This window comes from Bicyclus anynana, chromosome 1 (genome assembly GCF_947172395.1).
Source record: "Bicyclus anynana chromosome 1, ilBicAnyn1.1, whole genome shotgun sequence".
In the NCBI taxonomy this organism is placed as follows: Eukaryota; Metazoa; Arthropoda; class Insecta; order Lepidoptera; family Nymphalidae; genus Bicyclus; species Bicyclus anynana.
Genome location: NC_069083.1, coordinates 11,470,196 through 11,542,284, shown reverse-complemented (window position 1 = coordinate 11,542,284; position 72,089 = coordinate 11,470,196). Strand labels below are relative to the sequence as shown.

Here is a 72,089-nt window from a genome sequence, read left to right as displayed (position 1 = left end):
GCATAGAAACTATACGCGTAAAGTGTATTGAATGTCAAATACCTTGAAAGTGTGATGAGACCAAACTACAACTTATTGCAAAGGTATGTAATCGGGTAGACAATATGTAGGTATAAATATTTCCGAAGGCTTAGAATTATAAAATTGGTGTTTAAGTGTGTGTGTGTGTGTAAGTGTGTGTGTGTAATATCTAATGGCACAATTAAAGAAATAAAGAAAATAAAATCGTATTTTTATAGTTACTTTTTTAAAACTTAAGAGAGACTTAGTTTTAGACTTAGTTCGTCAAAAAAATTAATTTTTAAAATCTCAATGTGTAACTAAAATTTAAAAGAAGTTCTTCTGGAATATTTTATTGTTTAATTTATTTTAAATATCCTTTTCCAATTTTAAATCTTTGTTTATGCGGAGGTAGGTATTTTGATACCATTAGCGGACACTTTATAGATGCATAAACGAAATGCACACCCTGAGGATTCATATAGTACCTGTATTGGAGGAGGAATATTCCATTTCATACATTTTTTACCTTTAGTGCATAACCTAGTTAAAAGCCCTGTGCACGCCACTGTTTGATACATATATTATTACACACATCAGATAATATTTACGTTTATCATTAGTCAGTAAAACCAACAATCAAAACAATGGAATATTTATTTTTCCAAGCTATTTCGTTACCGTTCAACAAGTGGTTTACAATAAACAAACGCCCTCCGAGATATGGCCGCCGCAGACAAAAGACAAACGCAGTCATTCATTAGTTTACTGAACATATTACGACCCTTTCTATTCCATGTGTTAAATTATGTGTATGTTGCTTTGCATATAAGAATTTTAAAATAATACTGTATACTTTTTATATTAGTAGATTATAAAGCGGTTGCATAATAGGCTTAAAGCAACTAAGTGATTTTATTAAGATATATATCTAATTTTATGCATTATATAGGTAAATATTTTACAGTATACCTTGTTATCAAAACTAAGTGATAATTCCTACAGAATACAAGGAGGAGTTAGGAGGACTAACAGGTGTAATTTTAGCTAACTCTTCCATTGATATCGCTTTTCATGATACTTATTATGTAGTAGCTCATTTTCATTACCTTTTATGAATGTAAAGCTAGTGGTTTCCACCGCGGCAGAATTATAAATTAAAAAATTGTAGACGCCCGATCTGGCGTCATAGGAGTTCTCTGTGTGACTGACTTTTTATATACAAAATAGACTCACGCATAATTTTAATCATGTCTAATATTTAAAAAACCTTCTCAGAGAACCAAAAGCTCTAACTGTACCTACTATAATAGTAAAAGTGTATTATAAAACACTTTAATCTTTGTTTTGAATACATAATTATTGAAAGTTTAATTATTAATAACCCGAAGTAAATAAAACATATTACAAGACAGTCTTGTCGTTAGTCTGCGGTTCCAGCAACGTTACCAAATATGTACGGTTGTACTAATTAGGAGGAATGGGAGATATTGTAAACAAATTAATATTAGAACACACATTGCGCGCCCGCTACAGTGGTGATGACAGGTTATGAGAATGCTTTGTGACTGCGTATTCCACGGGCAACAGTAACTTTGTTTTGAAAGTTTTACCCTTTAATTTTTAGTTTCCTTTACGTGTTTGTGCTTTGACTAACAGCTTTTGAAAGTAATGGTGTTGTGCTTAGGATTCATAAATTATTTTATTATCTCGGTTATTTTACAGAATATAACGAGAGGTGAAAAAAATACTTTAAAAGTAAATTAGTAAATTAATCTAAGATATTTCTTTATTCCCGTTCTATGTAATTAACAGTTACTGGATGCAGCTTTCAGACTACTGTGAGCTTTATAATCTACGTGGTTTTACCCACGTGGTTCCCGTTCCCGCAGGAAATCGGGGATAATAAAAAAGACTATAGCCTTCCTCGATAAATGGGCTATCTAACATTGAAAGATTTTTTCAAATCGGACTAGTCTCCTGAGATTAGTGCGTTCAATCAAACAAACAAACTCTTCAGCTTTATATATTAGTATAGAGTATAGATGTAAAAAAGGCTTGGAGCTTATACATACACAATGGTAGGTATGTAGGTAGGTTTTTCGGAAATGGGACGGCGTGATTTGACTTCAAAATTTCAATGCTATTATTAAAAACTAACAACTTTAATTATTTGACCTGAATCGAACTTAAAGCAGTAAACTACAGCTGAATAACAAGATTACGTTAGAGGCTAACAAATGAAAAAAAAGGTAAATAAATAACAATACCATCACTCTTTATTATAGATTGATTTATAGGTATAATCCATGCAGCTATTTCCCGTTGCTTCGCCCATAGGTAGTTTTGAACGTTTATTTATATGCCTTAAAAGGTATCCAATGTTAATAAAATTTATGACGTTTAGTTACTAAGGTAGACGGTAGTTACGACCAAATAGCAATTACTTTCGCAAATATAATTTTACTATTTTTAATAACTTAATATGAATTTGTATTTTATATTTATGAAACCTTTAGAAAATGTAGTAAAAAGTATTCGCTGGACACGCAAACGAAGAGACAATTTCTTAGAAAGCCCTTAATATCTTTTTAAGAGCGCTTATCGCGGAAGGGTTAATGGTAAACAAGGCCCGCAGTGAACATTATTTAGAAAAAAAGGGGAAACCACGGGGAGTTAACTTGTTTCATAAAGGCGGGTCTTTGTGGCATCAGATAACGGTAGATTTGCGGCCGGCCCATTAACAAATTACCTCTTTGCAACTCCTTTGCACAAAACTAACGAGACTTTTTTGTTAAATTATAGTAAAGTTTTTCAAATTCTAATTTAAATTGAAAATTCGTTTATTTCAAGTAGGTTTAGTTTACAAGCACTTTTGGAAAGTCAGGGACTATTTGTAAAGACCCTACCACTTTTTTGTTTGTGGGTTACGTATTATAATTACCAGAACATAAAAGCTAAAGCTGACTCTTTGTGCTAGGTGATTTGTGATATACCCACCTGTGCGACAATAACAATAATTAGTTTATTTTTAACCGACTTCAAAAAAAGGAGAAGGTTATGAATTCATCGAAATCTTTTTTTTATGTATTTTCATCGATTACTCGAAGACGCCTGAACCGATTTGAAAAATTCTTTTTTCGTTTATGAGGGTATGCTTTCCAATTGGTCCCATAGTAGGTAATTATGTCAGGATCTCAAGATGGGATGGATGGATCTCCTGGAAATATCGAGGAGAATTTTCTAAAATCGTAAGGGCTAAACTATAGCGTTTTATATTTTTTCCTTTAGCCACTTTAAAGCACTACAGATGGAGTCGCAACACACACGAGGGAACTCTTTAACGGCTTACAACAGTTACCTTGTGTATTCATCACTAACTTGGTACCGCCTTCAAACTGATCGCACTGAGCAAACTGAGAAGGTAGCACATATGATGATATTTTTCGCTTCTTAGTTTAATAAAAACATTTATACAATTTTGAATTGGGTTGTATTTTTTTATTAAAAAAATTCATTTGTTTTAAATTTATTAAATAACATTTTTATTATTTAATTCCATTATTTTTGGTGTCTATCGGGGTTTTCCCAGGTAACACTAATTTTAATCGTTTTATCTACTAGCGCACGCCCGCGACTTTGCGGAGTCAACAAAGAAAAAACAAACGTCACAGGAGTTAGCTATCACTCCCTCTTTAAACCCATTACATTTTACATTAGCTGTAAAGCTTTTATTGACAAAGCTAATATCCGTTTAATTGTATTGAATATTTTTCAAATATCGGATCGTTTTATTTAACCAATGTTTATTAATATACCTAAATAACGTATTTTTATCGAAAGTTATTTAGAAAACAGAAAAGCTCTCTCTTTCATATCCCGCCCCAGAACTCGAACCGAGGACCTCGTAATCCAAAGCTACAGACGCTAACCTCTGGACCAACGAGGATACCGACCATATAATAATAATAATAATATTTACATCACTGTTAGTATTAGTATCGCAAATTGTTTTTTTTTTTGGATAATAAATGAAAACTTGTAATAAAACGCGTTTCTGTATTTATTAAGAAATTATAAATAATAAAAATTACCATTATATCAAAAAAAAAAAATAAGTAAAGCAAAGTAATATTCATTACTACCACAATATCATTAAAAATAATTTAAAAAAAAAACCACTTTACTATTCATATAATTTTAGCGCCATCTATGGAGACGAGCATGCATTAGGTCAAGTTTGGGTTCGAAGATACGAAAAGGTTTCACAAAATAAAGCAGCTTTCTCTTGAAAAATATGAAAGAAGAATAGAAAAGCTCGCAACTGTATCTGATTCAGTTAAAATTTACAGTTTTCAAATTATTAGGTACTTGTTTATGCTTTTGCAGTAATTCAACGTATAAACAAAACATTGCAATTTCCCTATTTCAATGCGGTCTGCCGAATATCGAGCTCATTCCTGAACTAGTAATAAGGAAGTTAATCAGAGCAAAATGGAACTGCACTGGATTACTACAAAATTTCGATGTGTTTCAAAATGAGTCGCAACTAGATTGCCTACATCACGTTAGCTTTAGCGAGTACTTAATTACTTATGTATTTGTATTAATTTTAAGCAAGTAGTAGGTACTGTTTCTTTTGCCATTATTAAATTTTGCCTAATATCATAATGAGTATTTTTCCCAACTTTTTTTACTTTAGTTATTTAAAAAATAGGCTGAGAATATATAAAATATGGAGACTATTTTTAAATATATTTGTTTATGTTATTAATTAGGCATAAATCGCATATGTATAGCTTTCTTTGACTAACTTTTTAAAATTAATTTTACACTAAATAATAACACAATAAAATGCAAGGCTGCGTTGTAAATTTACGTCCATTATTTTGTTTTAGATTGATATACTTGAAATAGATATATCATAATACCACAGCATTTCTACAATCTGTACAAGAAACGCCTGCGCGCAACTAAAAACACATGATCAGGTTACCTATTACCAAATTTCAACCCTCGCTACTGCTAAGTACCCACTGCATTTTAATACCAAGCTTTTTAATTTATTGAGGTATGGCCACACATACTCCGACAATTACTATACAATAGTACAGCTGTCGTAGTTAGAACAACCTTGCGATGCGACTAATGCGACTCTTGCATGGCTCGCCGCAGTCGAATGCACGAAAGCTACATTCACGTCTCGGTTTATTTATCACAACCCGTTCAGCTCTATGGTATTACTTTGAAACTACTATAACGATTTTAATTAAACAAACTAAAACTTTAGGTAGTATAAGTTGGTATACTATACAATAGGGGTGATGACTAGGTTTGAAAGTATTGATTTTATGACACATTCGGGTAAATAAGGTAAAACAAACCGCGTTGGATCAGCGTGGTAGATCTAACCTCCAAATCCGAATCTCTTACATAGTGACATTCATACGTTGTAGGGGACCCCCAGGGGATCATTCAGCCGCTGTGTGTCGAATTTAACCTCTATTTGTTTGAGAGTTTGACACTCAGTGTGTGAATAATCTCCTGGGGGTGCCCCTACAACGTCTATGAATTCCACTGTTATAAGAGAGGAGGCCTACAGTGGACCATAAATAGGCGGATGATGAATAAAGAATTAAGGAGGTTCAGGAAGGAAAATTATATAAATAGATGAATAGAAATCAGTTGCAAATGAATGTAGCGTCAGGCGTAAATGACGTCAGATCCGGCAGCGGGCGCAAGCGCACCGGTTCCGGAAGCCGGAAGTTGCGGTGAAGCGCAATCTGGAGTCGGCCAGCGGGAAACAGTGAATCAAGTTCAGCCTGCCTCACTGTTTTATGTACGGCATTGTAAAAGATAAATGGGTGCGTTTCGTTCACTAGCCAGCTCTGCGGTTGCCAGAGCTTATCCTTAATGTATGTGTTAGTGGAATGTGGCGTTTTTAGATGACTAAGGAACGCGTTTAAAAAATAATATGTTAGACCGTTTGTTGAGTTTCGTTGTTTCCACGCTTCGTCAAATATTTACTGTGTAGTTTGCATGATACCCAACTGACCACAGAGCTAGCCACTTGCACTGTACTATTCTATGGTTGGAATTAACATTTTGTAAGCTTATTTTTGAGAGGTTAAATTACAAAGCTAATTTATCTACTTGCTAGCGGACGCCTGCAACTTTGTCCGCGTTTTTTACAAATCTCTCGAGAACCATGGATTTTTTCGGGATGAAAAGTAGCCTGTGTGTTAATCCAGAGTAAAATCTATTTCCATTCCAAATTTCAGCTAAATCGTTTTAGTAGTTGCGCCGTTGAAGAGTTACAAACATCCATAAAAACTTTCCCGTTTATTATATTAGTAGGTAGTAGGATAGGTACAAGGTCGCCCAGGCAGTTTTTGTACTTTAATTAATTTATAAAGGTCATACTGCGCAATAACCCAGATATAAAATTTTCGTCTATTTGTTTACACAAGAGAATTAAGATCAGTCTTTATTAGATTATAATGCTGTTTTTAAATTTCTATCGAATATTGTCAAGATATGGGGTAATTTGATATTGGACTAATACCTACCTATATGAACATTTTTTAGATATATAAGACGCTGATGCAGGTCATGTTATCGGTGAAACAACAAATTTTCTGCTACATCATAATCGTGTGTATTTAAACAGCCTTTATTTAATCATAGTAATAAATAGTGGTCCAAAACATTTCGGTTCCAAAATTTGGTTAAACTAAAATTTAGACGGCTACATGTCTACGTGGATCACTAGTCTTGTGGGGCACATGTTGAAACTTTCTCTACCAAACTACTCTAACGTACAGCGTCCTTGTTGCTTGCAACCTGCTCTTGTGTTTTCATATATTCCGTTATAGAAGTTAGAGAATACGTTTGCCTTTAAATGCTTTATTATTAAGTATTCTTATTGCCACATTATATAATGGCACGTACGTACGCCAAAGGCCTTTTATATAGCTCAGTTCTGTCCTTTCCCGTTGATCTATCTTTTTACTTCCTGCCTCGTTAGTCGTATTCCTCATGTATAAGGGTCGTGACTCCATCTCTGATCTTCTTCCTTACGATGTTATGTCATCGTGTTCTATCTCCAGATATTCGGAGAGACAGTGGACTCGAGAGTGGTGCACACCCGTGGCCTTTTCCTTCTGCCTTACCAGTAACAACAATTTTTTCTAGATTATCCCCTTTTTTATTCACAATGTATCCGAAGTACTTACTTACTCTAGAAATTCTAGAATACATTTTAAGAAGATGGTAAAGAGCATTGTTTTGTAACCTTGAGCTTGACAAGTATAGTTGTTTTACATTCTCATAACACAAATAATTTTAGAGGACAAGAAAATATTTATTGGTCATGTTGTAAAATGTTTCTGCGTATCATATAGCCAGTGACAAAAATGAATGACTGGTCATTAATTTTTGTATAGAATAATCATTCAAGTTATTGGCTTGAAGGTTTGAAGTGTTGAATAGTAAACATTCCAATTTTACAAGTGACTGGTTTAATTCTTTGACATAAAGTTTCGAAAAACTAAACATTATTTACCACCATTTAAACTATGTTCACCTCTCTGTGAACATAAGTGAATTTAGCTAGTAACTTTGTTCCTTTTAAATCTTTTATTACACAAAGGGCAAATATGCAACCCCAGCTGCAAACAAAGTGCGCTGTTTGTAAATCTAATGCAATATTAGTTAGGATAGCTCAGAGCATGTTCAAGCATTTTAATTCTGTAACATACCTATTTGAATATGTCTGCCTGCAACTTCAAATGCATACATTTTCTGGTTCTAATTATGTGAAAAAAATTTAAAACTGAGTTTCGACTAAATAAAATATTCAAAATTCAAGCCCCTATAGCTTTTCGATAATAGGGTCGGACTCATTACCGAATCGTGATTCATTTCCCGTCAGCTGGACTATTGTTGTACTCCTTACACAGTAAATACCAACCAATGAGATGGGAATGGTGATATTGGTCATATTTTTTGGCTGGTGAGAGGGTTCGGCCGTGGCTTGTTACCTACCGGCAAAGGCGTACCAAAAAAAAAATAACAACAACTACCGAAAAACATAAAAAAAATAACAACATCAACGTAGAACTATGACTTTGATGAATCTGGAATTACTTAATGATAGAAAATAAAGTATAACACTGACACTGTGTGTCGGTACACAGTGAAAGAAGGCAGGGGAAAGATTTCTTTTTATTGGTGTAGTGGAAAGCGTGAAAGAGGATATGTATGTGTGAATACGTTTACGAATGATAGAAGCTAAATGGAGGAGATTGACACCGACCTACCTGTAAAGAGGTACCACCAAGCGATTTAGCGTTAAACCTTCCGAGGCACAGGCAGAATAAACTTGTGTCTTTTTCAAGTAAGCTTGCGTCCATCTCAAACTGTATCATCATTTAACATCAGGTGTGATCGCAGTAGCCCTTTAACACTTGTCAATTAATTAAAAAAAGGGTTCTAATATTCAGCTGTTATTGGAACGAAGTTCCTTATCGCGTGTTGCAAATGGGGGCTTGACGGAACAAATTAAGACCAAAAAATTGTAATGACACTTTTTACCCGGCTGCGTAAGAAGGGTTTTTTGCTATAGTTGTAAGCCGTGGCCTAAAGACAGCTGGCGAGCACCAGGGTTGTCAAAAGGCCCCCCGACCCCAAAAGGCCCCCGACACAAAAAGGCCCCGACCTTGTAGCAAAAAGGCCCTCCAAATGTGTTGGGATGGGATGGGATGGGATGGGATGCGATATCGATAGCGATAGCGATAGCGATAACGATAGCGATAGCGATAGCGATAGCGATAGCGATAGCGATAGCGATAGCGATAGCGATAGCGATAGCGATAGCGATAGCGATAGCTGTAGCGATGATAGCTATAGCAAACTCAGTTCCATCCGGGTGTCCCTTGACATCACTCAAGTTCTTTTTTGACTGAATTTATACGAAATTTGATTGATAAATTTAAAATCCTTAATGACCATAATTAAATGAGTAGAAAATAAGTATAATGTAGGATTCAAGAGTTAAAAAAAGATAAGCTTCAAGGTAACATTTGAGGCTGACATTTTGAAAATCACATTTACAGTATTTTTGTTAAACTTCTGTTAATATCGAAAATAGTTCAAAACGACAACATATAAAATCTTTCTAAACCAAAATATTCGCAGTACCAGTTCTATGTGAAACACTAGTCTTGTTGCGCATGTCGAAACTTTCTCTAGCGAACTCCTCTCGAACGAAGCGTAAAGGCTTGTTCCTTGCAACCTGTTCTAAGGTTTGTTTTCAACTATAACTACATTTGGCGAGCATAAAATGTATGTAACTAGCACATCACTCGGCTTCGCACATGACTCAAATTATTTAAACATTTCGTTTAGAAATTCCAAGAGGAGTAAATATAAATGCGAATTATCTTTAATAGACGTAATGTCTGCGCTACCATGTATGATTATTTTTACCTTTTAAAGTATTCTGCCATCATTGTTTTCGTGTAACTTTAACTTATGCCTTTCAAATACTTTCTCGTTATTAATTTATATTTCTGAAATTCTTCAAATACTCTTTGGTTTCTAACTCGCCTATTCACTATTTTGGTCTTTATTATCAACCTATATAAACATCAAATCAATTGAGCAATGTCATCTTCCAAAGTACTATATGATATCCACCATATGAACCGGATGACATTTGTGACATAGAATCTAAATTTTGTTTAACTAGTACACGTCAAAGATAGTGAATTGGCCTGCAGGGCAAGCAGGAATAGTTGGCAACGAAAAAGCAGATGAACTTGAAAAACTAGGCGCTAGGATATCATAGATAGGACCTAAGCCTTTGTGTGGTATACCTTAAAGCATAGCTAAATTCATCCTGTTAACCTGATATTACTACGGCACTCTCATTCTCTGGAGAAAACTTCCAGGAATTAATCACTCCAAGGCACTGCTTAGAATAATATAATCCTGATATAATCCTAATTCCTTCAATAATAAAGCTGCTTCAGCTAGTACTAGCGTTCAGTACGAAAACTTATGTATCTTAATGCGGGCACTTACTGGACACTGTGGACTTATATGTTCAACGTTAAGCTCCTGGACACAGATCTGTGCAGACTCTGTCTAGAAGTAGAGGAAACATCTGCAGATTTTATGTAATTGCCCAGCTCTAATACATCTAGGGCATTTCATCGTAAGTCCGGAGAAGGTGAAACACATTTCAGCCAAGAAACTGCTGTATCTGGCGGCAACCAGTATTGGAGTGGAAATCTAGTCAGTGGCGATCACAATAGATCGGAAGCGGTTAAAGAACCGTAAAGCCGCTACATCAAGAATAAGAAGAAGAAGTCCTCAAACACAGTAACAAGTCAAACACGTCGCGGTGTAGAACTTTAATTTATCAATGTATGCAGCAATGTTGTATTGCCGGTGCCTTTCTATTTTAATCGGTTCCTCGTAGTTTTCAATATTTGATAAATATAATTATCATCAAGTTTTACCCGCGTAGTTACCCGTTCCCGTGAGAATACGGAGAAAAACATAAAATATAGTCTACTCGGTGACAATGTAGCTTTTATCATTATTCATCAATATCTGATAGCAATTGGTACAGAATTTTAATGCTGAAATAAAAACAAATAGTCAACGTTAGATAAGTTAAAGTAAAGGTTATGTAGGTATTTGTTAAGACAGAAAAAGTGTAAAATGAAAACTGTGTTAACACGGAAGACACTGAAAGAAAAGTTTCTTTGCCACCTAATTCGAAAGTACTTTCCAATCCAAACGAAAGACTGAAGGTTTGAGTATTTTCTAATTTCTATTACCATAATAATAGCTTGTGAAGCAAATTTTGTAAACATATTTAGTTTATCACGTTATACGAAAATTTTGAAAACGGGTTTAATCTCATTCATTAGCTTTCGTACAAACAGCCGATTCCGTAGAACATTTTACATAAGCGTGCCGAAACAACGTTGTGTTATGTTTTTGTTTCGATTTAACGTAAACTTCTTGTTTATAACGCTCTCAAATCTCATGCGTATTCGTACGTGATGCCTACAAATATTCTGTTTTTTTTTGTTGATTAACTTTTTACAATGTGTTCGTTGTTTTTTTTAAAATAACATGTCATAGGTAATTATTTTTTGTGGTTGTATTTTATAATAATTTAATGATTGCTTAGCTAAACAAAATAATGAGCAAAATAAATTAGTTGTTGTTCACTCAGTAATGTGAAATGATAATTATAATTATAAAATTATATAAATATGTGAAATTAAATATATCATAGAGATTTGCTTTTTGAAATTTGAATTCATTGTGTGTATGGTATCTTTTTTTTATAAAATTCTTATTATTCAAACATATTCTACGCGTATAATTTTTATGTTAAGACCATAACTTTTTATCGAGTGGTTCGATTTGGATAAATATTTTTTAATTTTCGAAGTCGGTCCTATATAAATTTGAAAAACGAAATTGTTAATTAATTCAGTCTTACGCTGAGCAGTGTATTACACATCATTAACAAGAAAAATTTTAATTAGTTTAGCAAGTACTTGTACGTAAAGTTAATAACAGCAATAAAGGCTTATTTTATTTATTTACTAGCGGACGCCCGCGACTTCATCCGCGTTAAACTCGATGTAAACTTTTAACTACCCCTACCGTACCCTTTCCGTACCCTATCCCTACCCTACCCCGTTTTATAATTATTATTAATATGAACTTTATACAATAACAATAAAGCTCAAATTAACTACGTTTAAGTTAGAAAACATTTGTATGGGGAAAAGACAAAAAGGGCTATTTTTATGGTTTTTCCGGCAATTATTCGAATTTTTCTCGCCGTAATCCTAGAACTTCAACGAACATTTAAAGAAAAGAATTGGCCAAATTGGTCCAGGCGTTGTTGAGTTATGCGCTTACCAACGCATTTTGCGATTCATTTTTATATTATAGATTAACAAGAAAAATGTTGGTCATATTTGACTTTAAAGGCGGATTTACATTTATCTGACGTGTCGTGTAGTGACGTATCAGAACAAAATCGGTATCATACATTTTGTATGGTACCGTTTACACTTATGTGTTGTGACATGTCGTGATACAAAATGCAGGAAACCGATTCTGTTCTGCAGGAAACCGATGCGTCACAACACGACACGTCAGACAAGTATAAATCCGGCTTAAGACCCCCTTCCCTGTTATGGTGAGGGGAGATGCTAGGGTGAAGGGTTTATTTTCCAAGCAACTCCGACTAAATAACAATAACAATTAATATTTTATTTTACTAAATAGTTACTATTTTATGTAATTATTAGATCTAAAGCATTATAATAATATATCAGTTCTGTATTCTATATAATATTTAGATGGAATTTTAATTAATTCCCTATACGTCTCCAGAGCAAAATTGTAGAGTAAAATCTCCGCAGGCAAAATTGAAAGGCTCCGTATTACACATACAATTAGATAACCTCCATTTTCAACATGGCCGACCAGATGACGCTCCTTTCAAACGTCTCTCAATTAATAACTTTGGAAATTAGCGGGAAGTGCTAATTATTCTATCTTCATAAATGAATGCTTTTAAAGTAAATCGATCTGAAGTCAAGGGTGAATGGTACAACAAGTGTTTTAAAATTAACAGATAAGATAAGATTTAGGCTATATAAATGATTTCAGTAAAGGTTATTAAATAAAACATAATAAACCTAAAGTTAAAGCCAAAAATAAAGATTTTTTTTTATTTAAGAAAATTTTACTTTTAAATATCTGTCGTGTTATATGGAATGCTACACAGATGCAAACTTAAATCAGCCATTTACGGTCAATTATTCTCACGTTTCTGCAGCGCAAACGGCAGCGAAGACGTTTCATAAGTCGAGCCGTCTTGCACGCAGTGATCAATACGCAATCAGTTATAGTCGTGGGTGCTGCAGAAACGTGGGAATAATTGATCCTCTATGGCGTGCATTAGAGTGAAACCCATATTGGTAACGTCGACTGCTCCTGCTGTACATATGTACCTATACCTAAAACTTGCCCCCTTTTCACATTTTTTCACTGGAATTTCATGTCAATGTTAACAATAATTTTGAACGTGCCAAGTATGTTCTGAAAATTTCGTCTTCCAAATTTATAATTTATACATATTGTTGTCATGCAAAAACAATTAAAAAAATAATAAACACACCATCAATAATGCAAAAAACCAATAAATAAATAAAAAATTCAATTTGAATGCTTTATTAAAATTTCACAAAATAAAAATCAGCGAGAACGCGCAATAAAGCAATACATTTTTACAAGCTGTTGAATATGAGAAATGAGGGCGACGTTTTCATCCGCTGAAAGTGGCGAAGTCGCCAATATCTTAAAGGCAAGTCGAAATCTATCGGTTCATATCTTCAATCACACGGACATCTGCGTAAGAATAACGGGCGGGTTGGGGTTTGAATAGGGAAACCGCCAGTGTGTGGTGCGCCCGGCAGCGTTCGCACGCTTACACCGACGCGCCTCGACACGCGAAAAACTTTTTAAACTTTACACGTGGAGTGATTGCATACTCTCTGTCTCTCTGTCAAAACAATAAACCGCATCGGAACGAATTAAAGGTAAGTTCTCCGTTTCCGTTCCCGTGTGTTTTGAATGTGTACGTTTATTTTTCATGCCGTGTCAAACTTTTTAAAGTTATGAATTTATTTCCTGTTGTTACAGTTGGAAACTCTTGTTTTGTTTATGCCAATAAGGATTATTGGTTTTGTATGATAGATGTGTGCTTTGATTTTAAATTATGCGCTTTCTGATTGAGTTTAATTCTGATTATTACTATTGTTTGTTGTAGTTCCAATGTCATGGAGTTTCAGATAATTTATTTAAGGATAATCTTAATTTGTATTTTGAATTATTTGGCACTAGATATTACTAGATTTTACGTTATTTATTAATACAAATTTAAATTAAATTTGATAAACGATAAACAGTTTCAGCAAGTTTTTTTTAACATGACGTACTTCATGTTGACATATTACTATTATAGTAGTTATGTACTAAATCGAAATATGCAATAATCTGTGAATTTCATAAACACATATTTGATTTGTAAGTCAATATGATAAATAAGTTAGTCCTGGATCCGGGGATTGTTTTTACAATTTATTACTAATAAGTTCATTTTTCGTGAGTAACTTCATCTTGAGGATATGTTAAATTAACGAAAATTCTCGATTCTCGTAGCTAACAGGTTGGTACTTGCTTCTCCTGCCATTTATTTATGTTTAAATTGATATCTATTGTTACAATGAATCATATTGATATTATGTAATTGCAATATCATTACACGTGTGGACGAGCAATATTCTGCCACTGCGTCAGGTCAAACCGCGTAAACTTACGAGGGAAATGTAAATCAATGTGAACACGCTATGAATGCAAGTACATGAACAAATAGTATATCTACTTGACTTTTTATCATCACGTTATTATAATGTTTTATCCAAATAAAGTAGCTACAATTATTCCCTAGGGAAAAACTTATACACGCCAGCGATGCGCCGGTCTAAAAATATAAAAAACAATCGAATAAAATATTTTGATATCATTTTAATATTTTGATAACATCATCGGTTAATTTAAAACAGCATGCACTCAAGCGTATACTTGTTCTTAAAAAAAAATACAAATAAATGGTATAATAATTTTTGTTCAGTATACCATTCCAGCGTGCAGAGCGGACAATAGCCGCTAAAGTTCATTGTACGTGTATTAGCCAATTAACACCGGACGTGTTAAGTTCCCATTAAATTTCTTCAAAGCCAATATTTGCCTAATATTAGTAGATACGCTTCTGAAATTAGTAGTATGCATGTGGATACACTCTATTAATTGTAACATCTATTACAGTCTGAATAAAATAATGTTGTCTTTGATGAAAACCAAAAAAAAAACGATTTTACTAACTTAATAGAAAATACCAGACAAATGCTAGTCGTAATTGCCCACCGAGGGTACTGTACAAGCCATTCTTCATCATAAATCGAATGCCTTAGTTTTTTTTTATATTATTGATAATGTTTTATGTTGTAATTATTATTTATCATAAAATGTTAGTGTGGGCATGAAGAACATGTCGGGCAGGGAAGGTTAGTCTTGATGCATTACAAAGAGATCCCTTAAACCTACTCTCAAGGTCACAAGTCCTTGGACCTGCTCGAGATGTTTCCTCTACCACAAAATAATAGTACAATCACTGACGCTGCTACCCCTCACGTCACAAAATATCATAAAAATAATTGAAAAAATCTGTATGTTTGTCAAAGGACCTCAGTGGACCTGAGTAGAGGTGTACCTATATGACATAAGGCCCCTATACCTAGTATCGAGTAGAGGTGTACCTATATGACATAAGGCCCCTTTACCTAGTATTCGTATAGACATAGTATACCTACCATATTATATTATAGTGCTGATAGGGTTTTAATTTTAACGCCATAAAATCAAACGAACGAGCTAAGCTCTCTGTGCGCGATCAAATCAGAAATGAGCCGCAAAGCTAAAGTGGCATTGGGCGGGCACATAGTTCGTAGAGCCGATGGACGTTGGGGTCCCAAGGTGCTGGAATGGCGACTCCGCACTAGAAAGCGACCCCTACCAGGTGGACTGACGACCTCAAGCGAGCCGAGACTAGATTTGATGGCCTCTGTGGCGCAGTGGTATGCGCGGTGGATTTACAAAACGGAGTTCCTGGGTTTGATCCCCGGCTGGGCCAATTGAGATTTTCTTAATTGGTCAGATCTGGTTGGTGGGAGGCTTCGGCCGTGGCTAGTTACCACCCTACCGACAGAGACGTACCGCCAAGCGATTAAGTGTACACGATGTCGTGTAGAAACCGAAAAGGTGTGGATTTTCATCCTCCTTCTAACAAGTTAGCCCGCTTCCATCTTAGACTGCATCATCACTTACCATCAGGTGAGATTGTAGTCAAGGTGTTAACTTGAAAATAATAAATAAGCCGCAGGGATTCGCTGGATGCAAGCGGCGCAGGTTCATGATGTTTGGAAGTCGGTACGGAGCTCTAAAGACTCTTATCCTAAAATAACAAAAATAACAGAATAACACAATAAAATACAGAAACCACACAAGTGATGAAGTAGAGAGCTAAAGTTTTCATAAGCAACCGCTCGGCAACTTTGTGGAGCTAATAAATCTACCTTTGGTCTAAAGAAAATAGCAACACTTGGATAAAGTTATTAAACCTTCTTTTAAATTGAAAACCTAGAACCTTACCAAAATAATTAATTATTTTTTTGTAATCCTGAAAATATATCTACTTAAACAAAATATTGTTAAAATGGTAATTAGCTTTCTTCTAAGTTTATTGATTTTAGGACATTTTCCATATTGTAAATCATTAATATGTATTCTGTGGCGTTATATAAATTTTACTGTTATTTATTTTATTATGTACATATAATTACACATTTACAAGAAACAATAAATAAAATCTGTAGACACAAGCAGACATATGTATGGTTGAAAGAATATTGTAGGTAATATTAGATCATTTTTAACCGATTTCAAAAAGGAGAAGGTTCTCAAGTTGACCGGTATGACTTTTTGCAGGCAAACTGTTATTTGTTATTATCAAATTCAAAATTATACATTTTGTTTTTATCTCATGTTTTCAATTTTGTAAACTGCCTGTTAGCTTCAAATTATTATTTTAATTGTAATCATCATATTATTGTAATAATGACGATAATATTTAAATAATTTACCAGCTACATTGTTTTTCAAATTATGTGGTACCTCAACTAAATTAAATTTTTTACCTGCTGATCAGTATGAAGACGGTGCTACGACGGTTTTATTAAAATTTTATTCACCTAATCTGTTGCTTCAATAAACTAGTTTTAACGTTTCTCTTAAATTTAATTTTATATTTTTATTATCCCACAAACGGTCAATTATTCTCACGTTTCTCTCACGCACCCACGACTATAATTGATCGTGTGTTGGTCACTGCGTACATGACTTCTATAGCATTCCGCGTGGGTACTGCCGTTTGCTTTTCAGAAACGTGAGAATAATTAACCGTCAATGGCGACCATTGTATATTTTTAACCGACTTCAAAAAAGAGGAGGTTCTCAATTCGGTCGGTATTTTTTTTATTTTTTTATTGTACATTATAATTACTATAAGCAATCAGTTACAAATGTTGTGATGCTAGAGCTGTATTGCATCAGACATCACGTCCCTCGATTCACCTGTTGCCGATATACCTAGCAACTCGTATAATTGTGGTGTACGTGTTATGTGACTAAAGCATCTCAGGCGCAATTCCTGAAGCTTCTCCGCTATGTTACGAATACCAAGGCAGCCACGAATGTGGTAGTGGCTTAGGATCAGCAAGAAGTAAAATACATTACATGAATCATCATGCCTAAGGGTTAAGCATCTTTGCATCCCTTGCTTCTTCTATTTTCATCAACACTTTGTTACAAGTTCATCAAATTAGTGTCCTCTTGATCTGGCCTATAGTAAGAATGTCTTGGATTTGGTCCACAAAGTATATTAATTAATTATTATTACAAAAAATAAGGAAATGTTACTAGCAGTGCCTGCGGTTTCATCCGCGTAGACCCCGTTTTTGGTAGAACTTTGGGAAAGAGTGTTAATGTGCTACTTCACAATATAATCTATCTCTGTATCAAACTTATAATTTCAAACAAAAAACAAACAAACAAACAGATAATTTCAGCCATTTTAGAGCTATCAACAGTGTAAATAACTAGACTTTGTTTTATATTTTATAGATTTTATATTGAATGAACTACTTTATCCGCAGGTCATTTCAGCAGGGTTATTATGTAACTCGGTGTATCATTCAAGTAATCTGTCACTACATCGTTTTTCATCGTATATTCGTTTTTACAATCATCTAACATTGTGTTTTCAACGAAATGACACAATAATCATCATTTTACGTAAAGTAAAATTAGTCTGGGAATAGCAGTAGCAGGTAGTAACGTTATTTTAACGAAAAACTGATATTTACGTTATTTTGTTGAAATATTCATGTTAGACGATTGTTAAAACAAAACATCAATGCCACGTGATATAAAATGTCGTAGACAAGGTAATTTAGGAATAACTATATTAGATGAACACAAAAACGAAAATACGACGAAAATCGATGAAGTGACCCATTGTTTGAATGTTACGACGAAATACATAAAAAGGCCGCAGGTCATTTAAGAACACAATTATAATATTATGAATGTATTTAATAGAAGCAGAGCTGATAAAAGTTTCTCTGTCATATCATACAAAAATACTAAAACCACGATTAATAAGAAAAGAGTATTCCAAATATACAAATATACAAAATAAATAAAATCAATAAAATCGGTAAAGCTGTTTTGGAGGAGAGCGATCACAAACAACGCTAACACGAGATTTTAATATACATGTTAGATTACGTTCGCTGTATTATCAGAGATATATTAGAATTCATGACCATGACATTACAGAGAGAAGCTTTCATACACAAAACGTTAAACTGGAAACTCGTTATTTATAAGTGGACATATCCGAATAGAACCATAACCAAACTTATCTCCATGAGATTACACATTCTATAAACCTTTTTGTGTACAGCAGTACGACCCGATCCAGTAGTTCCAATATCTCGTCGACGCTGTATTGATAACTGAAGTGTGTCTCGAATTTTTCTTCAGCATTATCGCGCTTTTGCGGAAAAGTAGTTACCGGTCTGTGATCGCCTCCTCTCACATTTTGAATCGACACTCATGTTCGTTTACACCCGATCTGTTCATGCATGGATACGCTCATAACAGTGAATCATTATTGACTGATCGAATCCCAAGTCGTCTGTTAAAAGGCGCAAATATCTTTGTCAACTACGAAGAAAAAATAAATTGCTTTTGGTACATATAATAAATACGAGTTTATGTTTGATGTATGTGCATCATCATAATTATCATTATCAGGACTGCTGGACATTGCTGGACATAAACCTCTTGTATAGACTTCCAAACATCACGGTCTCGGGACGCCCAGCATTCAACGGCTCCCTGCAACGAGCTTGATGTCCTCGGACCATCTAGTGGGAGGTTGATCAAAACTGCGCTTTGCGGTGCTGGGTCGCCTTTCCAGCACCTTGGGACCCCAACGTCCTAGGCTCTTCGAACTATGTGCCCTGCCCAATTGCCCATTGACGCTTCTACTTCGCAACTCGCTGAGTTATGTCGGTGACTTTGGTTCTATCTGCGGATATCATCATTTCTGATTCTATCACGCAGAGAAACTCCAAGCATAGCTCGCTCCAGTGCCCGCTGACTGCCTCTGAGCCTTCATATAAGGCCCACAACAATTACCATATGTTAATTATTTATTAACCAGTACAATATTGAACACGATATAGAATTACAAACGTTCTCGTATTTCTATTTGTTCCAGTATTGGATATTCTTAAGTGGAACAAATTACAACTAATAATAATAATAATTGTCAATTGGCAATAAAATGCAAATAATAATAATTCTAGTAGTGTGTATATCTAGTATCAAATAAATTCAAAATTCAAAATTCATTTATTTCAAGTAGGCTCAGTTTACAAGCACTTTTGACACGTCAGTTGACTATTTGTAAAGATTCTACCACCGGTTCGGAAGGCAGGTTCTGCTGAGAAGATACCGGCAAGAAACTCAACAGTTGCTCTTTTGAAAAAGTCATACAGTATTACAATTTACATTTGATAACAATTAAATTACAATTTCTTATAGTTTTATTTCCTGTGTGAAGGTGGAAGCTGATCCAATGGCCTCCAAGCACCTTTGTCGTTAAGGAACTCATCAATAGTGTAGTAACCTTGACTAAGTAAATGTTTTTTAACACATTGCTTAAAGTTGTGCATTGGCAAGTCCATCACAGTCTTGGGGATCTTGTTATAGAAGAGTACACCCAAACCCACAAAAGATTTTTTAACTCTTTGGAGACGATATGCAGAAATAACTAACTTATGCCCGTGTCTAGTAAGACGTGGGTTTAGATCTCCTTTTCGTTTGTACAAATTAATATTTTGTCTCACATAAACTATACTGTTATATATATACTGACAGGCTACTGTTAAAATGCCTATTTCTTTAAACTTTTGACGAAGGGACTCGCGTGATTTTAGTTGATATATTGCTCGAATTGCTCTTTTTTGAAGTACAAATATAGAATGTATATCAGCAGCCTTGCCCCACAACAAAATACCGTAAGACATTACGCTGTGAAAGTACGCAAAATAAACAAGTCTAGCTGTATCAACATCAGTAAACTGTCTTATTTTTCTCACTGCAAAAGCAGCTGAGCTGAGTTTACCTGACAGTTTTTCTATATGAGCACCCCACTGAAGTTTAGAATCCAAGGTCACTCCCAGGAAAACTGAATTCTCTATTTCTAGTGTTTCACCATTGATCATTATAGACTTATCTAATTTTATAACATTTGGTAATGAAAACTCAATACATTTAGTTTTCTTTGCATTTAAAAGTAAGTTGTTAACAGTGAACCAATGCGACACATGCGATATGGCACGGTTTACATCGTCGGAATTATCTTTACTTCTGTCACTCTTAAAAATTAGGGATGTGTCGTCAGCAAACAGTACTATCTCACAGATGCCGCTAACATGGTGTGGTAAATCGTTTATGTACACTAGGAATAGAAAAGGACCCAGAATTGAACCCTGTGGGACGCCCATTGTGTTAGAAAAACCGCGAGACTTTGAATCATTTATGCATACCTTTTGTGTTCTATCACTAAGATAAGAGGCGATGAGATCGAGTGCAACACTTTTTATGCCATAGTGGCTTAACTTAAGTAAAAGAATGTTATGGTCAACACAATCGAATGCTTTGGACAAATCACAAAATACACCAATAGCATTCTTAGCATTTTCCCATGCATCATATATATGTTTTAAAAGTTTAGCACCTGCATCAGTTGTACTGCGACCTTTAGTAAAACCATACTGTTCAGGGTGAAATAAATTATTTAAATTAAAATGACTTAAAAGTTGATTTAAAATGATTTTTTCAAAAACCTTACTAAGTGTTGGCAGTATTGTAATTGGTCTATAATTATTAACATCAGTTTTGTCACCTGATTTAAAAAGTGGTAACAGTTTGCCATGTTTCATTAGGTTCGTAAAGATACCCAAATCCACGCATTCATTAAAAATAATAGCTAAGTGGGGAGCAATGACATCAATGATGTTAGATATTACTTTCACTGACATGCCCCACATGTCTCCAGTTCTTTTTAATTTTAACAGTTTAAAAGTTTTTTTAATGTCTGATACAGTTATATGATGAAATTCAAAAAGAACGTTGCACTCTTTAACATGGCCTCTTAATATCCTCTGGGCTTCCGTAGCAGAAGAGTCCAGTGAATCTGTTAACAAGATAGGAACATTCTGGAAAAAGTCTTCAAAGGCATTAACAACCTCGTTATCGGTGTTTATCTTTTTATCATTGACAATTAATTCAAAACTCATATCACGTGGTCTAATTTTGCCTGATTCTTTATTAATTATGTTCCAGGTTGTTTGTACCTTGTTTTCAGATTTTATTATTCTATCTTTGATGTGTAATGATTTTGCAAGAATACAAACACGTTTGAAAATTTTTGAATAGTTTTTTACATGTTCTAAATATGTTCGCGTTTGATTATACTGTTTCTCCTCGTACAACTCGTACAATCTGTCTCTACTTTTGTAAATGCCTACAGTAGCCCATTCGCTAAACTTTAATTTTTGAGTAACATTAATACGTTTAAAGTTAAAAATTTTACAAAACTCTTTGTCTATTGTCTTGAACAGCGTACCAAATAGCCTGTCTGGGTGACTATTTTCAAATGAAAGACTTGGAATTTTTGAAGAAATTATGCTTTTAAATCGCTCTAATTTACCTTCAGTTATCGGCCTATACTTGAACCATTGGTTGCTATTGGATTTATTGTTTAAAATAGTTATTATTTGACCACTGTGATCAGAGCCTAATTTATTTATTATCATCTTTTTTTCAATCACACAATTGTAAAATATATTATCCAGACATGTCCCTGAAGTAGCCGTTATCCTAGTAGGTTCATTAAAAGCATGAGTCAAATCAATACATTTGAATAAGTTAAGAAATCTAACAGACTTTGAGTTTTCTGTTAGAATATCAACATTAAAATCGCCACAAATCAGTATTTGTTTGGAAGATGTGCACAAACGTCTCATTACATCCTCCATTACCTCTTCAAATTGATCAAAGTCAGCAGGAGGGGGTCGGTACACGCATACTATAACAATTCGCTCCAACTCCACACAAGATAGTTCAACAATGCATTCCACAGAAAGACTAACTATGTCTTTTCTATCCTTGTATTTTAGGTTATTAAGTAAGAGTATTAAAGAGCCACCATGTCCAGCCCTTCTGGAGAATACACTTGACAATGAAAAATTTTTAATATCAAGTACTGATAGTTGTGACTTTGTGAGCCAGTGTTCCGTAATACATAAGATGTGTATATTGAATTTCTCTACAAATAGTTCAACTTCTAATTCCTTGCCGTTGATGCTCTGTATATTTTGGTGTACAATGTTAAAGTTACAGTGCACCTCCGTTGTCATATTTTCTAGTTTAAAGAATTTTTAATTGTAACAGTACTAGGATTGGTACTGCAGTCATATATAGAAATATTTGTACTATTACTACAGTTTGTAGAGATGTCAATAGACTGAGTTACACTACTAGTAACTGGATCGTTTATATAAAAATTAACATTTGAGACAGTACTATCACTCGTACTCTGGTCAATAGAAACAGAAGAACTATTTTTACAAGTCGAATTAGTGTCAATAGACTGCGTTACAACATTTGTAACTGACTTATTTAAGTTGTAAGCCAACAGGGACGCAACATGCTGCTTACATTTTTTTGGCAGATATAAATTATCTTTAGTCAACGAATAAGATGAGGTAAACTTATTCATGTCAAAATAAAAAATTGCATCGCTGTGATGGTATGTCAAGTTGTATAACAATAGATTCAAATTATGGATATGCTTATTTTCTTTAGCACTTGACTTAAAGTATGGAAATCCACATAATGTAAATTCACATTTGGTTCTACTATGTAATACCAAAAGCTTTTCAACACATTTTATGATTTGATGCCTTTTAATTTTCAAACTGTTCCCTAACATCAAAATTACATTTGAGTAACCAACTACATTTTCTGTACTTATGCTATTTATTAAATAATTAAAACTAGCCCCTGGAAAACATTTGTTAGTCACTGAATGGTTTAGGTATTGGCTCATAATGGAACCAAAATCCTTACCTAACTTATCAGAAATTATTAGAGTCTTTTTTTGAGCCTTTTTTGGCAAATTAAAACTTTGTGAACTTAAATTATTATCTGAGATTGAAGGAATTGGAACAACATTATTATTACATTGCTCATTATGGTTCAAGTCAATATATCCAGAATTAGATAAAACACTACAGTCCTGAGTAACCGAAGGTACCTGATTTGAACATTGGCATTTGTTACTTAATGACTCAAAACGGGCCATATTGTATGTACCTAAGGCTAACAACTCTTCAGCCGCTATGATTTGATCATGGATCTGACTTTGAGACAACTCATATTTAGCAGTTATTTCCTGCAAGGTATTTTCCATCTGATTTAATTCATGCTGTAAACTTTGTGTTTCATTTTCATATTTTTCCCTGGAATTTTCAAGTAAAGAACAGTAAGTGTTTACTTTTTTAATTAATAGTGACCGTTCTTTTCTTAAAGCCAGGTTTTTTTTTATTTGTACTATGAAATTTAATTAGTTTTTGAGTCTTTTTGATAATTTTTTTAATTTTAATGTGGCTATTAAACAAATTATACCTAGATTGTGGTATAGCGGAAGTTTTGGTTGCACATGGGCTGTCACAAGTCAGATCAATGCAAAGCATTGGCGCCGGGACTGATGTGGAAGAGGCAAGCAGTTCATTATAAAGATTGTTCGTATTTTGTGTTTCAAAATGTTGTAATTGTGACTGTAGGTCATCAATTGTCTTGTGTGCACTATTCAGTTCATCTTCCAACATTGATATTCTAGCCAGGGCTTCATCATAAGTCTGTATACACTGGTTGAATGTATCAACTGCTTCCTGAAGCTGGCTGCGCTCCTCTAAAACCATAGAGTGAGTGCTGTGTAGTTCGGCGAGCTCAGATTTTAATTGTGAGTTTTTAGTAATAATATTCCTCAGTTCCTCTTCATTATCATCATGTTCCTTCAACAAATCAGAATTTAGTTGTTTCAGTGACTTGATTTCCAGTAGGGCATTTTTTAGTTGGAGTTGTTGTTCCAATGCGGCTGCCCGTCGAGTTAACATTGGACGTGCCATCATACAAGTGTTCCTGAAACACACCAATCAGAATAAATGTTAAAGAAGGAAAATAGATGACATACAAAGGAAGGAAAATGAAAATGAAAAATGGAGATGTAAAATAAAATGAGTAATAATAATTGTTTAAAAGTCTATACTGAAGTTTAGGTCAAATAAATTCTAATTTAGTATTTCAAGTACATATTTGTATTTCTCAGTTACCATGGAATGAAAGTGTAATTCAACACACATAACATAAATATAATATAACTTATGTAGGTAGCTACTTTTGTTAAAGATTGCTTTTGGAAAAAACAACTTATTCTCTTCAAGCAAGCAATTTAATAGGTGGAAACTATAAATTAACTTTATGTACTGTATTATAGCTCGAGGTATTATGTTGTAGTGTATGTTTTTGTTGTCTGAGACTGAAATAATAATTATCATCATCATTTATCGACCCACTACAGGTCCAGGCCTCCCTCCTTACAGGAGACGAGATATGTAGTTTAGACCCACCACGCTATTCCAATGCGGCTTGGCGGGCTTAGGATAATAATGTTACATTCATTAACAACCACTATCAGAATTGTTGATGATAGTAGATAGTGACTGGGACCGACGGCTTAACTTACTTTCCAAGGCTCCACAAAATTCCCAACTTCAGGCTGAGAATTTTAACTGAAAACTTCTTAGAATAAAGAAAATCTCATAAATCCTGACCCAGGACCTCGTGATTCGAAACCACATAAACTGACTACTGAACCAACGGACGTTTCAAATCTTCGCACGTTATTGATTGTAACAAACCTTTTTTTTTAATTCACATACATTCCTTTATCTGAAGCCTGCTTAATAAAGACTACCGAATAGCATCACGGATTAAGAAACGGACCCTAATCCAACAGGACTAGGGTTCAATGCCTGCTAATTGGACTATCGTCGAAGTTATTCTTACAACTAACTTTTGGCTAATTTGAAGGGGACACTGCGCACTAAAATATAATTTAAATCTTTATTTTAAGACGAAGAAGTACGCATTTTAAAAAGACGATAATTTTCAGGGTCACATGGCTTCACCAGGATTTAGCATCTGACAGCAGGACCGGTGGGAAATATGCAGGAGCCTTGGTGGTCCTTATATTTACTTGGTGTTTTCATGCTGGGACTGGACTCTAAGCTTGTCGGTAAGCATTATTATCTATCCATACTTAATATTATAAATGTGAAAGTGTGTGTGTCTGTTTGTTTTTTGTCCGTCTTTCACGGCAAAACTGAGCGACAAATTGACGCGATTTTTTAAATGGAGATAGTTGAAAGGATGGAGAGCCCACTTCCTAAAATGGGGGGTGGAAGTTTGTATAGAGCATTCCGCAATTTTAAAGGTAGAAAGCAAAAAATTGGTATGCAGACTATTTGTGACTATTTTGGGTAGGGGTAGGGTACGGGAACTGGTAGGGATAGGGTAGGGTACAGGTAGTAGTAGGGTAGGGTTGGGTAGGTATAGGGAAGAAGTGGACATAAGTCAAAGCGAAGCTTGACAGGGTCCGCTTGTCTTATAAACGATACAATGTCGTAAGCTGGCTGTACAATAACTTTTAATTTTTTTTTAGTTACTTGTATAATGTAATGCTATTTACAATTACTTTTACAAAGAGTAAAAAGAATAATAAAATCTAAATTACTTTTAAATTCAATTGACTGGTGGTCTCTAACAATGTTCTTCAAAAAAAGTTAAGCGTTTTTGGATTGACAATAATTAAAAAAAGCTAGGCTTAAATGTTTTACAACTTACTCGTATTCTAATGGCAGGCGTCTACTGATACGCATCGCACGTATCGGACGCATCGCATCAAACGAATTTTTAATGTTACTGTAAATAAAACCGATGCGATCCGTACGATGCAGATCAGTGGACGCTCTTGTGTGGCTTTCTATACAAAAACCAAAACCTGTTTAATGCGATGCATCCGATGTGTACGAATACAATGCGGATCTGTGGACTCCTGCCGTAACCAATTAATCACCAAACCGGCAGTTTAAGATATCATAAATATATTTTTTCTGTCTTTATATTTGTGCATGATATTTTATACATATACTGTAGGTATATTGGTCAATACAATAGCGATGTAAGTTTAGACGTTGTGTCGCTGTGTGCAAAAATTGATGATGAAACTTTTTCAGACAATACTAATTGTTACTTTTGATGTTAATAAAACGCAATCCTACAATGTGTGAACCTACTACATAATATATTATAACATCAATAATGGATCAAAATTGATCTAATAAACTAACTGCAGTACAGTAGCTTGTCACTCTACCTATCACAGATAATTGTGACATTTCTTATATTATCGTAGGTCAAGCGTTTCAACCAGAATTTGCGGAGGCAATTACAAATCTGACCATACCGATTGGTCGAGATGCCACATTCAGATGCCTTGTACACAACTTGGGTGGATATAGGGTGAGTGTTATTTTTATCATTGTGTAAGTGAAGTGAATCTAGTGGATACTTAGCATGATTCGTCAAACTAATGGTTTTGCACTTCTTCTTCTTCCTTTCGGGCCGTTTCCGCACTTGTACATATTGTGATTGGATTGTTTAGTTTTGCACTTTGAAAAAAAAGTAAAATTTGAAAACATAGTAATATCTGTTCAAATTTGAATCTAATTCCTTTGATATGGATGATAGAGTACAAGTCTTACTTTCAAATCAACACAGACTACAGCCTTTCTTGATGAGAACTGTTTACCAACAAGCAAATTAAAAATAAGGGTATAAATCACTAGTCATTTCACACCTAATAATAATTATAATTAACTTGTTCTTAAATTAATGAAAATAAAATTGTTTAATAAGCCTAGAACAATTAGATATGGTTAATATATTTTATATAACATTTTCTAAACAAACCATACATAAGTTGCGTATTGCGTAAATGACATGCGTTTTCTACCTTCATTTCTAATTTATTTGTTGGTAAACAGTGCTCATCAAGAAAGGTTGTAGTATAGGCTTTACTTTAAAAAAACATTACTTGGAGTTAAGAATTCAGCGATGTTGATGACGATGGATGGCATTCAAAAGCCGAAATTAGTAGTTAAGGCTATTCTCAGGATGAGATTGTCTACTGAGAACATTTAGACAGAATTACTTTACTTAAAAGTTGATACGTGCAAAACTATACGCTAAAACTTGTCAATTTGAAATTGTCTCTATTTACACAACGATGACCTTTCCGAAACTCATAATATAGTTTAATTTAGGGTGAACATTAACAAGTTTGTGTTGAAGCTAAACTAATTTTCAGGTCGGTTGGGTAAAGGCCGACACTAAGGCAATACAAGCGATACACGTCCATGTGATAACTAATAACCACCGAGTGGGCGTGTCCCATAACGGACAGACTGTTTGGAATTTACACATTAGGAACGTGCAAGAGGAGGACCGGGGACAGTACATGTGTCAAATCAATACCGACCCAATGAAGAGCCAGGTATATTAATATGATATTTTAAATCCTATATGTTATATTAGAGTGGAGTAAGTTTTGAAACAGTCTATTACTGGTACGTAATTAACGCCACACGTTTTTTACGATCTATTAATGAACTAGCGGACGGCCGCGACTTTTTCCACGTGGATATCAATGTAAACTTACAAGCCATAATGATTCTAGATGGCGCTGTCGTCCGTTATGCTACGCTAACTTTTGTAGTTACAAATAACATAAGAAAAATCTCAAATTGCGAATAAATGTATAGAATTCGACCAGTTTTAGTATAAGTATAGATTCTTGTATTTGTTAATTATATTTAATTGAAAAATTATCCTTCCAAACGCCACCTTAAGTCCTTGTCCTTTATAGAAGACCAGCGCTGTGTAGTAACGGACACAGCATGAATTGGAACGTTTTTACCACATTACACTATTTATCTATACTAATATTATAAAGTTTGTTTATTTATTTGATTGAACGCGCTATTCTCAGGAACTACTGGTCCGATTTCAAAAAATATTTCAGTGTTAGGTAGGTAGCCTATTTATTGAGGAAGGCTATAAGCTATATAATATCCCTGTATTCCTACGAACCACGCGGGTAAAACCGCGCGGCGTTAGCTAGTTACTTTATATACACGTTGCATGATGTTGTTGTATTTATTTAGATTTTATTGTGACGTGCATTCTTCAAATGAATTTTCTTCTATCTTTCTATTTTTATTTTGTTTTATTAAGATCTCATCTATTTAGTCACATATAAACATCATTATAAAGAAATCATTAGAAATAAATACGGTTCAAAAAATACAATTCTTACGCCGCAGAGCATTAAGGTGCTACAAATATTTAGTTAGTACTTTTCGTTCCAAGATCAGTGAATAAAATGGAATAATCATGGATGGTTACAAAGATCTAGGTATTTTAATTCGTTAGTGTTATCACAATAAGTACCATTAGATATAAGTATCTAGATAAGTTTTCAGATTAGGCAGCACTTAATCACAAAAAAAGTCTATGTGCTAGAGTAGAATCTTTTCTACGTTTCAAAACACTCAATTACTCTGGAGAATTAGAATGTTGGAGTTAAATAAAAATATTATTGCTTACTTTCAACATTATATTAAAAAAAAACTAACAGCAACAAAGTTAATATTCCTGTAAATATTTATGAGTAGGTACGCATATTAGTTTGATGTCAAAGCACTCCATTCGGTATTTTCAGGTGACATATTATCTTGTATTACATTAGAATAATTTATTTTATGTTCGGTGGTTCCATTTTTCTTACTGTAACCATGAATTCTGACTTGTCTATACAAAAACTCCCTCGTCATAATCTCTGGAACAAACATGTTTCTGCTTCGAAATAAAATTTTATCTCGAGGCCCCCAGTTACTTACGGGGAGAAATAAGTTTTTCAAACTATCGTTTGAGTAAAATCTTTTGACTTCTATCAATGCTCCGAACAAAACAATGAGGACATAAATACTTAAAAATACGTAGACCATTAACTCATTAACAGTTATAGACAAAGATTCAATGAAGTAAGAGTTATGGTGTTTTTTAATTAAGAGTTGTGTGCATCTCATATAAATTACCGCTAACATCCATATAGGGTTTGTAAGCCAAGCAATTTTCCAGTAATAACTAGCTTTAACACCAACCATAAATATAATATCAACGTTATGCTTTCGGAAACCGTATATCCAATATGTTGCGACAGAAAAGAAGAATGCGCTCGTGAGTTGAATAATTTCAGTAACATCCGACAGAACTACAGTTAGATCGGAACAATAGAATGGAAAAGTAGTGATATAAATTGAGAAAATTAGGCAAAAACAACAAAAATGTCTATATTTTTCAACAACTTTCCAAGTGTTTGTTAGATTTTCCAGAAGAAATAAACATAGTATCGACATATTTACGACTAGAGCAATATATATTGTTGAAAACCAAGCAAAGCTCCATATTGGCATGCCGTCAAAATAACCGAGTATCTCAGAAACAGATGAAAATGCATTAAAATATATGCTATCACCAATTTCCAGTATTTTCTCCTCTTCACCGTGATAGTAAGATACAGTTTTGATGCCACTGAATAAAATGAGTGCGAACATGAGTGTTAAAAATATAGAGAATAGTGGTACAGTTACAGCAGTCATTGTTGCAGGACTACGGAATGGGGTATCTCTAGACAAATAGCCAATCATACCGCAACCTACCCCGCAGGCCAAAACACTCTGGGTTAAAATACAAAAACAACTAGTATGTTCTACGTCGGCCCAATTAATCCCAATTTTCGTCGCATACCACGTCCCACTTGTAGATAATGCCACACAGAATAACAAGAGCAAAACTACACACATATACGATGCTAAAACTCTTACAATAATCTTAAAGAACTTGTCCTTTTTTATTAAGACAATAAACAACATAGCACTCGATACAGCACTGGCTAAAATAGCTCTCCACAAATGAGTACAGTTTCTATTTCTCGTATTATTGTTACCAATTTCTTTCTCGAAAAAGTAACTGCTCGAAGTTTGCATACCACAATCTGTGTTAAACAAGGTCTGCGCCTCCAAACAATGTTGAAAGATTGATACGTTGATTCGTTTGACCATACATTTTGTCGTATTGAAGTCATCGCAAGTAAACCAAGGTGGCGGATCCAGTGCAGAATATAACGTGTATTTTAGATACCACGTGCTTAACACCATCAAATAAATCAACTTCAATATAACCAAGTAAATAGCACCGTATCCAACACCGCGTAAAATTGGGCAGAAATTCCATGCGGATATCACGTTGTTGTTTGTATATTGTGAAACGCAGATCTCCGAATAAACCAGTGGAATTCCAATGAATATTGCAGACAAAATATACAAAACCGAGTGCAGGTAAAATGCAGTATGCGACATGTCTACGGGAGCGGTTGCAACAGATATTTCGTTCATCATCCAAGCCCACACAACAAATTTATAGGTGCTGTAACTATTCCAACGGCACTTCATTTCCGGACAATATTTAGCATTAACCGCCATTATTGGAAAATACTGTAATTATGTGGAAATACTAAAATTTTCTGTTGTTTGACGTGGAACAACTTTGTTACAATTATGTTTGATTTTAAATGCATGACCATCCTGTTTTAAATTGAACTAGTAGATCCTCGCTGCTTATTCCACAAATATGTATCAACAAATGAAATTTCATTCACATTCACCATTTATTATTATCTAAGAGCTTTTCTAATCTACGCAAAATTAAACTTTTTTTGCAAATTTTCATAGCGGAGCTCCTAATGATGTGGTTTACGTGAAATTGTCAATTATTGGGTTATCCATTTATAATTTATTAGTATTTATAAAGTAATTCTTCTCACACGTATAATATTCAAAATACTATTTATATAAATGTTAACATGAGGTTGTATTTGATCCGGTAGCAGTATTAAGTGTGATAAAACCATCCATAGCTCCATCTGATACGGAGAGTTGAATTATTTGTAGATATGTTTCAACAAGCATCGTAATTTAACCGTTACATTTTCGGGTGGCAGTTTAAAATGCGAACGAACTAAAATTAAATTGCGATTACAATAAACGTCGGAGAGATAAAGTGAATTAAACTACGCTAGCGGGAAGCGGGCGAGCACGAGCAACGCAGCGGGTAATGATTCGTGTATGGCCCCCCTAAATTATTGCTGTGCGCTGTAATTTATACCCGGGCCTGATAACGGCATAAATCCCCGGGCGACAGTGCAGCTGCAGGCTTCGACGACGTCGACGCGGCATGACGCCCCTTGACGTAATGTGTTTCAAAAATTATTTCACAGTAGGTTTGCCGCTAGTTTAGCAATTAACAGTTTTGTAATCACTACGAAGATAGAGAATTTATTAGATACTCGTAGCGCGTCTCTGTCTACGGCGTAGCTTTACCGTTTCTGTAAAGTTAAGGAAAAACATACAGACATTTCATAGGATAAATAATATATTTTCGTTATATCTATACAGATTGAATTTCAGGTCCAATTGATAAGTTTTTTTTTTTAAACGATAATGACTTCTAATTTAAAATATGCATATTATTAAAAAAAATCTGATCTGTATTAAGTAGTTTTGGAGAAAATCGCGCGTATTTATAATTAAAGAAAAAGGTATTTACTTACCAACTTTTTCTTGCAGTCCACATGTTATATTTTTCATTTGCCTAGATAATTTTATGTTCTAAGTTTTTTACTTATTTTTAGATGGGCTTTTTAGACGTGGTGATTCCGCCAGACTTCGTAGCTGATGAGACGTCTGGTGACGTGATGGTACCTGAGGGAGGAACCGCGAAGGTATCCTGCCGAGCTCATGGGCAACCCACTCCGAGAGTTGCATGGAGGAGGGAAGACGGAGGTGATATTGTTATCAGAGATCCAAATGGGACTAAAAACAAAGGTATACACACATATACAGTGTAAAATAATAATACAGTGTAAAATTCATTTATCTTTTAATAAAAGCTATAATTGCAATAATGGGTTGACTCATATAAAATTTAATACAAATAATACATGGAATAAGGTTAATCCTTATTCCATGCATTACAAAATTAATTAATTATAATTATTTGTTAATTAAGGATTTCTTATGAAACTTAAAAATAATGGGATTTGTTAAAGTGACGTCATGAAATAATTGAAGTAGAGATCATCATGACCGACAGGCGTTTTCGCGACCGAATCACGTCTCAAAAAAATATGATAATTTTTGGTCAATCTAGTAGAACGATAATGAGCCATTTAGGACAGTTTAAAAAAAGTGTGAAGTAGCCCATTGTTATTTTAATATACTTATATTTGAATAGTGGCAGTGTACGAAGACGAAGTGCTGACATTGAGCAAGATATCTCGGTCAGACATGGGCGCCTACTTGTGCATCGCAAGCAATGGTGTACCACCGACTATCAGCAAACGGATCATGATCAAAGTGCACTGTAAGTTTTTCCTATTATCTATTGCTCGTAACAGTTAAGAACACTACACCATCAAACATATTCCAGTATCAAGATAAATATTATCATATTTGACGGTCTCCGTGGCGCAGTGGTATGCGCGGTGGATTTACAAGGTCCTGAGTTCGATCCCCGGCTGGGCTGGTTGAGGTTTTCTTAATTGGTCCAGATCTGGTTGGTGGGAGGCCTTGGCCGTGGCTGGTTACCACTCTACTGACAAAGACGTACCCCCAAGCGATTTAGCGTTCCGGTACGATGTCGTGTAGAAACCGAAAGGAGAGTGGATTTTATCCAACTCTTAATAAGTTAGCCCGTTTCCATCTTAGATTGCATCATCAAAAGTCAAAAAGTAAAAAAAAAGTCAAAATTCATTTATTTCAATTAGGCTTAGTTTACAAGCACTTTTGAAAGGTCAAGATTGTGTCATAATTTAATTTAATTTAATGGTGGTAATAATTGTCGAAAACTTAAAACTAAAATTAAGAGGGTTCCAAACGCGCCTTGGTCCGAGAAAAGCCCACAACAAACTCAGCCAAGGTTTTTTTTTTGTTTACCACCATTTTACAAACTACCAATCACTTGACTACAAAATACACACACACGTGTCACAAATAACATCACTTACCAATAGGTGGGATTGTAGTCGAAGTATTAGTCAAAGGGTAACTTGCAGAGAATAAAAAAAACCTAATGTTTTATTCAACTATGATTACTTGACTTAAATGGACCTAGCTATTTTCGTATACCTACTCGTATTCAAACTTGAAAAAAACTCATTGCAATTGTAACACACAACTTTTAACTTGGGATTAATAAAGCTTAAGATTTAACTTGCACTATACCGAATTTCATAACCTAATGTTAAATATAAACTCAAAATTAACTCAAATGGTTCGGCCGCTGAATCACTAGTCCGTTTACTTGAAATCGGTGAGACACGCTGCCACGTCTCTTCAAGCTGTGATAAAAATATTATAATATTGAAAAAAAAGCTTTTGTAATCTAAAAATCTTTTATTAATAAAATTGTAACTTTCGTGTTCCTTTAGACAGAGCAAAAATTTAGAGAAAACCCATTTAGACTAAAATGGCTGACAGGAAATTCGTTCTAATTGTTGTTTATTTCGGAAACTTTCGTGGGATTCTTGTTATTAATGGTGTTATCTTACGTCCTTCTGCAGTGTCTTTTAATTATTTTTGTTTCAAGAACTCTTTCTTGTTCACTCGTCAACTTCAGTAAAAAAGTTTATTTGATTTCCTGTGATTTGTAACAGGACTATTAAACAATAATACATCACTATCAAACTATTTTAAGGGTATACTACAGGGTCAGTTAGCAGGCCTATTCACTAATTTGGTCTTTAACATTAAAACAAATTTCCATCAACTGAGAAATGTCATCTACCTACTGTAATATCCACAAAGGGTTGTCAGTAGGCACCAGGTGACATTTGTTACATAGAATCACAATTTCGTATATGTCAACTAACATACAATCGCAAGTTTCGTGTTAAAGTTAGCCTGCTGGTCTTTTTTTTTATTCTTTACAAGTTAGCCCTTGACTGCAATCTCAATACAGGTATATCTACATTTAACACACTGGAGATTTAAATTACTTTCTAAGGTTTTCCAGTAATTTGCGTTTGCGTAAAATATGAACATCATCACACCAACCGATAGTCATTCACTGCAGGGCATATCCCTTTAGCACACTTCTAAACACAACCGTCCTGCACCGCCTGCATCCAGCGACTCGCTTGATATCATCAGTTCCCCTTTTGAGGGTAGGGACCACCTAAGTTATAATGCTTTAAAATATCTCTTTCATATTTTTATAGTAAAACGTTCAAGGTACGATATACTTATTGATTGGTTTTGCGACAGTATGCTAATTAGTAATTTTCCTCTACCAGTTCACCCAGTGATCCAGGTGCCTAATCAACTAGTGGGAGCCCCGCTCGGCACTGACGTCACACTGGAGTGCTACGTCGAGTCTTCGCCCAAGTCTATCAACTATTGGGTTAGAGATTCTAGTAAGTGTTTGAATGCAAAATACTTGATTATAAGGTAACAAACCCTACATACTCGTATGTAGGGTTTGTTACGTTTATCGTAATAACTTTGACGGTAATGTATACGAGTATAATATCCATGTGCATTTATACTTTTGGCGGGTGGGAGGCTTCGGCCGTTGCTAATTACCACCCGCAAAGACGTACCGCCAAGCGATTTAGCATTCCGGTACGATGTCGTGTAGAAACCGAAAGGGATGTGGATTTTTCTCCTAACAAGTTAGCCCGCTTCCATTTCAGATTGCATCATCATTTACCATCAGGTGAGATTGTAATCAAGGGCTAACTTGTAAAGAATTAAAAAAGTGTTTACCAATAATGTAATTTTGTATACTCGTATATTGTGTCGTATTTTTAATAATACCAATTAATTTAAACTATGCTTAATTATTATCATTCATATGCCTAGGATTTTATTCTTTCCTTTTCAATTATTCCTTCGTTTTTCTTTTATTATTTCCCTTTTTACTCTCTTATATATTACTAGATATTCCTTTGCGAATTCCATAAGAACAAATATGTGAGTTAATTTCCGTTCAGAGCCGTACTAACAAACAGTATCCATGTTATGTCTTTAATATCACGTATTTACATTGCCTTATATTTACCTAACAGCACATGACTGTAGGTATATTGAACCATTTCAATTCCGCGGATTCTGTAACATGTTTTAGCCTTAACTTGCTTTATATTTATTGCATAAAGCCTCAATTTTAAATATGTGAAATAAATTTATCTACTTATATAGCCGTGATAGCTCAGTGGATATGACCTCTGCCTCTGATTCCGGAGGGTGTGGGTTCGAATCCGGACCGGGGCATGCACCTCCAATTTTTCAGTTGTGTGCATTTTAAGAAATTAAATATCAGTGTCTCAATCGGTGAAGGAAAAACATCGTGAGGAAACCTGCATACCAGAGAATTATCTTAATTCTCTGCATGTGTGAAATGTGCCAATCCGCATTGGGCCAGCGTGGTGGACTATTGGCCTAACCCCTCTCATTCTGAGAGGAGACTCGAGCTCAGCAGTGAGCCGAATATGGGTTGATGACGACTTATATGGTCCGCGAATTAGGTTTTCTCTTACAGTTTTTTGGCAAGCCTCACTATTGGGTGTGGTGGCAAGCCTCACTATCCGTCGCCATTCCTTCCGTATTCGTCAACACTTTCCGTATCCTATACAACACAAATATTTGACAGAACGAAGTCCATCAGCCAGCTATAGGAACATCATCATTATCAGCCGATGAACGGCCACTCCTTGACGTAGACCTCTGGCATGGACTTCCAAGCAGAACGGTCTCGAGCCGCCAGGATCCAGCGGCTCCCGGAAACCCGCTTTATGTCCTCAATCCACCTAGTGGGGGGTCGACCAACACTGCGCTTTCTTGGGACCCAACGTTCCAACGTCCAACGTTAACGTCGTTAAACGTCCACTTAAGCTTCGCGACTCACTGAGCTATGTCAGTGACTTTGGTTCGTGTGCGGATCTCCTCATTTCTGATTTGATATAATGATAAAAGCCAAAATAGATAAAAGAAAAATTTAAAAGTACGTGCATAACTATACTTATAACTTTACAAGCCGCGCGCCTTGTCCAAAATTGGTCTAGTTTTTTGGCAAGCGTCAAATAGGCGGGGCGCTTGCAAGTAATGAGATATTAAGATTTAATTTACGAGTACGAGGGTTTAAGTCTTAAGAAAATTGACCTATTGTGGTAAAATAAGACAATGCTCGTTAGTGCCAGTTGAGTGGACACGGCGTTTACGACTTCTCTTGGCGGCGACTAACAAAGCTTTCGTAATTTATATCCCCAGTGTACTATATAGCACCGTCCTATTATTACGAACCCCATCAGTATAGAAACGATGAATTGAAGTAATTATTATGGCCATTGGATTTAACTTCTTTTATGAGTTTAATGCGATTTTGGTAAATGCACTGTCTGTTAAACTGTCAATATTTGTACTGTTAATACAATTTTTTCCTTATTAGTGTAACTGTTTGTGTATTATATATTACAGAATTTAAACGTCTTTCTAATTTTGTTCATAATATTATCAGCTACCAGCCTAATACAGGGCCAAGCATCTCTCCTTATAGGAGAGACAATATGGAGCTTAGATCCACCATGCTGCTCAAATGCGGGTTTGCAAGCTTCTAAGATGATAACGTTCATTAACGATCAGAATATAATTACCATATTCTCGGGCCGGAACCGGGCTCGATGGCTTAACGTGATTATTGAGGTACGAGGGCTTATCACCACCAACTTCCCAACTACGGACTTATCACGCGCTCGCTTTTTTTTCCTCTATTATAAAGATAAATCAAATCTTCTCTTCTTATAATAAAACTGGTCGAAATATATATACATTAATTCGCAATTTGAAATTTTACTTATACCATTTGTAACACCAAACGTTACCTTTACATAAAGGACTACTAGCGCCATCTAGAACTTATAATAAAACTGTAACAGGTACATTTTTTACATTCTGTACATTGAAGATATTTTGAAAATTTTTGTCGGGGGGCCTTATATAATCGATACTGAAGCTAAAAATATTTTTTTTAGATTTTTTGTCTGTCTGTTTGTGCGCGTTTTTTGTTATTAGGGCATCACGCTGAAACTACTGAATAAATTCAAATAAAACTTTTGTTCGGTTTGAGACCATAATATGGAAAAGGTTATAGGATACTTTTTATTGCAAAAATAAAATAAGAAAGGGGTCAAATAGGGGTTGAAAGTTTGTATGGAAAGTTCTTCATTTTTAGAGTTAGAGTTTTAAAAATTTGTTCATAAGTCATAAAAAAATACGAAATATAATGTGATTCAAAAATTTTATAATGCAATCAGCATTATAAAATTTTTGAATCACATTATATTTCGTATTTTTTTTATGATTTATGATTTATGGACATAAAGTGGTGAAATATGGCTTGAAAGTTTACATTGATTTCCACGCGGAAGAAGTCGCGGACGTCCGCTAGTACTTACTATTTATCTAGAGCTGTAAGTAATCATGTAGGTACTCGTAACTATACAAACATTTGTATAATTAAATATCGATGAAAGTCTCACACAATAAGTAACTATGTAAACGATGTCGATGGTGCCACGATAGTGTTAGTCGGTCCAGTTACTTAGGCGGCAACTTGGCAAATCAAAAGCCTGACTACAGTCTCAACTCGCGCGGAATGTTTGATCTGCCAACTAAAGTTTAGTTTGCTTGCACTTCAGCTATGTCATTTAACATTCAAGTGTTGATATGTTTGAATAGCAGATTATCGGTCTGATCACGCTGCATTAGTTGAGTCGAGTTGTTTGATGTATGAAGGCTGAATAGACAAACATATATAAGAGTTTCTGAATTAGTAACCATACCATTCATAATAAGAGCGAAGGCTAATTCCTCTTAATTGAGCGTATGCTAATATCGATGTCGTCGTCGTCGTCGTCGTTATCAACCCATATACGGCTCACTGCTGAGCTCGAGACTCCTCTCAGAATGAGGCCAATAGTCCACCACGCTGGGCCAATGCGGATTGGCAGACTTCACACACGCAGAGAATTAAGAAATTCTCTGGCGTGCAGGTTTCCTCACGATGTTTTCCTTCACCGTTTGAGACACGTGATATTTAATTTACACACAACTAAAAAGCTGGAGGTGCATGCCCTGGACCGGATTCGAACCCACACCCTCCGGAATTGGAGGCAGAGGTCATATCCACTGGCGATGGACAAGAAAGGTATTATAAGTTCAAGGTGTTTGTGTGTAGGTATGTATGTATGTAGTTATGTCAATCACACATCGTAGCTCTTCTAAATGAATAAATTGATGTATAAACATGCGTTTTAATCATTTCAGAAATTATATGTATACTTATACATTTTTGTTCATACCAAGTGAGAAAGATGTAAATTTCATAGATCGAAAATATTCCTCGTCGGCTGATGAGTTAATATTTTATTCATACGACTGCACGTGCACAAGATATGATAGACGCTTCCTAACACTTTTCAAGAAATTTTCATATTAAATTGACCGTCATATAATTTCCACATAATACTTCACAATACATGTTTTACATTTTTTTTAGTTAATTGATTTGCAAATAACTTAAACAAACGCGTACTATCCTATTTAATAGCTAAGAAGAGGAATTTTCAAAATATCTTCTTTGTACAGAATTAGTAGATACAGTATTTTATATTGTATTCGTCGATCCAGTGGTAAGCCTATATTTGGGATCACGAGGTCCTATTGTCATTTTACGCCACAGTCACGAATACTCCAGTCCGTAATCCTGAAATAGATAAAGGAATATCATTCAATAACACGAGTAACCGAGGTTTACCACTGTAGAATCATAATAAAACCGCGCGTGATATCCAGTGAAAAATCCATTAGCAGCTATTCGAGCGTAAAATAAACCAGCTAAAGTTGCGTAATAAAATAATACATTTTCTGCTTGTGTTCGGTTTCCATGCGAATATGTCTGTATGTTTGTTACCATGGCTAAAACGCTGAACCCATTTATACAAATTTTGGTGTATACTCATAATATATTGGAGCTAGGAACAGAACATAATATCGTGAAAATAATAATGAAGGGTAAAAATATAAGGTTGTAAGTTTTTATATTATTTTATTTTGAAAGTTATATTTATAAAAATGAAAAAAATATTTATTTTAAAATAATATAAAAACGACCTACTTGGTATTGACTACCTAAAGCTAATATACAGGGTGTCCATAAGACAGACAGGTGAAATGACGCCTATATGTGAAATCTTTGTATATACAATATACATAAATGTATATACACTCCATATATTTGGTGCCGGTCTTATAACAAGGAATAATATGTCAAGGAAATGTATGCACATACAGTTTGCCTTCCGAAATCGCACTAAGCATTACGTATTCAAGAAATATGACCAAAAACAACGCTTGTGCTTTACTGCATTTATTAAAACAATATTCGGAACACTTATTACAGAGTTAGCTGCGTTTTATTGATTTATTGCCATATTTCGAGAGAAGCTGAGAGCGAGAAATTGTTTATCGAAGAAAACGGACTTCGTAAATGAGAAAATACTCAAAATTCAAAATTAGTTTATTCCAAGTAGGCTCAGTTTACAAGCACTTTTGATACGACAGTTGACTATTTGTAAAGATTCTTCCACCGGTTCGAAAGGCAGGTTTTGTTGAGAAGAAACCCAACAGTTGCTCTTTTGAAAAATTCATACAATATTATAATTTACAATTCATGCCAACATTACAATTTCTTATATTTATAGTTATTGAGACATATTTAACGATATCCTAATTACGTAAATCCGTTCAGTGGTTTGGAAGATATGAGGTAATAAAGAATATTACATACATACATACAAACATACATACATACATACATACATACAAGATACACGCGAAAAACATAACCCTTCTAGCAGTCGGGTAAAAAAAGTTGGCAACCTTAGAGCGAGGGAACGACGCATGACGTCATCTTTTTCGAGTGTGCAGCCGGCTCCATCGAATTATAAGACGTTGTCACGTCAAAACATCATCCGCTGCTAATTGGTGGATATCACACAGTAGTTTGTTGTTTGTTAATAGAATTTGATGTCTATTTTAATACTTAATAAAAACCAAAATATTAAATAGACCAGCGGGGTAGAACTTATCGCGTCAAAAGTCAGTTTTGAGCATTAAATCACTTGTGCTCAATAGAAAGTGCTCAATTCACTTAGTGAGAGAACCAGCTGTAATGAGCTAGAGGGATTCTAGCTGTTACTTCGTATTTCTTCCCCTTATAGCCGTCGGCGGTTTGGAAAGTTCTCTACTCAGCAGTTGTCGCCTGAAATTTACGGGTTAATTTTCAATGTAGAGCGAGCTTAGGAGCGTCTCGTGATTTTAAGTTTAGCTATTACATCATTAATTATATTATTTTCCTGTGTTACTATTTTTTAACTTTTATGTAATTTAATAACATTGCTGGATGATTCCAATAAACTAATTATTTTTTATCTTTTTTGAGAGAGATCCAGGAACTCATGATCCCTAAGTCGTACATACGAACCTGCACAAACTATTACTATTACTATAGTGCGTGACAGTTAAAGATAGAAAACTGAACGTTTTTTCGCCACAGAGCTAAAAACAGGACCTTTGCTTTTATTTTGCTGACAATGTAAAATGACAGTACTTTAATATAAAAAGGTTAAAGCTGAATCGGTGTCCCTCGGGCTTGTCGCCGGTCAAGTGTGACGCGTTATTTTAACAGCATACAATTTACCAGGCGTTGAAAAGAAGGTACAATATTTTTTACTGTGATCTCTAGTCTTTGACCTTACCATAGAGTCTTAAATGTATATCTGTTATTCGCTGAAGCATTATCAAGGTCAAGGGTTTATTACGAGATTTTAGAAAACTTGTAAATTAAAACTGCTACAGCGCAAATGATATTCAAGATAATATTTGGCGGAATCATCAATAAAGACGGAAATCATTGGCTGTATCTAATTTTTTAATTGTTGCGGTTATTCTTTGAAATCATAAATAATAAATAAATTGTTATTTTTTTTAAAGTATCGTAAGTTCTTTAGCCTATTCAAAAATATTTGTTGCAAAATTGTCTCTTACTTCCACGTCAATGGGATACGTTTAGAGCAAAATATCGAAATATGTTACATACATCATATTTTTAAAGATAGAGAGAACACCTTATGTTTTGAAATCGGTCAAAAATAAATTATATTATACTACTAGTAAAACGGATAAAAATGTCAGTCATTGAAACTGTTACGACTCCAACGAGCCACTGTGTCACTCATAAACCGTGGAGTGTGATGGAATTTTTGAAATGAAGGCTTTGTAAAACATCTAAACTATTTTTATAGATTTTCGTAAACTACACGTTCGTATTATAAAATGTCTGCATTCTATTAGAGAAGAACTACTTTAGCATATTAGCACTTATGACTTACGTATATAAGTGTTTAACATCGACACCTTATCTTTAAAATCCGTTGCGTACTTAGTTTAAAAGAATTGACCGAACCGGATCGGACGAAACATTATTTCATACTGTGCTAAGATACAGTTACGTTTAGCTCGTATATTACGGTACGTACGGTACGTACGGTATGTACGGTACGTAAACTCCAGGGCTTTAAAGTTAATGTCGATGTGGATTTTTTATCTACAAACAAAATTAAAAATTAAGGTATTATACCCATGTATTTACTCGTACTACAACTTTATAATATATTTAAAATTATGTATTGTTTTTTATATAAAATGTTATTCAAAAGGTTAAAAGTTAAACTATAAGTAATTTATATACGCATATTATTTTACTGTCATCAATTTATAAACAAGTTATTTCAAATGATTATTTAGTGTCAAATGACTAGCCAACATTTTTAATATAATTGTTAAATAACATTTCACATCCAGTTTGCGATTCATTAATATTATATTTTTTGCATTTGTAAACTCGTTAACTGACTTAATATAACTGTATGATTTATGTGTTACAAGACTGATTACTTCTACATAACTTGATTTTCCAAGAGAAAAATTACGTTGTATTTTCCATTTATTAGCGCAAACTAATGCTAAAGTTAAAGGGAGATTTTGATGTGACTACTCAGTATCATTGGTAGTAATAACATCACAATTTTATTATCTAAATTATCGTATCAGTACCATGAAGAAGTTAACAAGGAACATAACATGCATAAAAATATTGAGGTTGAAATACATTAGGTAGCAAATAGGCATGTAGGTGGGAGGCGTAAGGCGCGAGGTAAGCACCGGCCATTGAGGCGGTTATGACTCTAACGAGCGACAATGTTTTGCAGAGAACGCGACAAAGTGTAGGCTTTGTACATTTTAAAGCATCCGTAAAAACGCCTTGATGAGGTTTGTTGTCACGTTGTTGAGTGATAGCTTGCAGTAGCATTGAATAAGGAACGGGTACAATAAATAGTAACAAAACATAATTATCGAAAATTGTGTATAGTTTATGGTTAGTCATCAGTCAGACAGAGTCAGTAAGTTTACTTGAATGTTGTTATAGGCTCCGCGCCACGTAAGAAGTCCTGCGGCTAAAACCTCCACTAAAATTGACAGCGCCTTACGCAAATGACAATAAGACCGCCATTACCAAATGGCAATGAGCCCCATGACTTGTTATGGCGCGGAGTAGGTATACTTACTGTTGTCACCATAATCATAAACGATTTTTGGAAATTTCAACTCCAAGTGTTATATTTTCCTTTTATAATGTCGTGATTCAGAGTATGAAATGTATTTACATTGTACATAATATTAAAAGTCACGCTGGTCAACCTAATAGAAAGTTTCAAATAAAAAAAAATAAAACTAACTGATATTATGAATAATTTAAACGTTGGTTATACGAATTTTGATTGTACCGTTTTTAATGGTCTGCTGTTTTTCAATAGCCCATCTTTTCTTCTAATCTATACTAATATTATAAATCTGAAGAGTTTGTTTGCTTGTTTGTTTGATAGAACGCGCTAATCTTAGGAACTACTGGTCCGATTTGAAAAATTCTTTCAGTGTTAGATAGCTTATTTATCGAGGAAGGCTATAGGCTATATCTTGTTCGGGACGAATGTTGAACGGGAACCACGCGGGTGAAACCGCGCATCATCAGCTAGTATCTAAATATTTATAAAAATCAAAATTCTAATTAAAATACGCAATGAACTTTAAAGCGATACTCATCAATAGATACAGTGATTCAAAAGGAAAGCCATACGTATAATTTAATATTATTTTTCATGCAGTAGTCGCTGGCATAGTAGAAAACAAAAGAATGAAAAAAATGTATTGCGTAAGAAATTAAGTTAATCACGAAAGCGCATTAAAGCGCTGTGTTTGCGATGGTAATGGTTGGGTTTATAATACTGTGACGTCGATCAATCCTTTGTTTGCTCGTGAACTCGCGCCGAGTGACTGGCGCTTTCGCTCGAGCAAAGGGCGAACGATACAAGGTTGTCATTTTCGTTTGTCATCAATCTATGTTAGGGTCGCTGACATGTAAGTGTTAATTAAGCAGCCCCCACTCGAGCGTAATTAAGAGTGTTACAATGTTATTTTAGACATTAATTGAGATGAAATTTCTTGTTATAACGAAACGGAGGCACGGGTTTGTTAAGCAATTTTCCTCGAAGGCCAACTTGCACGTCGTAAAAGCGAACAGTTGGGTAAACAAACCGAAGTTTCGATCGAAATTAAGATTAGACAAGACATTCTTGTTCTTATCGGTTCCTTTTCAAATAAGTTTTCAGTTCGAGTGCTTATACATTTTAATATGTATTGCTTAGTTGACTTAGGAAATTTCATTTGGAATTACCAGAGTCATGATGTCGAGTTGGTGAAATTATTAAAAGGGTACCAAATCTGTTGAAGATTTTTTCTTTTATCTCGGTTAAATAACTCATAAACCGCATGTCTGTTTATCCTACTAATATTGTAAACGCACAAGTTTGTATGGATGTTTGGATGTGTGTTTGTTTGGATGTTTGTTAATCTTTAACTACTGAAGCGATTTGGCTGAAGTTTGGAATGGAAATAGGCTTTACTCTGGATTAACACATAGGCCCCTTTTATCCCGAAACAATCGTTGGATTCTCGAGATTTACGAAAACTGATGATTTTGATGATATAAATGTTTGTTACTCTGGCTAAAATTTGGTAATGAGATATAATATAGCCTGGATTAACACATAGGCTACTTTTTGCTTGCTTGTTAAACACCATTACCAAAAACAGATCCAATAATAAAATAATACAACAATACGAAATATTTTAATACAAAAGATTTAACTGAGCTCAAAATTAAACAATTTTCGTAGGTGTGAATATGCTGTTATTATGATTACTATATACGACATATTGGTACATATAAAATTTGGCAACATAAAACAATCTAAAAATGTTAAGTTTAATACTCTTTTTATGTATATTTTGTTAAAGAAAGGTGTTCACTTTATCGCTAGCGAACAATACAGTAGAGCTTACCTGGACTCGACGGCAATTTGTTGAACAGACGTCGGGATATGAGGGCATTACAGTGACACTTTTGAGGCTTCAAGTGGAAAACTGTTTACAATAAAAGAAGTAACAAAACGAAAATCATTTTATACACAATGATCATTTGTGTACAAAAATTGTGTACAAAATTTTCATGCATATGTATTATGTATACACAAATAAAGCTTTTATTAATTAGCTACTGTCCACGGCATTGTCCGAATGCAAACGTTTTTATCCCTCGGGAACAACACTGTTCTGAATAAGAAGTATCTTACAATATTTCCTGAACGTTTTAAAATGCCATAATACGAATAGTCAATTTTGGATTAGACCACAACTGAATATCAAGGATTTTTTATATGGCTGAATATAAAGGCTGAAAGTTAATTAGCTTAGGTTTGGGAAAACTTAACTTCAAATTCTTGACCAAGATTTCCTATGAGCATTTTTCGCCAACTTGAAAATAATTCAGTTTGTTTTTACAACTACTAGGCTTCTCAGTTGAGATATGAAAAATTTTGACTCAATACTTTTTTATTTGCTCTTTGTACGCTGTTAAAATTAAGGGACTACATTATTTACCTATCTTTCGTCGATAAATATTTGCTACGACGATGCCATGCGGATTCTTTAGAATTAGACGCAAAAGTGTAAAAAGGTTTTCTTTACAGACGAGATGGTGATATCATCGAACAAGTATGAGGTGGTGAACACGGTGATCAGCTCGTTTGAGAGTCGTATGGCGCTGACGGTACGTAAACTGTCCTCGGCTGACGTTGGTGGATACAGATGCGTTGCGAAAAACTCTCTTGGTGAAGTCGATAGTGTAATAAGACTCTATGGTAAGTTATTTTTGATGTTTTGTGACATTATTATTAATTTATTTAGTAACTAGCCGACGCTTCGCTGCTTCATCCACGTAGTTTCTGTTCCTGTGAGAAGAGGGTGATAAAATATATGCTATGGTACTTTCTGGATCACTGGATTTACTGAATCCATACTGAAAAATTTCTATTTTCTAGTGATAAAAGAAGGTTCAGTAGATTCAGAGATTACCCCTATTTTACCACAAATTTGGCTAAACCCATTTTAAACTCGGTTTCTATTTAGCGGACCTCGCCTTACGGCTCGTACCCTAAAAATACAGGTCTTTTATGGATCTTTTTAGCCCCTTGTATAACAATCTACTATGTTGAACAACCAAAAAAAATTTTGTTGGATTGTTATTATAGAAATTGAGTTGATACTTTACATATCAATAGATTTAGGTACTAGGAGCTTATCACTAATGTATATGCAATGCGACCCACATGTGCATCGGTGCATAAATAAGCCGGGCTTAAGATCTATCGGAAATGAACTACAGGATACTAAATACTGTTAATATTACACACCGGATTGTAGTTTCAAGCTTTACAATTACATTTATCAATTTTTAATTTAATCTATACCAATATTATAAAGAGGCAAAGTTGGCAAAGGGGTAATCTCTGGATCTACTGAACTGATTTTGAAAATTCAGTTCAGTTAAAATTCTCAGCCCATAGTTAGTAAGTTAGTAATGTTGCGCCCCCGTGCCTGTGCTTTAAGAATATTATGCTAGATATTTTTTGTCAATACGTGCCTAAACGCTGTCGGCCATGATGGTCTATATTTTCACTGTTTCATGACGTCACATTAACACTAAACCTTAACCAAACGAAGTGTTTGACAAAACTATTAGTTAATAATTAGTTTGACGTTTATTTTTTAGTGACATCAAGTAACATCGTGACGTCATAAAATGGACGACAACGTTTTTGACATTTGGAAGAATTGATTGAATACATAATTTTTAAATTAAGTTTTCTATGAAATCCTTAACTTTTCTTAATTGATATCGATATATTTCGGATCCTTATTTCATGTAATACGAAATTAATATTATTTAAATTAAATTTGATATGAGTCAACTATCCTATTTTGAAATAATCTAAAAGTTATAGTAATAAAACTTTGGTATTCTGATTTTTTTGACAGAAATACCCGGGCCTTCACATAATACGAGCCCAGCTGTAAAGAATGAAGATTTTAAGTATTCCACTCCTATTGAAGGACCAGACAACCAGTTCGGTTCAGCAGAGATCTCTGATGATGAAGACGATAAAGAAGCCTACAGTGACATTGACACGAAAAGTCATAAATTCCCACTCACCAACGACAACGTCACTCCCAAAAATAAAACACTTCAAGTCAATACTACTAACTTAATAAAACAAAACCTTAGTAACAAAGTACGTAAGATTATAAATAAACTAGAATCAGAAGCCAAAAATGTTATTAGTAATGAAGGTACAAAATATTTTTCATACATGACTAATAATGTTTACATATTGCTTTGTATAATTATTTACTTTTTTTATTAAAAAACTAGTTTGTGACAAGTTAACACCCTACCGGCAAAAACTTACCGCCAAGCGATTTAGCGTTCCGGTACGATGTCGTGTATAAACAGAAAGGTGTGTGGATTTTCATCCTCCTCCTAACAAGTTAGCCCGCTGCGATCTTAGACTGCGTCATCACTTACCACCAGGTGAGATTGTTAGTTAAGGGTTAACTTGTAAAGATTAAAAAAATATATATCCGAGGAACCTATTAGGTTTAACATGCATAAATGGTTTCGTTACAAACAATGTTAATCATTTAGAACTCTACATAATATTATGAATAATCAGATATATAATATTCAATGATAGCTTAATTATTATCAAAATAATCTCCCATAACAATACATATTCTAAATATTGAAAATAATCCCTACTTATATAAATCCCTTTGAAACCATAATGTGAATGTAGTATATTAAAGGTATATAACAACGTTAAGTTGATAAAGATCTTATATATTTCGAAAAGTGCTTGTACCGGGTGAAGCAATCTTGATAATTACTAGCTCTTCCTCTGTAGCCCGTAAACTTAATTAATTGAACATTTTGAAGTGCTCGGAAATTGATATTGATGCGAATGTTCCGGTATTTTAATATTTTAGCTATCAGAGTTTAATGAAACAACGCCATATTTGCGGACTTTAATTTATTAAACATGATAAGTATATAAACACTACCGGCAAAGAGGTATGCAACGCAATTAAGCGTTCCGATATGATGCCGCGTAGAAACCGTCAAAGGTATAGGTAAATTATACTTGTATTGTAACATTAATATGAGACTACAGTCTCCAAGTAAGCACTTGAGGGATATCTTGAATGGGGATGATGACTAAGTTTGAATATATTGATTTTTTGACATTCGGGTAAATAAGGTCAATGTTAAATAATTTATACGTAAAAAGCAAAAAATGTTTGGATGTTTGCAAAATAAATATGATTATAAATTCAAAATCAATCAAAAATCTTTTATCGTAACTAGATAAAAAATCATACAGTTTTAGCTCCCTTACATTAAACGTGACTTTTTAATATGTGAACTATAAACCTAAACGCACAAATAACAAAGATATCGTTACGTGACAATGACGTCATTAATTCGTTCCATTTTGTATGGGGCGTTTTTCAGGGATTCGTGGCAGTGCTGCAAATAAGACCCTTTATATCCTTGTAGCTCCGAAAGTAATGATCGCAGATATCCTGTTACTTTTCCAAAATTTCTTTATTATTAGCATACTCCTAATTTATAAACAATTTAAAAAAACTGTCATCATCCCTATTATAAAAATACCTAAACAATAATAAAATAAATGAAAATCATAATCAAACTTTAATATTTCCAATCCAATGTTTAAAAAATAAGTACAAATCTTGGTAGTTCTAAGTATGTAGACATGTCGTACCATATGTATGTAGATATTGTAACTATGTAAAGGATAATTTGTAAGTTGTACTCAACTCAACGATGTTAGAAGAAAAAAGAGGTAGATAGGTTACATAAACCACATCCGAGGTTTACAACTGGCACACAAAAAATATTTCAGCGGCGTTGTCAACGGCGCAATGACAGTGCGGCGACTGAGCTCAGGTTTGCTAATTAGCAGAGTTTTAACGTGCCTTTTGGTCCGCGTTGCGCTCTCTATCTTTTTTTTCTTCTAACATCATTGGTTATACGATATTTTTTTCATGTTGTGTATCAAACTGAATTGTTTGGAAATCTAGCTTAAATTATCCAATGTGTAAAAAGTTTAATTATTTAGTTGAAGAAATAAGTGATATTATTTTTAAATAATTGTCAAATATTTTCTTAAATGTACATAAATAGTATATTTTTCGTGTAAGTCTTCATTTATTTTATTACCTAAATGGAAGTAAGGGGTTTGCAGGTTATGAATAAATATTTTGCTTTTCAATTTATTGTGTAGACAATGTTTTCTTAAATTGTCGAGGATGGAAAATGGAGAGTATTTTGTCTGTCTGTAAAACAGATTTGTCAAGTCTCCGCTTAGTAGAAAAAAGTCTTGAAAAATCTTTAGTTTAATTAATTAATATTAAACACTGGCGAAAATTTAATAACATCTGTAATCATGTAATAATATTATATATAAATATCTTTAAATATTTAAAAAGACAATACCTACCTATATAAAACTGTATCACAACCATGTAATAAAAAATATTATAAAGTTGTTATCAAAAATGTTAACTAATGTTTATACTTTAAAATATATTAACTATTAAAATTATACGGAGATGTTTCATTTCCACGAATACTAAATAATGCTAATTTAGGCAGTCTGGCAAGTTTTGTTACTTTAAAGTTTAGGAAAATTTCAAGTGTCTATCGTTCGTTATCAACCCATATTCTGGCCCTTTGCTGAGCACGAGTTGCCTCTCAGAATGAGAGGGGTTAGGCCAATAGTACACCACGCTGGCCCAACGCGGATTGGCAGACTTCGTACACGCAGAGAATTAAGAAAATACTCAGGTATGCAGGTTTCCTCACGATGTTTTCCTTCACCGTTTGGGACACGTGATATTTAATTTCCTAAAATGTACACAACTGAGAAGTTGGAGGTGCATGGCCCGGACCGGATTCGAACCCATACCCTCCAGAATCGGGCTAGCAAGGCCATACTATGAAATAATTATTAGACTGTATAGGCCATAGAAGCACAGATGAAGATTATCCTGAATTACGCTAAATAACGTATAGTCTGGGTTAGATCCAGTTGGAGCTACCACCACCACAGCTAAAATACGTCTCCTATTCCGATAGGATAGGATAGGATTTGGAAAAGATGCTATGTTGATGCAGTACACTCTGGTAGTCTCTATGATATTATTTTAATTTTAAAATATTTTATAAAGAGTCTGCCTTGCTTGCCTTGAGTCTGCGTGCTGGTAGATTATTAAAAAAATATTATCTAATACGAGTACCTAGATAATAGTTATTCCCCGATTTTAATGAAGCCAATGGGTGCATTGCATCTAAAAGGATGTTTTTTATATGAAGTCGATAAACTTTTTTTTTTCTAACAGGATTTTCATACGGTTTTTGCCAACAGATACATTGGTTTATGTGAAAGTTTAAGTATTTAACTTAAAGTTTTGTATGAAATCTTCAAAAATATGTATTGTACAGGGTGCTGGGGTGTATTTCTCATATCTAATTAAAAATGTTGTGTACTAAAATTAATATTTTCGAGGTAAATAATGTTTCTTTTGTAAATAGATCTTAAAATGTGTCCCATACACGCATCCTTATAATTATGACGTAGCCAAGTTTTACGTTTTAAAATGCAAGGATAGATAAAGGCGTGTGTTACAGGGATAGTCGGAATTATTTGAATTACTTTATTTTATTTTTAGTTAAAAAAATAGTTATGCAGATCGGCCTCTATATCAGACACGGGTCCGATAGGAGTATTTCCCATAACTTTAAGTTATGGGTGATACTCCCGAGCACCCTGTATAATAATACATAATAGACATAAATATGTAGGTAGAAAAAAAGCGGGACAAAGTACAAAGAATAAGTCAGTAAGTTTCAACTCTAGCTCTCGGCTGTGGTTTGTTTCAAGTTTCCCGAATGTGGCGAACTTCTTCCGCCTTTCATTACAAGTGTGCGAGCAACTTTGCCATTTTCACCTCAGCCTACCGCCGACACGTGCGGCTGTAACGTGTACGTATGCAAATCCGAGCTAAGCTCGCAAATAATGTTAATTTTCGTATATGATATTTCGTAATGCCTGCGTGTTTTCAAAGGATTTTTGGAGTTGGTAAATATTAGGGCAGGATTTACAAAATAAAACCAACCCGCTATAAAGAGCTTTTTTTTCTAGTGGAGAAATAATTCTCGTTATTCGCCATGTAGTACAATACAATTATTTGGTAGTTTTACCTGGAAAAAATTCGGGAGTTTTGAAAATTTATAATACCTATTATAGACTTTTCTCCTTTCCGACTATTTATTATACAGCTTGGCCTTACCCCTCTCATTCTGAGAGGAGACTCGAGCTCAGTAGTGAGCCGAATATGGGTTGGTGACGACGATTATACAGCTAATATATTTATTAAGCAGCTATTTTGATCGTAAAATGAGTCTGAAAGGAGATATTGTCAAAAAATTGTTTTTAGACTCCATTTTTCTAAAATGGCGACGCGAATGGCAAAGACACGAGGTGGCAAAGTTGAAATTCGCAAAGAGCTCATCGAAATCTATAAGATTACCAATTTCCAAAACTCCCAGAAATTTTTCCAAGTAACCTCAATTTTTAGCACCAAATGACTTTACCAATGGGCAAACTAGCAGGTTATGTCGGATTCCTACCGACTAAATAATTTCCAAGGTTTGTCAAGCTATCTAAATTAAAGAGTCGTTGTCGCACACAACCACAAATTAGCTAAAACAACATCATCGCGGACGCGATAGACGCTCACCCATCCCAGTATTGACCGCACCCGATGTTGCTCTACTTAGTCTCTACCATCAGCTTGTATCCGTCTACTGCTGGACAATGGCCTTTCCTAGAGCGCGCCATCACACACGATCCTCCGCCTTCCTCATCCAGCCACTTCCCACCTTCTTCTTGTCGCTGGTCCATCAGACTGGAGGGCGTCCTACACTACACTTACTGGTACGTGGTCTCCACTCCAGAACACGTCTGAACAAGCGGCCATTTGTTCTGCGACAGATATGGCCTGCCCACTGCCACTTCAGTTTGCTAATCCTTTGGGCTACGTCGATTAATTTAGTTGGTCTCCATTGATGGTATTCTACATGGTAGGGATATAACTTTAGAATATATACTGACGAAGTAAGACCACCGAAGATTACGACACTGGTGAGTGCTTTTAAGTGTGATCATTATTTATTTCATTTCACTATCATTACATTTCATTGTCATTATCATTTTATCACACACTTTGATTTGTTTAATGGCGATAACGACAAAGATGCTTAAAAGTAGTCGTCATACTAAAAAAAGAATGCTGTTTTATTTAATTTATATAATATCCTTAATATTATTAACCTGCTCATCACTCAATCACGCCATACGTAAACGCAAAATTGACGTAGTACCTTTAAGTATGACTATAAAAATGCTTACAAAAAACTTACTGAAATCGGAGTCTCCTATAATTGCGCTATATAATCGATTCGAATACATATCAAGATATGTAGATATTAATTATACAAACATAATATGTAATGAGGACAAATAGACTAGAAAACACTAAACAAACAAAAAAGAGAACGCATAACTGCACTCTGCATACGTGTAATCATCTAAGTATAAAGTAAAATGGCAGAATAAAGGTAACACTGAGCTGAATACGTTTCACAACTGAGACAAAGCAATGTAAATTCACAGACACATGCGACGAAAAAGCAAGCCTTTGTGAAACCCGAACTGTGCATGAATACGCTAAACCATAAAACTTCACACAAGAACGCCTTTTGTTTCAATAATATCACCTGTGACGTGTAAATATACAAGGAAGATGAAAGGTACAATGTTTACGAATATATTACAATCCTTTTCGTTTATTAAAAATAACAATGCAAAATATTTTTCATATCTGCTACTAGCAGCAGATTTCACCCGCGTAGTTCCCGAATACGGTGATCAAATATAGCCGTTGACACTCATAAATAACGTGGCTTTTTAGTAGTTAAACACACCACCATACACTTTATCTCTTTAAAATTATATTAGTATTTATTAATAGAGATATACTATCATTAATTAATACCGTTCTAAAATTTTAAAAGTTGTATCACGGCAAATCTACAAGTAATATTTAAGCTACCGAGTAGGTACTTCTTGATGCTATTTTTGATTGTTTATTCTTTTTTTTTTTGGAGTTTTTTTTTTGGAGTTTCTCTGCGTGATCGAATCAAAAATGAGGAGATCCGCAGACGAACCAAAGTCACCAACATAGCTCAGCGAGTCGCGAAGCTGAAGTGGCAATGGCCAGGCCACATAGTTCGAAGAGCCGATGGACGTTGGAGTCCCAAGGTGTTGGAATGGCGACCCCGCACCGGAAAGCGCAGTGTTGGTCGACCCCCCGACTAGGTGGACCGAGGACATCAAGCGGATTGCAGGAAACCGCTGGATGCTGGCGGCTCGAGATCGTTATGCTTGGAGGTCCATGCAAGAGGCCTATGTCCAGCAGTGGACATCCATCGGCTGAAAATGATGATGATGATTTTTTATTTTATGCTTTTACGCGGTTTCTTTGAAAGACAACTATGGCGCTAGACAAACTCATCAAACAAAAACTTATCTAAATACAAAATGTTATTCACTTCGACTTAACCGTTTCCGAGACTTCAAGACTTATAGACAAATAAAAAGCCTCTATACAAGAAAACGTACGAGTATAATGTTTTAATATGTAAAAAGCTTTCAAAATTTTAGATAATGTCCAACTCAATAGATATTTATTGTATTTTTTCAAAATTTTCACATAATGAATCACAGTAATGACATATTGTTGGAACATTTCGCAGCGCGATCGGTCCACGTTTCGGTTAATTAAAACACGTCTGAATTTGGCGCCGTAAATTTTACATTCCCGCATTTTTTTCCCGAAACTTTTCGACAGCGCTTCCAGTTGTGTTTATTTACGAGCGTTTGCTAGAACGGACGGACCAACAGCGCTTACATAGCAACGTGTGAATAAGTTAATAAGTTGAATGTAAATTCACATTAAAGTATTCGTTTTATTTAATTCTTTTTTCCAAAAATTTCATTATACAAGGTGATTTCTTAAACCGGTATGGATGTACGGAGTGCAACTTTGGGGTACAGCATCAAACTCGAATTTGGAAATTCTGTAACGATTCCAGTCAAAAATGATCGCCTGCATCGTGAACTAAAATTAAAACTATGAAGACAGAACTTGCACACTCAATGAAAACATACCCAAAACGTATTCGTAAACATCCAAATCAACTTACAAGGAACCTAATGATGAAGAAACCCTGTACATCTTTTAAAAGGTTCAAGAGACGAGCACCACAAGATGTCATGAAATAGACACTACATTATTATATTTGAGCAAATCACTGGATTTTGTACTTAACACGCCTTAAATTCTTAAAATCCCGCTGAATTTCTCACGACAGATTGCAGGAATAATGAGAGATTAAAAAAAAATAATAATTTTAACAATGAAGATTTCATTTTTTATAGACTATAATGAAGAATAGGTGAATAATGAAGAAGACTGTCTTTGTATATGTAATAGGCTAGTTGACACTTTTTTTAATTATCTTAAATTACTCATTAACGTTCTACTAGATTGAAAAATATATCATATTTTTTTGAGACGTGATTACATGAACATTTTAATTTTTAAATATTTTTTGATAATACGAGCCAAAACGCAAATATTATATCAATTTACAAACCTCGATAAGTGTACAATTTTTTAATCGTATCATCTTAATAAAAAAATAATAATTATTGCACTCTTAGCTTCTTCTACAAAACAAATAAAAAATTATTTATAAAAATAGTATTAAAGTACGTTGGTAATTTATTTCGTAGTATTTAACAAAAACTAGATCATTAAAATCATAATTACTGCAGCTACAGCATTGAAAAAATTGATTCAAGATAGAAAAATCCGAAAAAAAATATAACTTGGTCACCCTAGGGATTTTTGGAAAACTATTCAAATCAGTTTTAGGTAATTAGGTGTATCTATCGTTTGCGGTTAATTCATTAATTACGGGACACCCTGTATAAATAATTTTAGGAAGGAGATAGGTTATCTAGACTTTGAGACTTCAGTAAAATACCAGTTGTTATTTTGTGGTAAATGCACCGTCATATAATATATAAAATTTTCGTGTTGTGTTGTTTGTTACTAAACGGATGGACCGATTTTTATAAAATTTTGTGTGCATATCGGGTATGTCTGAGAATCAACCATTTCATACCTAGTGAATATATTATAATGAGGTAAAACAATGTTTGTCAGATCAGTTATTATTACTAGGAAGATCTTGAGACGTAATGTTTCACATATATTCCATATTTGACTATATTGAAATAAATTGTGATGATAATTTTAATAATATAACTGGCCAACTCAAGCATTTTAACATAAAGTGATACTTAGAGAAAACTATAAACAATAAATATGACAATTCGCCGGAAAATATACTATCATAGACGACTACGAGTCAAAAAGAAATTAAAAATTAATTAGTAAAAATAATTAATTATTTATCTAATCCATGTTTTTATCAGAGACAATAATAAGTGTTAATGTACAAATACAAGTACAACAGTGGGGACTAACTGTGGTAACGAGAAAATAATCAATCTCCCAAGTCCACTTGGAAGCAATCAACGGTCTGTTTATTGCGTCCGTCCAATCCGATAAAAGAGCGATATATCAAAGACGTCCGCGGTTCAATTACTAGCCAATAGACCGATGAGTCTGCTACAGCCAGACATATCTCAGCCATACATAGCCTCATTTTAGAAAAGCTGAAAGTTTGTCAACCTTTGGTTCTTATAATAAGTAAGTACTCGTACTTAGTTAAATACGATGATGACTTTTTGTTGAAGTAACATCTACAATCGCTCCGCTACAGGGATTTAAAGGGTTAATATTTTCACTGCCAAGGATAGCTCAAAAACGCTCCATACTAAATGGCACGAAAGTATGACGTTATCGATGGGAGAGATCTTTAAATTTGTATGGGCGTTCAAACAAAATTAATCTTTGTTATTAGTGCGTTTATGTTTAGGTATATTTCATATGATGAAAAATATCACATTGAACGTAAGGAAGCCAACATTGAATTAAAACATTGAGTTAAAAGATGTACAATCTGGATCCTAAGCCTAACTTCTAAACTTTAAGCTCAATAATTGGCTATCGTACTTACTCGCACCTAAAGTATGACCATTGGCTGATAAATTTATTGCCTTCCTAAAATGAGGTAAGTGTGGCTATCGCAAGCTTTCGCCCCACAGTGTGCTATCTCTGAGACAGTAATCGAAAATGAAAATGTCTGCTGCAGGCCTACGACAATCAACAGAATGACGCGGTCATGTCAACAGTGAAGATTGGACTAAATCGATACTAGTGCCTATTTGTATAAACACGCTATGTAAGCCTGAACTTCAGAATTGATTATTGTCCATATCAAACGAATCTCATTAAATTCTTAGGGCTATGGGTTTTAAGAGCCGGTTTCACCACCTTTGGATTAGTGCCTTAAGCGAGTAGTTACAGGTATTGTCTTTGTTATTTGACAAAAAGTACGAATTTGACAAAACGCACGTTTACCATATCTGACACTTGTGCTGAAGTTAACTTATCAATTATTATACCTCATTTACACTCTCGCGCGAGCGGCAAGACGAGCCGCAAGGTGAAGTACGGGGCGAATGTGTAAACAGTGCGCTCGTAGTTCGTCTCGCCACTCGCGGCGCTCGCGCTCATTTACACTCTCGCGCGAGTGGCGAGACGAGCACCAAGGCGAAGTACGGGGCGAATGTGTAAACAGTGCGCTCGTAGTTCGTCTCGCCAATCGCGGCGCTAGCGCTCATTTAGACTCTGGCGCGAGTGACGAGATGAGCCTCAAGGCGAAGTACGGGGCGAATGTGTAAACCGTGCGCTCGTAGTTCGTCTCGCCAATCGCGGCGCTTGCGTTCAGAGCACGCGAGATACGAGGCGCGAATGTAACGAGGAGCTATTAGTGGAATATAAAACTTCAAGTATAGGAACTAGCCATGCCCAAAGTCTACGACGTCATCGACGCCAAAGTACGAAATATTAGCCAAATCAGAAAATATTTACACAACCTAATAATCAAATATCACGATAATAATAATAATTTATGAACGATATGGTTGTAATTGGAAATGTATAGATATTTCCAATTAAACCACAGTTGTTATCGTAAGATTTGTTGTAATCGCTTAAAAGTAATCAATTAACAATAATATAAAATAAAACAACATTTGAAAAATAATTATTAATAATATGTTTCTAAATAACTAATCCAACTCTATCATCAGATCATCGTTGGTACCATATTTTTATCGAAGTACTTGTTACTAATTTGCGTCCAATGAAACTTAGGAAAGATAGCTACCTTGCTAAGCTGCTATTAACCAAGTTATAACAAATACATAGAAACAAGGCAAGTTATATAAAATCTTTTATCATTTGTAATACTAGCGTGCATATACTTCAACTCCATATAAAATGACGTGAACATGAGTGTGAGGTTATCTAATTTCGTGGATGTCGCACGTCGGGAGGTATTAACACAATTACCTGCTAAAAGCGTCGACTATACTCAAACGGAGGTTCGACCTATGAAATAAAATTAACACGGTAACGATATTTAAAAACTATATATTTTAAGTTTAAATATTATATTTGACAAAAGGGTTGTTTCGAGTTTGTATGGTGCCTTTGGGTACGTTATATTATGTACAGTAAATTCATTAAAGTTACAGTAACAATTTTTTTTTTATAGTTTTTTTTTTTTTTAATTTATTTTAAATAGTTATATTTTTTAATTGTACACAATTACTTTAGTAAGACGACGACGGCAATACAATGACATAAACAATGATGAACATTGACATTGACAAGTGACAATGGCAAACCATGAAACTTGACATTTAGAAAGATTCGTTCCGAAAGACAATATATTTTTTGCTCTTCTTAAATAAGTAAATTAATTAAACTGAAATATTTTCTGTTGAAATGTCTATAATTAAAAATATAAATTACATTTTATGCTATGTTAAAATAGTTGTGTGATAGAACATTGGGTATATGCAAGAATTTTTGAACAAAGCATTCAGATGCACATTATAAGCACAGATTACTATAAAATAGTATCGAAAATTTTGGTTTTACAAATGGTCTGTAGTAAAAAGTATTTATTCCAAGGTTATGCAATTATGTTTTTTACAAGTTAATTCCTTTGAAACCACTGATAAATATAATTTAATCGTATTTCTGTATTTTTTTCAAGTTTTTTGATATACTGTACAAGGCCTAGCCAGAAATGAAACCAAAACAAAACCAGCCGATGGACGTCACATGCCTGACGTCAACTGTTCCAAAACAACGGTCTTGAGCCGTTGAATTCGTCTCCACAACCTCTTCGATGTTGTCAGTTCTAAGCCATCCAAGCCAAGCCAACCGAAGTCGCAATTTCAGTTCTTTGGGGCCCTTTCATCGGCTCTTCGAACTAAGCTTCTTGTCCAATACTGCCATTAGCATTCATTATATCTGCATTGAAAATTTCCATACAATCCTATCCTTCTACGTTAAAATATGGTAAACGTAACAAATTGTTTTACCATGAAAGAGAAAATTTGAACAGCTTGAAGCTAATTTCGTGTGCGTTACGAGAAATTAGGCAATTTGTTCTCGCCATTTTTACGAGTCTTTGTGCAGGAATATTAGCTGAACATTACTTAGTGTATTATTTATTGCCTGAATGTATGGGATGGATCGAGATAATTCTTATCGTGTATTGTTTGAATAATTCATTTTATTTCGCATGTTACTTAATTGGTACTCTTACGTACCTCAATAGTAATACATCATTTGGAAAAGCATTTGGTTTTTAGGGTTCCATGCCTAACCTATAATATTTACCTTGTCGGGTTACTTTACTGTCTGTCTGTCGTCCTTTCTCTTCGTCAAAACCTACATGACTCGCTATCGAGCCAAGTCTTCCTCCTTAAAGGAGCGGGGATATGCAGCTTTGACCCACCACGCAATGTGGGAAGTAATTTAACACCAAATCAGTATCGACTATTTGCATAACTATCATAGTTGCAGGCAGCTATCGGTGAAGGTGTACTATATAACACCACGCTAAAATCTTAATGAACAGACGTAGTACAATGGATCGAAACAGAAATCAACTATACTCCAGGATTGAAATAACTTCGCAAGTTACGAACAATAACCGAGTAAGTTTCAGTACAATTCCATCGGGTGCAAGTGCAGAACATTCTCAAGGCTTGTGCACTTATTCATTGAGACCGGAGTAGTTATTGTGAGAAACGGAACGGGTTTAGTTCCAAACGAGCACTACGACCGTTCGCCTAAACCTGGTCACCGTGCCTAATGCGAAACGATCTAAATACTCCGGCACAATCCTACAAATGGGATGTAAGCCTCTCGTCTACCTAAAATCTGCTTTAGTTCGAACATTTGCATATTGAACTGATTTGGAGATCTATTTTTGTACATACATAGGTATTTATTGATCGATCAGATTGAGTAGGTAGTAGTAGTAGTAATAAAACAATCTACGACATTATTTACTTTATTTTATTTTTAAAAAAACACATGAATTATTCAATAGCCTTTAATAATTATACTGACTCGCATACATTAATAATTAACACATTAGCTACTTTTTATATCGGAAAAATCGATGGCTCCCGAAGGATTTGTGAAAAACTAAATTTCACGCGGACGAAGTTGCGGGCGTCCGCTAGTTAGTTAATAGCCTATTTTAATGACTGATAATATGGCCTGCCTTCGTAAAGTAGAGATCCGGCAATCAGTTCCAAAGCAACTTAGTGGGCTAAGCTTGATTCTGTAGTGGTCACTGCCAGATGCGTATGATAATTAACTAGGATAGACATCTTATCGTGGTCTCATACTCACGGATATTTAGGACCACCCAACTCCTAATTAAAGCAAGAATTTATAAGAACACCTAAAAGCTCAATATATCATCGCCCAGTCCAAGATTCGAACCCAACATATTTCCGAGCAAAAAGACTATACCTCTCTGAAAATAACGTAATTTCAACAGAATTCCGCAGCAAATATCTGACAGAATCAATTCGGAAACTCAATCGGCACCTGTTATTGAGAACGTGACGAAAAGCCAAAGCGAGCGCATCCGTCCAAGTTTGCCGCTTGACAATATTTTATACTGCGATGAAAACTGCAACCGCATTTTCCTAACTTTATCAATTTACACGTTGTCCCGAATTTCGTCTACATAAATCACACTTAAAACTTAGCGTAGGTATACAGAGGCATAAATATCAGGCTATTTTTAATGGCCCACTAAGGGGCTTACCTTCATAAAGAAGGGGGATCTGAAGCTGAGGTCCACCACGCTGCTCTGATGCAGGTTAGCGAGATTATCATCATCATCACTATCAACCCATATTCGGCTCACTGCTGAGCTCGAGTCTCCTCTCAGAATGAAAGAGATTAGGCCAACAGTCCATCACGCTGGCCCAATGCGGATTGGCAGACTTCATACACGCAGAGAATTTAGAAAGTTCTCTGGTATGCAGGTTTCTTCATGATATTTGTCCTTCACCGTTTGAGACACTTGATATTTAATTTCCTCCGATTCCGGAAAAGTGTGGGTTCGAATCCAGTCCGGGGCATGCACCTCCAACTTTTCAGTTGTGTGCATTTTAAGAAATTAAATATCACGTGTCTCAAACGGTGACGGAAAACATTGTGAGAAACCTACCTGCACACCAGAGAATTTTCTTAATTCTCTGCGTGTGTGAAGTCTGCCAATCCGCATTGGGCCAGCGTGGCGGACTATTAGCCTAACCTCTCTCATTCTGACAGGATACTCGAGCTCAGCAGTGAGCCGATTATGAGTTGAATACGATGACAAAGAGGCGATTGTGTGTGAATCTCAATAAGCATTACCTTATTATCTGTCTGCAGGCTACTTTCACGCAAAGGTTTTTCTTTTGGTAAACGGCTTTCTTTGTCACAAACTACCTTCTGTATCACTCTAAATAATTTACCAATTTGTTATGCCTAGTGTTTAAACGATAGTTAAGTGCAATATGCTTAATTTAATAAGCATTAAAACCATTCAAACAATCTGTGTTATACTACGAAGATTTTTCTTCCAACATTCCAAAGTTTCCATCTATTGAATGAAAATTATGTTTCTAACTACTTAATATAACGTGGATTGGTCCTCACTAACATTTCTGCAAACTTAATTCGTCGTAGTAATGCAATTATAGTCTGTACTTTTCCCAGCGCGCTCGCTTCACGTTTCGGTTAATTAAAACACGTCTGAATTCGGAGCTGTAAATTTCACGTTTGCCAGTTTTTTTTTCAAAACTTCTCCACAGAACCTCCAGTTCGACGATATTTACGACCTCTCGGATTGGCCGGGGCCGGACGGTTCGCTTAATCTACTATATTTTATCCCCTGTCAAAAAAAGAGGTAGATCTGCTTAAAAGTTATCTGTATGTATTTCTTAAACGTCTAAAATAGATCAATTTCGATGACATTAAACAGATGTTTATCGTCATAATCTTTTTTTTTTAAGTTATTTTTGGCATATCTATTTTTTTTGTTTACTATGAGTACTCGAACTAGTCGGGAAGAACTGTATTAGGAGTGGGTACGACAATAGACCAAAGGGGTGGGGATCGTACCACCACCCCTCGGTGATGAGTCCGACCGCTCTTACAGTTGAGATATTGGGGCTATAAATATTCTCCAGTAAGTCTTGTTTAAGGATGTTGTAACTGTATGTTTTTGAAAAAAAGGAAATATAAAACATTCAATAACAACCACACTTAACAACTTAACATCATATTTTACTTAACAACTTAATTTTATGTTTTGGCACAACCTAAAAGGATCCAGCTCAGCATTGTGCTGCTTATACCAAGCAAATGTTAGACACACAGCGCTGATTTTCAGCTGAAGACCTAGATCCAGATGACACTACGGAAATGCGTGAGAATTCAGTTATGGTTAAAATGCAAAGATTCACTGCATCCCGGCTCTTTGTCTGTCCCAGTTGTTAGACTTCGTATAATAGTAGTAAAACTAGGTCTAACTATATACAGGCTGCTCGGGAGTATTTCCCATAACTTCAAGGTGTTGACAAGTTCACTTATAGGAGCCGAACTGCAAACTATTTTTGTTTTAACTAAAAAACAATCTTTTTGGGTTTTTCAATCAATAAATCAATCAATCTATTTATTTTTTTGGTAAATGTATCTTGCTAATTTGGCAAGATACATTTCATATAAAGTAATTCAAATAATTCCGTCTATCCATGTAACACACGCCTTAATCCTTGCATTTTAAAATATCAATCGTAGTGGTAAGTCTGTCGACTATCGACGAGATATTGCAACTGGCACTCCGCACTTCACTAGAAAGCTACTTCATGATATTTATCAATGAATAATGTTGGCTAGGTCATAAAATAAGGATGCAATCTATTTACAAAAATATATTTTTTACTTCGAAAATATAAATGTTAGAACCTTAGACATTTTTAATTAATTTTCCTTAGAGAATATAACCCTAGAGTTATGGGAAATACTCCCGAGCAACCTGTATAGTTTGACTTAATTTATTTGTGTGTGACTAAAATATCGTCTGAGACGTTACTTAGACTTGAATTATTTGTGCTTAGTAACGACTTTAATTACAGAATGGTACAATCGCTGTACGGCGACAATGTAGACAGACATAGTTAACGTAATGAAATGTATGCATGTTGTCATAGTATCCATCAGCGTAACTTATGGTTTGGGTGCACTGCCACCCTAGCCAGGTGGCACGTCGATTCTCTTTCTACGATCGCTAACGCTTCGAAAACTAGAAAAATATATGAGAATGAAACTATTTAAGTTTACATACGTTAACAAAACAGAAGCTGAATATAGTGAACGCTAAAAACCGTGACGTATTTTTTGCGTCGGCAACACTGGCCGGCCTTCCGTTCAAACGTCCGCCATTATATTCCCACTTCCACTTTCCAACACCGCACAACCCAGCCCTTACAAATTTCCCTACCCAAGTCTGCTCCTACATCATCATTCTCAATCAGCCGTCTCCAATCGAGGTTGGTCCTTCGCGCTACCCTGCCACATCACATAGCTTGAAAAAATTAAAGGTGGTATACGATGTAGCAGGTCTACGAAGACAGTCCACATGGTGTAGCAGTTTGCTACGCGTAAGTAACGAGCAATGGAAATACGCTATGTAGTGTAATAAAATAATTAAGTATATAAAGCTCGTAATTAGTATTTTAATTAAAAAAATAAACCATTCATAAAATTAATAATTAATGCCTAGGTATTACGACTATCTATCAAAATATTTATTAATTAAACGTAAAATAAAAAAAATACAATAGTTTGTTTTATATACGCATTTATATTGAGAGAAGGTTAAAGTACTAGGTACACAATAATACACAAGAAACACAAATAATACACAATATTAAAGAAAGGTAATACACATATTTATCAATTTCACAGTACACTTTCATCATCATCATCATCCATCATCATATTTGAATTTAATCGTATCCAAACTCAGTTTAGATCGTGCCGCGTCGCAAGAAACAGGTCATGACTAAGGGCCGCGTATGGATCCAAAACTACTCAGGCATACTCCTCCGACGTTGTATCACGTGAGTTTTAGCCGTGTTTCCTAACAAATTAATATCACCATCATCATCATCATCATCATCATCATCATCAACATCATCATCATTATCATTAATAGCCGATGGACGTCCATTGCTGGTTAAAGGCTTCTATATGGACTACCAAAGAAAACGGTCTCGTGCCGCCTGCATCCAGCGGCTGGTACAGTATATATTGAAATTACTAATAATACACTTTGAAATATTTTTTTCATGTTCTCTACCTCAGACGCGCGCGCGATAAACGCCAACTTTTCCACTTTATTATTACTACGTTAATATTTTTTTCTAGACCATGATGTAGTCCAATTTAGCGCTACAGTACGGTATACAGTAACCGAACCGGTTTTCATTAACAAACTACTACGTTGTTGCAGCGTTATTTTAGAGATGGCGCTATTTGAAACTTGAACTAAGTACTTTATTATACAATAGGCAATCTTTAATTTTTAGTTGCGCCATCTAGTCTAATTTAATAGTACTACGTGGTACACAGCCACCGCGCGGGTTTTCATTAGCAAATGTTATTACGTTGTTGCAGCGTTATTTCAGAGATGGCGCTATTTAAAACTCGAAGAGGTACTTCATTTCAGTAGACTTTAATTAGGCATCTTTAATTTTTAGCCGCGCCATCTAGTCTAATTTAGGAGTACTACGTGGTAAGCACACACCGTCAAGGTTTTCATAAAGCAATGTTATTACGTCGTTTTAGCGGTGTTTCAGAGATGACGCTATTTAAAACTCGAAATGTTTTTATTTTATTTAAGGTTTTCTATGCAATTATTTATCAGAACAATTATTTAAATTATTTATAATAATTAGTGATACGAAAGTTCGAAACAAGGGATTTTTACTTGGGAGTCCTAGGGATTCCACTTAAATTCCCATTAGAGGAAAATTTATATTTCTTATTTTCGTTTATCAACAGATTAAAGAATAATAGGCAAATAGAGCGCACGGAACACGACGGTGTCGTAGCCATTCTAAATAAAAAATTCAAAATGAATACATTCTGGAGTCAGTACGACATGAAGCGTCGCATCAGTAATTCAAAATTATTCAAGAAAAATGGCGCGTCTTATGATTTAAATATTTTAAAAACTGTTCATAAAAAGGTAAAGAAATACGATATTTTATTTTTTGATGGTAATTATTGATTATTATATCAATTTACCTAATTGTTGTCAGAGTTAAATTTTAAAATACAGATTATGAAAAAAGTTTGTGTATACGAAATTCAAGGATGACATTTCTGTGCATTTATTATAATAATATTATTCCAATAGAACTTTATCTTACACTTATCCTCTTTATTATTCTCGTCGGTAGTATTCTTATGTGCATTTTCTAAAAGGTTCACCTTTCATTTCCAGCTCATTCGTCTCGTAATCCCATTTCCACGAAATAATATTGCGCTTTGCTACATGATTTACGAAAGAAAGGAAAAATTATATCGCAGACATACCTACCTATGCAGACTGAATACAATTTGAATAAGCAATAAAACTTAATTATTTGTATGTATGTGTATTACTAATACTATGGTTATTTTTGTTTTACGCCACCTGCTGATGTCCTTAAGTTTTCCTAAACCGAAGGTTGCCTGGAAGAAATCGCTACTTAGCGATAAGGCCGCCTTTTGTATGCTGATCTCTTCTTAATTTGTTTTTTATTTCACTTGTTTTTGTCTTTGTGGTGTGCAAATAAAGTATATTTATCTTATTTATCTTAAAACTTACCGGCAATATCATTAGCCTATTAAGATGATAAAATTAAAATTAAAAATTATGATAAGAGCCGTGATAGTCCAGTGGATATGACCTCGGCCTCCGATTCCGGAGGGTATGGGTTCGAATCAAGTCCGGGGCAATGTACCTACTACTTTTCAGTTGTGTGCATGTTAAGAAATTAAATATTACATGTATCAAACGGTGAAGGAAAACATCGCGAGGAAACCTGCATACCAGAGAATTTTCTTAATTCTCTGCGTGTGTGAAGTCTGCCAATCCGTGTTGGGCCAGCGTGGTGGACTATTGGCCTAATCCCTCTCATTCTGAGAAGAGATCAAGCTCAGCAAAGAGCCGAATATGGGTTGATAATGATGATTTAGATGACCCACCATAGGGTCAGGCATCGATATATTATGAGAGAAGATTTAGAGCTTTAACCCACCACTCTGCTCTGATGCGGATAAGTATTGACTTATAGGACTGATGTCTATTTGAATGACCCATTAAAAGGGCCAGTTCCCCTTGAACGAGTGACGATTTCTAGTTTACACCCACCTCGCTTCTCGAATGCAGATTGACGAGCTTAGAAGATAATATTGGTAGTTATTCTACACACACACACTATCAGATGTCATCTTCAACGATTTTATACTATTGAATATGTTACGTGCCTACAAAACGTACGTGTGTACAAAAAGTGATCCGAATTAAGCTATTCCACTGAGCGCACACATGCAAAATTTTGTGATAAATTTATGTATACAGAGATATACATTTCTTGAACACACACGATATTGTAGAGTATTTAGGTATTATTGGTAGTATTTAGGTATTACTGCTAGTGACATGTCTAATGGTAAAATATCTTTGATTATTTTAACGAGTTCAAGGCACGGGGATGTAACGCCACCAAGTTCCAAACTCCAGGCTATAGATAATATAATAACCCCTAAGTTACTTTCACAACTTTTTTAATATTGGGCACGCACGAGTTATTCAGCTTCCTGTGGAAGTAAAGAACACTCAATTTCTAATAGCAATAAAGAATGTATGAATATGTTATCCTTTGAAGTACTTACTCACAAGGTAGTGCCATGTGAGTAACTTTGATTAATATTTTATCAATACTCATTCACAAATCACTCAGGGATAGTGAAGTATCTCAACAGTGAAAGAGTTTTGTAAACCGGTTCAGTAGTTTTATAGACTATTCAATGCATACAAAGAAACAAACAATCAAATCTGGATTTACTAAACAGATTTTGATAATACTTTTACCAATATAAAGCCACGTTATATGTGAGTGTCATATATTATATTTTATCTTCCTATTCCCTCTAAGAACTACGCGGGAGTAACCACACGGCGTCTACTAGTATTCTTTAATGTTGTGAAATGTACAACTTGAAAAAAATTCAACGCGAATTACGGTTTCGGATCATAAGGTCCACGGTTCAAGTCAGTGGCGTGTACAAAGTTTTTAAGTAGGGTACTCGCAATAAAGGATCGTAATGAGTACGTTGAAACGTTGGTCGCTTTTATTACAATACATAGACCATCTGATCTAATACAGAGACCATCACTATTTTTTGAGTCCATGAACCCGCATAGAATAATCATGGACCTAATCTCCAAATCCCCTTTTTTTCTCTCAAGAAAAAGGCTTGATCGTACATTGGTCTATAAATTATGCTGTCGACACATTAGAGTAATTACTTATTTAATATCTATCTATATGAATCATATTTCAGATAGATTTATTTATACTAATAAAGAAATTTCTAAACACCCATGTTTTAGTGTTAGATTTATTTATTGCCTGTAACAAGTTTGATTTATGCAATCCATTCATTCATTTTAAGCGTTGTTGATGGCTAGTGTAATAATCAAACAATTCGATACTGAAACAGCTTCGCATTTCCACAAGACTTTCAATTGAACCAGAGGATTTTGAGTTACTTTGGCCATATAGCCCGTCGCCTTCCCGATAAAATAAAAGTAATAGTGGTGGGCAAGGTGGAGGGGAAACGACCACGCGGCCGATCACCTACCCGCTGGTCTGACCAGGTTAAGATACTCACTGGACTCCCTGTAACAACCTTTACAAGCAACAACCTTTTTTCGAAACCTCAGGTATGAATATTATAAGATATAAAGATAAAACACCACTGCTATCCAATTACATTTTTTTTTCGGAAACGAATATTTTTTTGTTTTGTCAATTTGGATTTGTTTCCGTAGACGCCGCAGTAGGTCCAACAGCACAGTATATTTTATAGATTTTTTTTTATTGAGAAAGAATACAATAAGAAACTTAAGCTAACTTGTTCTAATAATTATAAAAATCATGCCCACGTGGAATGGTGGCAAGAATACTGGCTGCATTTCCGCGCTGGACAGCCAGGCAGATCCTTTGCACAAAAAATGAGCCAGCCCTTCTGTCACCAGCCGAGGCAACTAGCCGCGGTGAAATGATTCGATAAAATTTTTTGGCACTGCGACTCCATGATCCAAGGGTCTTCACGGCAAAAAGTACAAATATGTAACTCTCTGTCAGAGAGGCATACTTGAGCTCTCTCGGTCTTGATTCTGTCTCCCTGATATGACACGGTGCTAATGTGTCAACGCATGTAGCGTCTCACTTTAGGGCCCGCCCCATTACCCAGGGAACGTCATAAAATATAGATAAAATATGACGGTGCTACATTCTAGGTAAAGTTTAAATCTAATTGGTGTGTAACTCGGGTTAGAGCACGTAACTCTATGAGAAGATGTAAAGCTATCTTCAAGACAAGTCCGGTGCAAGGAATCAGCATATTCATGCTCCAGTGACGTCGGTAGGTACATAGATTTAGCGTGATAATGATGATAACTTGAAAACATTATTCTATTAGCTTATTCAAAACAACTAATAGGTACTCGTATTTAATCACTTACTTTTTCTTCATATTATAAATAAGTCAATTGTTTACTTGTTATTGTTAATTTTTGGTGTCATTTCATCATTAATTCAACAATTCTTATTGTATTCTTATTCTATCATAAATATCACGTGTCTCATTTATCAACGTACTCAGAGTTCATGTTTTGATAAACCACGAAGAGTTCGTGTATCAATTATATTTTAGGGAATACGTGATACGAGAACTGTTACCTCTTAGACTTTAAAAGTATTTGTGTTATTAAGGACATAACGTTGATTAATAGGTTCTAATCAATAGACGATCACATACTAATTAAAATATTATATATATAACCTTTGGAAGATCAGCACTTCATAAAATGCATGTTTTATAAACTTATATTAATTATATGAGGCATTTTGAAACAGTTACAGTGTGAAGTCTGCCAATCCGCATTGGGCCACCGTTGTGGTTATTAGCCTAACTCCTCTCATTCTGAGAGGAGACCCGTGCCCAACAGTGAACCGACCATAGGTCGATAATGATGATTATCAAATATTAGGTACTAAGTATTATAAAATCTAAGTATATAAAATAAAAATCCAATCCAATAGTGACTTGACAAATGATAGTTTGTCAAGTTGTTATTGGCTACTCCAGAGAAAGTTCCTGCAGGCCTAAGATATCGGTCATAAGATAATTTTGGCTACATATCATGTCTTTTTGTAACGAAAGAAAGAGTGAAATCGGTTCAGGCGTCTTTAAATAAGTAAAACTAACTAACGCCGCGAGGTTTCACTCGCGTGGTTTCCGTTCGCTTAGGAATACGGGGATAATAGGTAATATATAGCCTTTCTCGATAGATAGGTTTTTTATCACTGAAAGATTTTTTTGAATCGGACTAGTGGTTCCTGAGATTAGTTCGTTCAAGCAAACAAATAAAAAAACTCTTCAGCTTTATAATACTAGTATAGAAAATTAAAAAAACCATTATGGGATATTACTAACTGCATGGAACTATTGAACATTGTCAAACATTTCAAAGTTTTCAATTATAAAATCCGAAACCATCAACAATGTGTAAAACAAATAAATTGGCTTTTTATCACTGAAAGATTTTTTTTAAATCGGACCAGTAGTTCCTGAGATTAGCGCGTTCAAGCAAACAAACTCTTCAGCTTTATAATTATATATTATATAGCTTTATAAATTTTCTTATACGTACTGCAAAGATGTGGAATGCTCTTTCAGCTTCCGTTTTCCCCACCTCCTACAACATGGGTATCTTCAAGTCAAGAGTGAATAGGCATTTTCTAGGCAAGCGCGTTCCACCATAGGCTGCATCACTGCTTACCATCAGGCGTGATTGCAGCTAAGCGCTTGCTTATACAAAATAAAAAAAAATACTAATATAAAAAATAACCTCTCCTTTGCTGAAGTCGGCTAAAAATAGAAAAAAACTACAATGGATATTACTAACTGTATTGAACATTGTTATAGTATTGTCAAACATTTCAAAGTTTTCAATTATGAAATCCGAAACCATCAACAATGTGTAAAACAAATAAATTGGCTTTTTATCACTAAAAGATTTTTTTTAAATCGGACCAGTACTTCCTGAGATTAGCGCGTTCAAGCAAACAAACAAACAAACTCTCAAGCTTTATAATACTAGTATAGATTAACCTCTCAATTGTTGAAGTCGGCTAAAAAAATAGAAAAAGAAACTACAATGGATATTACTAACTGTATTGAACATTGTTATACTATTGTCAAACATTTCAAAGTTTTCAATTATGAAATCCGAAACCATCAACAAAAAACAAATAAATTGCTCCGATATATCAAACGTTGTCGCACGCAGCAATAAATAACAACACAAACATTTTGTATACGCGGCAACAGACGTATTTTAAATCCGACCCGACTGCAAAGCGTATTTTGTCGCTTTATGTTCCAAGAGGATATGCGCTATTTTAAGGTGGTGTTTTTTACAAGTTCGATGAGATACGCGGTCTAAATAGCCCCACCGTGTCTCAATAGTGGTAAAAACATAGACCTTTTTATCGTGTGAAAGGCGTAACTTCAACTATACTATATAAGCCTCAATAGCCCAACGGTAAGAGTGGTTAGACTCATCACCGAAGAATGGTGGTTCAATCCTCACCCCGTTGCCCTATTGTCGTACCCACTCCAAGCACAGTCTTTTCCGATTAGTTGGAGGAAGTTATAAAAGATATGGCAAATTTTCTTTTTAAAAAAAAAAAAACTGGGTCTAGTACGTAGTGAAAAGAGTCGAATATAGCCTGTGCTATCAAACCAGGCTTTCGTGGTTATACGAGGTCACTTTGATCTAGTCCATGATCGAAACAACCAAAGATAAATTAAAGTCACGGTGTCAAAAAGACCCAAGCGGAGTCAAATCTCCTGAAAGGAAACTAGAGATGAATTATACTTATAACTGAGCATACTCTGTAAGACAAATATTTTAGCACCACACACTTCCCAACTCCGGGCTGAGAATTTTTTACTAAATATTTCTTAGAAGAAAAAAGCTTAGTATTTCATAGCCCCATCGAGGACTCGAACCCAGGACCTAGTGACCACTGTGACCACCAGTGAAGTCCACCACTGAACCAACGGGACAAATAATTCCACGTAATTCGTTAGCCTACTAAGTAAAATCTGGCCTGAGAATTTTTACTGAAAATTTATTAGTAGAATAAGTTCAGTATTTCATTTTCTTACCCAGGACTCGTAATCCGAAGCCACACATGATACCAAACAAGTCCACCACTGGACCAAAGGGGCAGTCGAATCCACGTAATTCGTTAAAATACTGGGTAAAGTATAAAGTTTTCATGTCGGTCTGTACAAGATTGGGACGAGTAGGTACGTGCGGAGTGTCAAACAGTTTATGGCGCTAACAACGACCAACGTATCGAAACTTTACGTGGCAGGTTCGCGTAAAAAGCAAAAGTTACGCAATTCGAGTTACAAATTTGAAATAAACTCGGACAGCGAAATTTTAGCTATAACCTAAAAGTACTACGATAAAATTTTCGAAAACTGTTAACAAATTTTACCATTCCCTAAACAAAGCTTTAAGGTCGTAGCTGATCCAAGCGAAACCGCATCGTACAATAAACCGATAAACTGTACGTGTACCTGATATATTTAATTACTGTGTTACACTTAAGAATGACAATATTTAAAAAGCAAACATCTAATTACGACTATTGTCTGGCAAGTTCGTTGATAACACTCCCATGATTTGCGGGCGACAGGGGTAAAGACTACACGGGTGTGATTTCACACCCACGCAGTTGTGCGGGAAAGTAAAGTGCATCAGTCTGGGGTTTTTCATTCATCGCTACACGCCCCCCGGCCCGAGCGTAACATTGGGAGTGTTCCGAA

At 34.8% G+C, this 72,089-nt stretch overlaps 1 protein-coding gene across 1 annotated transcript; it reads left to right on the top strand.

The window, feature by feature from the left end:
* The first annotated feature begins 13,507 nt into the window (after nt 1-13,507).
* Nucleotides 13,508-49,810, top strand: LOC112054830 (lachesin-like). Its single transcript, XM_052881432.1, has 9 exons — nt 13,508-13,646; nt 25,541-25,663; nt 26,843-26,949; nt 27,797-27,982; nt 32,240-32,432; nt 32,842-32,970; nt 34,901-35,020; nt 45,812-45,982; nt 47,160-49,810. Exons 2-9 carry the CDS (start codon nt 25,594-25,596, stop codon nt 47,543-47,545), a joined length of 1,362 nt encoding a protein of 453 aa, XP_052737392.1. The 5' UTR covers nt 13,508-13,646; nt 25,541-25,593; the 3' UTR covers nt 47,546-49,810.
* Nucleotides 49,811-72,089: the final 22,279 nt, after the last annotated feature.

Excerpts from the sequence above, each read along its gene's own strand:
- LOC112054830 (XM_052881432.1), top strand. The coding sequence starts at position 25,594 with ATGCAGGAGCCTTGGTGGTCCTTATATTTACTTGGTGTTTTCATGCTG. Across the intron at positions 25,664-26,842 it reads ACTGGACTCTAAGCTTGTCG|GTCAAGCGTTTCAACCAGAA; the intron begins GTAAGCATTATT and ends ATATTATCGTAG. Across the intron at positions 27,983-32,239 it reads CCGACCCAATGAAGAGCCAG|ATGGGCTTTTTAGACGTGGT; the intron begins GTATATTAATAT and ends ACTTATTTTTAG.